Source organism: Nerophis ophidion, linkage group LG13 (assembly GCF_033978795.1).
Source record: "Nerophis ophidion isolate RoL-2023_Sa linkage group LG13, RoL_Noph_v1.0, whole genome shotgun sequence".
Taxonomy (NCBI): Eukaryota; Metazoa; Chordata; class Actinopteri; order Syngnathiformes; family Syngnathidae; genus Nerophis; species Nerophis ophidion.
Window position 1 is genome coordinate 31,232,754 of NC_084623.1, and position 72,089 is coordinate 31,304,842.

Below are 72,089 nucleotides of genomic sequence, written 5' to 3' on the forward strand. Positions count from 1 at the left end.
CTTATTTCTTGTTTCATGCTAGTTTAGCTTGTCAGTTTCTACTTGCTCGTCTGGTGTGTAACATTTAGCCTCGTTCTATAGTCCCCCAGTGATAATCCATACAAGAACAGCAGTTCATATGCTGCAATGGAGGATTGACTTTGGTGTGCGGCTCCAAGTTTCTTTATCAATGCCCAACCCTATTGTTGAATAAGTTGAACTAAATCAGGCAGCTATGTCGCTGATGAAAAAGGCTGTATAAAACTAAAGAAAAATACTCACGCATAGAACACTTCCCCCGTTGAAGTCAGACTTTCCCCAGAGATTGTTTGGACCTCAATGTGAATGGGATGATCGCAGATCTGCTTCTTATATTGATTGGAAAGCTGAGCAAGAGTCTCATAGTCTCCAGTTCCAGATGGGTTGTCTCGATCAAACCATGAGGTCCAACATTCTGTAATCACTAAAAGGGTGGGACATTAGATCAATCATGCATCCAGTTACATACTTTGCGCCTGATACTGCCCATCATTTGTTGTAGTTGATGCACTGTCACTAGGTTTAGTTAGGTGCTTGAAGAGCTGGGGCCTATCCCGGACAACTTTAGAAGGTACACTCTAAATCAGGATACTACTTATTAAAAGTGCATATGATTACCTGGTGGGCAGAACTTGAGGGGGCACATAAATCGAACACGGTAATCGGAGCACCGGCCTTTTTTCTGTTGAGCATTTTTACAGATGAATCCTGTGGTTGTGTCCGATCTGCAGAGAGAACCAATCCAGATGAACTTCGAATGAGTCAACCCTGTTGCAACAACCTTCAATACAAAAATGCAAATTTAAATAGGCAGCAGGTTTCAATAGTTTGCAATACAGTGGAAGCTGTTCGATTTGACATTCTCTAGATTGACTCATGTCGACAATCGTTTTTTTGGCATAACCTAAACTAGCCTTTGTATTATGACTTTGGCCAGAGACAAAGAATCGGATGGGGAATAAAGGATTTCTAAATTCTGCAGTTTCCTCAGAGCAAAATTAGTTTTTAGTTGCAAAGATGGGTAAAATGAGCTGCTGAGAAGTCTTTATTTGGCCACAACAAACAAGGGTAAATTGTGGTAAAATTCAAGCATTACTTATGCATATGTAAAGTAGGAAGGGGATTCAAATGGCCCATTTGTTATCATTTACCAGACATGAAATGGGACAAATTGAGGGATTGCACCGTTGGTACTTTAACTTTAAATTAACAGTCACCAGATGATTGACATTCACAGCAACTGAGGGCCTTATGAAATGATGCTGGCTGCTGCCAGTGTGGAGAAAAAAAAAGTCAGGAAGGCGATGAAGTTTTTATTTCAACTGTACAATGTCATGACTGTCTTCTGTTTCGAATAATTTCTAAAACTTATTTTTTGTGGTAGAGTGATTGGAGCACATACTTGGTCACAAAAAACATTCATGAAGTCTGGTTCTTTTAGGAATTTATTATGGTTCTACTGAAAATGTGACCAAATTTGTTGGGTCAAAAGTATACATAGAGCAATGTTAATATTTGGTTACATGTCCCTTGGCAAGTTTCACTGCAATAAAGAGCTTTTGGTAGCCATCCACAAGTTTCTGGTTGAGTTTTTGACCACTCCTGACAAAATTGGTCTAGTTCAGCTAAATTTGGTTTTCTGACATGGACCTGTTTCTTCAGCATTGTCCACACTTTTAAGTCAGGACTTTAGGAAGGCCATTCTAAAACCTAAATTCTAGCCGGATTCAGCCATTCCTTTACCACGTTTGACATGTTTGGAGTCATTGTCCTGTTGGAACACCCAACTGTGCCCAAAACGCAACCTCCAGTAGACCCATAACTTCTAAAAAAAAAAAAAAAAAAAAAAAACTTCAAGAATGTTTTTTGTGACGAGCAAGTATGTGCTCCAGTCACTCAAAAAAAAAAAAAAAAAAAAGTTTCTTAAATTGTAAACTCAAGACAGCCATGACATTATGTTCTTTACAAGTGTATGTAAACTTTTGACCACAACTGTATGAGGTAGCTCACCTTGACTTTGTCATTTAAAAAGTAGCTTGCCTGCTGGTGGGCACCCCTGCTGTTGAGTGTTGAATATCTTAAATGTGTTTTGTTGCATTTTCAACTTTGACAACAGCGTCAGTTGCTTTGTAGAGGTGATTTCCATCATTTTTAGCAGACAGCATTGCAAAATGATTAACGCCCCCCGATTTCCTCACAAGAGAGCCACCCAGTAATGGTGCCATATGAGTCCCTTCCCTACTGTATGCATGCATGCATGCACAGGGCTGTCCACACAGAAGTTAACAGTTTACCCCTTAAATATTGTCACAATTACTTCAATAGAATGTATCACAAACTACAGTAGTTTAATCACATGATATACATTTAGAGGAGCAGACCTCTATAGTATTTCCTACGAGCCACTTTGTCCAACACCATCAGCTTTGAAAATAAAATTTTAAAACACACTTGGCTGGTGTTTGTGGTTCATCGACGACTCCAGTGTGTATGATGCAGATTTGGGACTTTCTAGGTTAATTCTGCTTTGCATATTTTTGTTAATTTCCTTATTTAATTCAGTAACTATTGTGCTGGACATTTTGTATGTAAACTATACATGCTCAGCACCCACTTTAGTCGGAACCATGGTTGAAAAAAGTTTTGTCTAATGCTTGCTATGGATCTATCACCTAATGTGCCAGACCAGATGTTGGGTGGCACTTACAGGTTTCACTGGCATTCGCTATGCAAACTAGTGGTAGGGGGTACTGTATTTGAAGCAACCTAAAGCAAAAAAATACAGCATAATGGCCGATCTCAAAAATGTAAGCACTTCTAAGCCAAAGTACTTACGTATGGATCTTATCGCTCGTTGAAGACACACTGCCTCCAGATGTCGTCTCAACGTCAATTTGGAGTGGCACTTGACAGATGCTTTTTGGGTGTTCATGGCGCAACTTACTTAGAATCTCAAAGTCCCCTTTCCCACTAGGGTTGTCGCGGTCAAACCATTGAGTCCAGCACTCCGAAGCTAAAGTCCAGGAGGAAAAGGGTGTTTTTTTGCATGTCAGGGGACAGAAGACAAATTACTTTGGTAAATCATTTAAATAAATCTGAAAGACATTTGATTAAATAATGTTATTGACACTGTGGGATAAATTTTATACATGAGTTGCTATGTTTAATCTTCTGAATGATACATTCACTTCTAACAGCTCTTTTTTTTTTTTTTTAGATAAAAAGGAACTGATCAATTATCTTTTGCGCCACAGTGAGCATAGGGCCTAATCTTGGATCCAAATAGCACACACAAACTAAAATGGTGTGTACCGACTAAGACCGCATGTTCAATTAATAGCAAGTGCAAAAGTGGCACATACTGCCCTATTTAAACAAGTATTAGGTATGCACTATCTGCCACATGTGCCCATGGAAACAGTAATGTTCTGCTCTCCTACCAGCGCCATTTTGTAAAGTTCAAAACATATTCCTAATCTGTACCACCTTTCCTGCAATATAGAATCTGAATCAAAAACTTTACCATGCTCTACAGAGGTGGTGGATCAGCACAGCACATTCATGTGCAAAAAAATGCATCTTGCAAAGCTTTGTTCATAAAAAGGAAACATTTCCTAAATGACAAAGAAATAGCCACCTAAACGCATCAATTTGTTAAAAATCAGCCCTTTAAGTCATTATGGAACAAAAATATACAGTATTGCAGAATAGGTCGGTTTTCTTTTTTTACAGTCCGTATGTAGGACAGAGTTAAACGATCGCCTCCTTTCTCAGCCAATACTGCGCAACTAACAGTTTTCATGTCCTTTAAAGACATACAAAAAAATCACGGCCTGAGACCAGTTTCAGTTTTGATGAATCAAACTGTTACATTCATATTTTCTCCTTACAGTACTGTGGCCGTCCTGATAATCATTCTGCAAACACGCTGAATAGATTGCGGTTCTAATTTTTTTACTTTAAGAAAATACTCTGCTCAAGCTTAATCAGTCACATTTTGATCAATTCTACATGTGATCTTTTCATGAAAATAGAGAATTGTTAAAAAAAAAAAAAAAAAAAAGTAAAATCTTGGGCTCATTGGGTTGGAATGTTAACTTTAATAGATCATATTTCAGTAACCAAAAAGTGTATCAAGATCTAATACAGGGGGGTATATAGAACAATTCACTCAGAAGTCCGCTTGAAGATTGTCTGGAAAACAGTCAATGCAAATTTTGACCTAATTACTACCATTACATGTCAAAGACCACAAAGTAGTGTTTTAAATTTAGAAAAAAAAAAAATTAAGACCCTTTAAAGGATGCGGGGGCTATTTTGATATATTTTGGACAATTTGAAAGCTGCTAAAAAAACTACCTATAGGAAGTCAATATATGCCAAGCAGCATCTGTATTTAGCTTATACTGTATTTGGCAAAACAAATCAGTCTAATCCATTCATTTTCTATACAGCTCATGCTCCCGAGGGTCACGGCTAGCCAGAGCCTAGGTACACCACACTGGTTGCCTGCCAGACACTCACATTCATACATAGACAATTTAGTAGTCAATAAACCAAACATACATATTTTTAGAATGTGTGTGTGTGCGTGGGTGGGGGGGGAGAACATGCAAATTTCACTGCGATGTTCAGATTCGAACCAAGATCTCCCCGACTTCCTGATTGCGTGGGCGGCAAGCTAACCACTAGACGACTATGGGACAATAAAATGTAGGCCTTGGGCAGATGGCCCGGGCCACACCTTGGACATCCCTGTCCCAATACTTCAAAAAGCAAATATTACCCAGTGTGGTATTGTAAGTCAGAGGTCTGAAAATGACAAATTACCTACTTTTTAAAATTTTATTAAAAAGGTGTATTTCAATGGGTCAGAAGTGATACATTACATTAGACCTTTAAAGACATTTAACCTAGCCTTGTAGTTAGAGTGTTCGCCCTGAGACCGGAAGGTCGTGAGTTCAAACCCCGGCCAACCCATTGCCTCACTCAGCACTTTAAATCACCAAAATGAGACCAGACTGCTGCTTCTCCCCTCACAAGGGAAGAACATGGGTCAAATGCAGAGGATCAACTCACCACACCTAGTGTGACTATTGTTGGGATGATTGTTTGCATTTCAAACCGTCTTGTTGTACTTTAAACAGAAACTGATGCTAACTGCTTCTAAAATCATTCAAGTCATGAAGCGATCTCGTTTATACCCTAATGACAAACTAAAAGTTTGCATCATTGCTTATGTCAAAGGACACTCCAAGAACAATCTTCAAAGACATGGCTTTAGACAGGTATCTTTAAGAAAGTCTAACCTGGCTAGCGGATTTAAAGCTTTTTAAATTTTGACATTTCATATGTAGAATAAACAAAATGTGGCTTACAAGAACTGCTGCCCGGTGTCATGGCTTGCACATTTCCTAAAAAAAAAAAAAAAATTAAAGATTAATATCAGAATGCAGGAAAATGACAGGATGATCCAACAGACCAAGTAGAACATATTTGTGATATTTTTTCTAAAGTACTTGAAAATATTGTTAAATATGATGTGTTATTGTTCAGTGTAAATAGATGTATTTGAAATATTTCAACTTTTTTTTTTTTAGCTTAATGTACTTTTAATTGAAAGAAATTAGATGAACTCAGAAATTAAATGTATTGAGCAGCTTTCAGTTCTGTTGTAATATTTGATCCCAAGATAAGAATTTAAATTGTCATACGGCTTTAAAAAGTGTTTGCAAATAAACTGTTTTTTAAATGCACTATATCCTGGGAATAGTCACATGAGTATCTGGGAACTCAGAGTTTAAGTAAAGTACAAAACTGTTTGACATCCATATTTTTGCATAGTCAAAAGATGTCATACAAATAAATCGGTTGAAGAGGGTCAGAGTTAGAAAGCACAATTTCATTAATTCTTCATCAGCATGTGTAGGATAATACTGTAGACAATTGTGTTGATTAAAGTAGCATTACTAAAAATGATTTTACCAACATGCAGGGCCGCAATCATGACGCACACCTGCTGGATGAAATACAATATTAGCAAAACGCACTTCTGTTAAATCCAATGTACAGAATGGTAATTAAGTCTACACTTTACCCATCTGAGCATCATTGTAGATGTAATGTTTCTATCGGGAAAAGACACAATTTCATTAACAAATACATTATTCCTTCTTATTGCGTATCCTGTTTAAGGTCAAGGTGAAGCCTATTTCATCGGATTTATGTAACCAGAGGGACTAAACTTAAAAATAACCAACAAAACTACAACAATTCTTCAACCAAAAAGGACACAAGTTTGAAAATATGGGCAGAAAGTACTTTTTAAAAAAGGGCCATTTTTATACGGGTTTCTAAATTATACATAAAGTAAACACAACTTCAAACAAAACCCTAAAACAAACTGAAGAAAACAATAGCAGGCTAAAGTCTGCAACAAACAGAAAACTCACGTTAAAACCCAAATATACAAAGTAGAAACACCAGCCTGTTCTACCTTATAATTGCAATAGAACGAGAGGAAATAGCTGCCACCGAAGTCCTAAGAAAGCCAGAAAGATATGTTAAAAGATAAAACATGGTAAAATCAAGAGTGAGGTTAAAAATCACACCTGTCACCCGCCAGCAGCTGTCCAGACTGATAGCAAGGCACCGGGGCTATTTCAAGGGCCACTCCCGCCACAAGGCTGCAAGCAATTTACCTATTTTGGGAAGGGAGCCCCCTACTGTCCGCTACACCTATGTATGCCTTGGACTGATCTATTGCTGAGCTAATGACTACAATACTTTAAAAAAAAAATGTGGTGCAGTTTATTTGTTTCACACGTTACTTTAAAGCACTGGTTTTCAAACTTGTTTTTACCAAGTACCACCTCAGAAAACACCTGGCTCTCCCAATCCTCATAACGACCAACATTAAAATACAGTAGTGTAGTAAGCATAAGTATTCATTAAAAACAAGGCAGATGTTTTATTTAAAAAGTATATTCAATATTTTAGCAACTGTAACATTACGCACAATTTGAACAGTAACCTGTGTTTGAATATAGGAAAATAAAACACTAATCACTTAATTAAATATTTCCTTGGTGTACCACCAGATGAAGCCCGCGTACTAGTGGTAAACGTACCGCACTGTGAGATTCCTGTTTTAAGGAACATCACATGGTTACATTTGCACTATTTATGTCTGAAAAGGAGTAGAAGTGGTCAGCAGGTATTTAATCGTACGCTGTCTCCATGTGTATTACTGATCATTTGTTTATGCATCCATCCATTTTTTACCGTTTGTCCCGTTCTGGGTCGCGAGGGGTGCTGGAGCCTATCTCAGCTGCATTTGGGCGGAAGGCGGGCTACACCCTGGACAAGTCGCCACCTCATCGCAGGGCCAACACAGATAGACAGATAACATTTGTTTATACTTTTTCCAGCTTAAATTTTGTGTAATTAAAGAAAAGAAAGTGTTGCAAAAATCAGTAAGCAAAAAGGAGTTTAAAAAAAGTCCTCCCTTGATTATTCTGAGGTTTGTGTTCCAGTGACACAACTCGTACCTCAAAAAATTTGTATTGCAAAACAGCCCATTAAAATTAATCTAAATAAATTTAATCCATGCTTGCACCCCCTGCACTGAAAAAAATTTGGAGTGCCATTTACTTAAAAAAAGCTAGGTAACAATTTCCACACAGAAATTATTTCTAACTTTTACTCAGGAAATAGTCAGGTAAAGTTTACTTGCCAGCAAGAATGAGTTTTTATTTAAAAAACTCAAGTAAACATCACTAGATTTTCTTTTTTAGAGACAAAATATATTCACTCTTTGATAGTAAATTTTACTCAAAACTACGTTTGTATTGACTTACAAAACCCTTATAAAAATGCTTGATTTTCAGGATAATTTAATTAGTTTTTCTTTACTTTATTCGGAACAATATTTACATGATATTTAAGCTCCCACCTACACCACTATTGAAATATGAATGTGTTGTATTTTTAACATGGCCTACTCTTAATTAAATCAAATTCTACAAATATGAAATTATAACACACTTTCAAACAAGAGCACTTTTATTACATTTTCCAGCAGCATTACCAGACAAAACATTATAAAACAGTGATTTTTTTGTTTTAGTTCATAATAATGCGAACAATTACAGGTAAAAGACCCGATAAAATGTCCTGAATTGTAACTTTTAAGCACAACAGCAAAATCTTTCAACAAGTTACATTGACAAGCGTCATGTACTGCTTCCACACACCAAAGAACAGCTATATGCTAGAACAGCATATCTACACTGTGGAAACACTCACAGTAGAAGTTTTTTTCTCAAAGACCGTACCTTGGGCGACATTTTCAGAACATCCAGCTCTAGAAACAGCTTCGAAACACTTAAAATGTATATTTCAGTTTCAGTAGGTAACTCAAGTTCATGGCGTAGATTAAGCCCATGAGCAGAAGGCAACCCTTTGCCACGGTTTTGTAGTCATCCAGAACCTCTTTTCCTTCGACGATGACTGACACACATGGGCAGGATTGTGGCCTCCCTGTGCTGCATTTCCACTGATGACGAGGATCTTGAGGACATGATGAACTGAGGCACCTACATCCTGTGAATAACACGTGATTCTGTGCTCAGGAGTCAATATTATACACAGCCAGTTCATATAACCTACACATACAGAGACCACTGCATTGGTTAAGTGCTAGGGAAGTATTTAGGTAACTATTGATTTTATTTTATTTGATCTTTGTCTGGGTTAACCCAGATTTGCACTTAATTTGTCAGTGTACACTTCGGTCACTGAGGCAACCATAATTTTTTTCAACAAGATTGTCTAAAAAATACAGAAGGATGTTTGAAATACCATTTTTCATACTTTCAACACATTTGCCTTTCAAACATTTCAGATTCAGAACCAGTTGAAAAATTGGGACACATTGCAATTAATTGCCAATTTAAGTTAATGGCCTAAAATGTGTTAATCTGAATACAAATGTTTTTCCTCATATATAGTGGCACATATGACTTTTATGGAAATACATTATTACACAAAGAACAGAGGTTATAGTATTAGGTTGGAGAAAAGATACATTTACTATAAGGAGAGTAATCATCAGAAAATCCCAAATTTTCAAAATGTACCTGGCAGTCTTTGATTAACTCCTCTCCCGACTCTCCAGGGAACTCCATTAGGCAACGTATGATGAGATCTCTTCCGACTTCAACATATTGCTATAAAACAGAGAAGCAAATTTATTGCAAAGGACATGTATAGGCAAACAGATACACAAAATTCACTATGCCATGGTAAAAGGCAACATAATTGAATTGGCGTAGCGCAGTGGAGAGTGGACGTGCGCAACCCGAGGGTCCCTGGTTCAATCCCCACCTGGTACCAACTTCGTCACGTCCGTTGAGCAAGACACTTCACCCTCGCTCCTGATGGGTGCTGGTTAGCGCCTTGCATGGCAGCTCCCTAAATCAGTGTGTGAATGTGTGTGTGAATGGGTAAATGTGGGAGTAGTGACAAAGCGCTTTGAGTACCTTGAAGGTAGAAAAGCGCTATACACGTACAACACATTTATTTATCATTTATATTAATTTATTTATTTAATTTGAGCGAGAGAGAGAGAGATAGATAGAGAGAAAGCGAGAGATATAGAGAGGTAGAGCTAGAGAGAGCGCTAGAGATAGATATAGATAGAAAGAGAGAGAGAGAGAGAGAGAGAGACAGGGAGACAGAGAGACAGAGAGAGAGAGAGAGAGAGAGAGAGAGAGAGAGAGAGAGAGAGAGAGAGAGAGCGATGATAATAGCTAGCTCAGTGTATATGAGCCCAACACAAGATGACTGACAAAAATTATATTAATGTCCCTGTAACTTTACCTGGCCAAGTGAATCCAGCATCGGTCTGATTTTTGTGCCTGCAACTCCGCCCTTTGTCCTAAATATCTCCAGGAGTTTGGGAGTGTGTGTGTCCAGTTTGGACAAAAAGGTTTGCTCCAGATGAAGTGATGTTATCCTACTGAACTTTTCTTTGATCTGAAAAAGAAGATAAAAACACAACTTGATCAAGACACACACCTTGCTAGAACAATTAATATTGTAGTCTCCCCAGTATAATAAGGGCATTAAATGTTTTGAATGAACAAGGGCAATCAGTGTGAAGACAAGGGACTGACTGACCGCGGCCACCATTTCCATGTTTTAGTCTATAGTGTTTTAACAATCCTACTCGCTTGTCTGATTCAAAACTACACATCTTCACCTCCATCTCATGTTGAGGCACCTGTAACTAAATCATATTGGTGTCATTAAAAAATTATATTTAAACCTTCAACAGCACTAATTTGATTTTACCTTGCGTAAGCTGTTGAGACCAAATTCCTAAGAGTCAACGTCCTTCAATATTCTGTGAAATATATTGAGAAATTATATTATGACACATCATTAAAATACCATGTGTTGCAATATGATAAATTAAAGCAAATGTTTATTTGAAGAACACTGACGACATAGAAAGTTCACCTTAAATATTTTTGACATTAAAATGACAACAGATGGTATATAGTAAATTAACCTTGCTCCAAAATTATGAATCCCACCAGACAGGTTTAAGTTACAATTGATATATTTTTAGGTAATGAAGAGGGTGTGCTTGTCGCTGCAATTTTGCAATTCGGTTTCAAACGTGCCATGTTTTCTCATTGGAATACTTGTTTAAAAAATACTTGTTAATAAAAAAGATAAATCACGCTCCCCCACAATAACCACAAAACTGAAACCAATAGCATACTTTCTAAATTTAAATCAGCATGTCAACAACTGTTTATGAGGAGATATCACTGATATTTGCCACAGATCATGTTATATATTATAAACATGAGTCTACTAGGGCTGGACCTGAATATCCCATCTTTGTGGTGGTATAAGATTTTCGGGAGGCGGGAAGAGGACACCGCTGCTGGACTACCGCCCAAAAAATTTAATAAATAAACAGCAGGAGATATCAATGCTAATGCTGTCGGACTCCGGAGCAAAGAAATTGCTGTATGTATGTATATATATATATATATATATATATATATATATATATATATATATATATATATATATGAAGCCTTACAGGTTTAGTGAAAATACAAATCTCCTGTTCTACATCCGTGAACACATCCAAAAAAGTAGCCGCGTGCCACAATACCAAGTTTGCAGTTGTTAGCTAGCTAGCTAGCTGGCATGCTAAACGGGTTAGCTAATGCTAACGTTAAGTATTCCATATTCCAACACTCAATCAATCAATCAATCAATGTTTATTTATATAGCCCCAAATCACAAATGTCTCAAAGGACTGCACAAATCATTACGACTACAACATCCTCGGAAGAACCCACAAAAGGGCAAGGAAAACTCACACCCAGTGGGCAGGCAGAATTCACATCCAGTGGGACGCCAGTGACAATGCTGACTATGAGAAACCTTGGAGAGGACCTCAGATGTGGGCAACCCCCCCCCCCTCTAGGGGACCGAAAGCAATGGATGTCGAGCGGGTCTAACATGATACTGGGAAAGTTCAATCCATAGTGGCTCCAACACAGCCGCGAGAGTTCAGTTCAAGCGGATCCAAGACAGCAGCGAGAGTCCCGTCCACAGGAAACCATCTCAAGCGGAGGCGGATCAGCAGCGTAGAGATGTCCCCAACCGATACAGGCGAGCGGTCCATCCTGGGTCCCGACGAGCGGTCCATCCTGGGTCTCGACTCTGGACAGCCAGTACTTCATCCATGGTCATCGGACCGGACCCCCTCCACAAGGGAGGCGGGGACATAGGAGAAAGAAAAGAAGCGGCAGATCAACTGGTCTAAAAAGGAGGTCTATTTAAAGGCTAGAGTATACAGATGAGTTTTAAGGTGAGACTTAAATGCTTCTACTGAGGTAGCATCTCGAACTGTTACCGGGAGGGCATTCCAGAGTACTGGAGCCCGAACGGAAAACGCTCTATAGCCCGCAGACTTTTTTTGGGCTCTAGGAATCACTAATAAGCCGGAGTCCTTTGAACGCAGATTTCTTGCCGGGACATACGGTACAATACAATCGGCAAGATAGGCTGGAGCTAGACCGTGTAGTATTTTATACGTAAGTAGTAAAACCTTAAAGTCACATCTTAAGTGCTCAGGAAGCCAGTGCAGGTGAGCCAGTACAGGCGTAATATGATCAAACTTTCTTGTTCTTGTCAAAAGTCTGGCAGTCGCATTTTGTACCAACTGTAATCTTTTAATGCTAGACATGGGGGGACCCGAAAATAATACGTTACAGTAATCGAGACGAGACGTACCAAACGCATGGATAATGATCTCGGCGTCTTTAGTGGACAAAATGGAGCGAATTTTAGCGATATTGCGGAGATGAAAGAAGGACGTTTTAGTAACGCTTTTAATGTGTGACTCAAAGGAGAGAGCTGGGTCGAAGATAATACCCAGACTTTTTACAGAGTCACCTTGTTTTATTATTTGGTTGTCAAATGTTAAAGTTGTATTATTAAATAGAGGTCGGTGTCTAGCAGGACCGATAATCAGCATTTCCGTTTTTTTGGCATTAAGTTGCAAAAAGTTAGCGGACATCCATTGTTTAATTTCATTAAGACACGCCTCCAGCTGACTACAGTCCGGCGTGTTGGTCAGCTTTAGGGGCATGTAGAGTTGGGTGTCATCAGCATAACAGTGAAAGCTAACACCGTATTTGCGTATGACGTCACCCAGCGGCAGCATGTAGATGCTGAAGAGTACAGGGCCAAGGACCGAACCCTGGGGAACTCCACACGTTACCTTAACATAGTCCGAGGTCACACTGTTATGGGAGACGCACTGCATCCTATCAGTAAAATAAGAGTTAAACCATGACAGGGCTGAGTCTGACATACCAATTCGTGTTTTGATACGCTCTAATAAAATTTTATGATCGACGGTATCGAAAGCAGCGCTAAGATCAAGGAGCAGCAACATAGATGACGCATCAGAGTCCATCGTTAGCAATAGATCATTAGTCAATTTTGCGAGGGCTGTCTCAGTCGAGTGCCCTGAAACCGGATTGAAAGGTTTCACATAGATTGTTAAACGCTAAGTGTTCATTTAGCTGCTCTGCAACAATTTTTTCGAGAATTTTCGAAATAAAGGGAAGGTGAGACACCGGTCGGTAGTTTACCATGAGGTCAGGATCGAGGTTAGGTCTTTTAAGGAGAGGATGAATAACCGCTTTTTTGAATGCAAGGGGAACAGTGCCCGAGGAAAGTGATAAGTTTATAATATTTAGCACTGATGGACCTAATAATACAAAAAGCTCCTTGATAAGTTTCCCAGGAAGTGGGTCAAGTAAACATGTTGTTTGTTTTATTCCATTTACACGTTGTAACAATCCTTCTAATGTTATTTCATCAAAACGAGAGAAACTATTTTGGATATTTGCAGTATCCGCCGTATATACAGTCGTATCTGTGTTACTATAACCCAGTTGTAGCTGGGACGCACTGTCTTTAATCTCCTTTCTAATAAGGTCAATTTTCTTATTAAAAAACTTCATAAAGTCATCTGCCGAATGGGCGGAGCTACTGGAAGGAGTCCCTTGTTGGGTTAGCGATGCTACTGTACTAAACAAAAATTTTGGATCGTTTTTATTAATGCGGATGAGATTTGAGTAATAATTAGTTTTAGCTAAGGTAAGCATGCGTTTATAAGTTATTAAACTATCACTCCATGCTTGATGGTGCACCTCAAGTTTAGTCGTGCGCCATTTGCGTTCCAGCTTTCTACATAATAATTTCTGAGCTCTAGTTTCTTCAGTAAACCACGGCGTACGCCTTTTTGGAGCCTTTTTTAACTTCAGTGGTGCTATACTATCAATGGTTTCGCGCAGGGCGTTATTAAAGTTGTTAGTTAGGTTATCAATAGAGCCCACATACTTTGGGAACGGTGCCATTACCGAGGGCAGTAGGTCCGCAAGAGTCGTCGTTGTGGTAGCATTAATGTTGCGGCTGCTATAGCAGTTATTATTATTATTAGCTTGCCGAACATGAGTCTGAACTTCGAATTTTATAAGGTAATGATCGGACATTACTTTAGTGTACGGGAGTATCATAACTTTGGAAACGGTGATACCTCTGACAAGCACTAGGTCTATTGTATTACTGCTGCGATGCGTCGGTTCATTTATTATTTGTGTAAGACCACAGCTATCAATTATAGTCTGGAGCGCCACGCACGGTGGGTCCAATGGGGTATTCATATGGATATTAAAGTCACCCATTATAATTATATTATCGGCGTGCATCACTAGATCAGCAAAAAACTCTGAGAATTCACTAATAAAGTCCGAATAGGGCCCTGGGGGGCGGTAGATAATGGCCAGGCACAGAGGCAGAGGTGTGGCAGACTTCATAGAAAGCACCTCAAACGATTTATATTTATTATTTGAGTTAGGACTAAAGTTAAAGTTTTCGTTGTATATTAGTGCGACACCCCCTCCCCTTTTGAGGTGACGGGCAATATGCGCATTCGTATAGTTAGGAGGGGATGCCTCATTTATCGCAAAAAAGTCGTCTGGTTTAAGCCAGGTTTCGCTAAGGCCGATGACGTTAAGGTTGTTGTCTCTAATGACCTCATTGACTAATAACGTTTTGGGAGACAAATATCTGATGTTTAAAAAGCCCATATTATAGGTAGTGGGCTGTTTTAAGGAGTTGTTGATAAAATTATCCGTAGTAGCAATATTAATAATGTTGCGTTTATTATGCGCAGTGTTCTTAAAATAATTACGACCATATCTAGGAATTGATATGACGGGAATTTTCAGATTGTCTACTTGGCGCTGCGATAAACTGAATGCATCATAATTTGCCACCTCAGTAGAACGCATGTCTAACTCTGACGTAGTCATAGACACAGCAGAAAAAACATTTTGTGAGTTGTGTATTATTCTACGAAAATTGCTATGTGTACAGGGATCATCCAGCCTGGCGCTGGCTAGTTCTACCTTAACTGACTCCATATCCAGGCTAGCAGGCTCTGTAATTGCCTGTGACCGGGCTTGCTCTAGTGCAGTTAGTCAAATGTGGCTCAATGCGAAATCTATGTTCCGAGACAAGAGGATAGCGCCTTCCTGGTTAGGGTGAAGGCCGTCTCTCCTCAGCAAGCCAGGTTTGCCCCAGAAAGAGGGCCAATTATCAATAAACGTAAATCCCTGTTGTCTGCAGAAGCTATCCAGCCACTTGTTAAGAGAGACTAATCTGCTATATCTCTCATCATTGCCTCTCCCAGGCAGGGGGCCAGAGACAATTACTCGATGCCTGGACATCTTTCTGGCGAGATTACAAGCCCTGGCTATGTTTCTCTGACTTGAACAGATTAGCAAAGGCGACGTACAACGTTAATTAAGCATACAACCTACCCATGTGGCTCCATATCCATGAACTTTCTTGTTGAATGACTGTCCTCGCCATCTTCTGTCCTCCGGTGAACACCTGGTGCCCCTGGGCGTGTCTGAGAGGAAAAGCGCAAACGATCCTCTAACGCATGCGCTGAGTGACCACAAGGTGGCAAGGTCTACTGCTATTACCCAAGTATATTTTACTTTCTGCTATCAGGTTGTAGAATCAATATATTAGTTAAGTAAATATTACTTGGAGTGAATGATCAAATTTACATATAAAAGTGAGGATAAAAAATTACAGACAACAATTAAGTAAGACATTAAATAAAAGGTGAGATTTTGAAGTAAAAGAAGTGAAATAATAAATCCTTGTAAAATTTAAATGAATATCCGTGGTAACAATTACAAGGCCAAAAAATCATTTTTTTTAGTGTGTCCCTGAAAAAAAAAACAGCACAATTTTTACATTTAACATGCCTTTTAAAAAGAAAAAATTACTTTTAGATAAGAACTAATGTATGGAAAATAATACAATAGAATGTACCAAAACCAACTACATATCTTTTGATTTGACTTAATTTTTTTTTATTTAGATTTTTTTTTTTGTATGTGGTCACAGAACTCTTGTATGTTGTTGCGCACAGTTTTTGTTTGTCTTTTTTAATGTTGGAGCGATTTCACAAAGAATCAATGTCTAAGGTAGTTGCATAAAGCAAGCGAGAGCGCAAACCAGAGCGCAAACCCTCGCCATGGCGAATATTGATCCCCTGCAGGCTGAATGGCCATCCATCCATTTTTTACTGCTTATTCCCTTTGGGGTGGCGGGGGGCGACAGAACACCCTTAACAAACAACACAAGATATGACCTTTGGTGACAGGTCATGACACAAATAAAGGTAACAGATGACACTGGTCATTGTTTATTTATTTCATACTTGTAAATTACATTACGCAACGTCACATGATTCCCTTTATACTGATCAGCATGTCCAAAAAGGAGTAGAATGAAGCAGAGCTTATTTATTCCTCCCCTTTATTCATATCTACTCATGATAGCTTGATTCCTATGTTTAAATGTTACAATTGTCTCATTGGGATAGACATTCAATACAAAAAAATACCAATGTTTCAGATTATGTTTATTCCATCCATCCATCCATTTTCTACCGCTTATTCCCTTTGGGGTCGCGGGGGCCGCTGGTGCTTATCTCAGCTACAATCGGGCGGAAGGCGGCGTACACCCTGGACAAGTCGCCACCTCATCGCAGTATGTTTATTCCAAAATTGTAATTCTCCTCTCTAGTTGAGAATAATTGTTGTTTTTTGCTTTGTACATAATCTTTGTCTCCAAATTTTAGTATTTTAGATTTTATAAACAAGGAATTTGTACGTTCCCTATATTCAGCCTTTTGGATCATCCTTTAAAAATGTTTTAAAAATGTTATAGTAAGTGATAGAATACAAAATAAAAAAACACAATAAAAATCACTAAAATCAAGATAAACAAGAAAAGGAGTAAACAAGTAGGGAATTACTCTGGATTTCCACTGGATGCAGAACAGATCCGGAACTGCCCTGCTCCAGAACATCTCCGTGCTTTGTCATCTCTCAATTCCCACTGACTGCGTCTGTGATGCACACTGTCTTCACTCGTAGAAAAGATGACCGTTTTGCCTTTCATAACGACTTTTGTTGTATTTGTAGCAAGCAACAGCACAGCAGTAACAACACCGCTTTTTATCAACTCCCACTAACAACTTTCCTGCTTTACCTGACCCGTCACATCAGTGTTGACATAGGCCCCAAAAATAGCTGTTGCTAGCTACGCCTGTAACATGCTTCTTTGATTTTGAATAAGATACATTTTGTCAACAAGGTAAAATTACATCTGAAAACCTTTGACCTGTCCCTGCCCATTCGAATGTATCGAAGGAGTGCCTTGAACTAAGGTGTAACAAATTGAATTAGTTTGGGACTCATCACTTGTCCCAGCAGGTTACAATTTGCACAGTTAGGCTAAGATCGGAGAATAGGTTAGGACTCAATAAAGTACTTTCTGTCCTATTCTATTCAGGTCTTTATTCATCCCACAATGGGGGAACATTTGGAAAGTTTCTCCACACGGACTTCAATGTGGGAGAGAGCAGGCAGCTGGTCTCCGGTGCAAACAACCGAGCTATGGCCAAAAGACTCCCAAAGTCAGGCAGATACAAAAGTGATAAAACAGTAAACTTTTTCTGAGAGTGACTTTAGACAGGAGGTCTTAACCTTTTTGACCTCTGGTACCAACTTTTTCATGACCATGGCTATGGTGCCCCACCCAAATCTAAACACTGAATTAGTCATTTTACTTTTGATTTTATTCGTATAAATTAAATCAAAACATATTTTACAAAGATTTGTTACGTCGGGGTGGCATGGTTTTGTGGTGGTCATTACTCCAAGATGCAGAAGGACGTCCGGAAGCAGTGTGCAGGTAAAAAAGGTGATTTATTCCAATAAGCGGGACAACATGTACAAAAACTCAGACACTAGTCATGTGTGGAGCCAAAAAAACAAGATAATCACCAGGGTCCAACATTGATAAAGATTTACACTAGGAAAAATACAAAAGCGTGGTGAAAACAGGAACCAATGTCACGAAGAGCAAGCAAGACTGCCAGGCAGAGTGTGGTGCAAGGCAGGAATATATAGCTCTCTGATTAGCCATCCAAATTACTGCTTGGGCAAAACACTCCACCCTCGCCCCCAGTGCCGCTCACATTCTAAGAAGGGGTTGTCTCGATCATATCAAGGTGTCTATCAGTCTGCCCCAGGACAGCTGTGGCTACAAATGGAGCTTACCACCACCGATGTGTAAATGTGGAGTGATTATGAGCGCTTTGATTATCTAGTTGATAGAAAAGGGCTATGTAAATCGAATGCATTATTATTATAATCAGAGTCAGGTCAGGTGACAATTATCAGCACCCATGGCAACTGAGAAAACAAACATGCGTGCAGAAACAGAACTAACCAACAACTAAGGAAATAATAAACTAAACAAAACATGACCTGGGCAACGGATCATGACAAGACTATTTTTCGTTTAACGCACACATTTAGGCTTACGTCCGGATTACAAAAATAAGTATGAACCAAATATAGTGCAAAAACATGTGATGAAAAATAAATATACTTGCAATTTTCGTGCACAAAAAACCCCAAAATAAGAAACAAAATGTTTCACTGAAATTTAAGTACAAATGAAAATACAGATTCATCACGTTAGTCATCATTCTTGCTCTTAAAACGTTTCTCCAAGACTACAGCGCCAGAATTCTTCTGTGTGTTATTCTTCTGTTTACAACTGAGTGCTGCTGCAGTCCATACGTACCACAGCTGAGAAAAAGTTATTTTTGGCGGCAATTAAAAAGGGACAAGCGGTAGGAAATTAATGGATGGATGGATGTAAGGGAATCTCAATGGGCCCTGTTGCTAAGAAACACTGATTCAGAAGACAACAATTTGAAGTATGGGATCTGACTTCAGGTAGCACGGTGGTGAGGGGTTATTGCGTCCGCCTCACAATACGAAGGTCCTGAGTAGTCCTGGGTTCTATCCCCGGCTCGGGATCTTTCTGTGTGGAGTTTGCATGTTTTACCCGTGACTGCGTGGGTTTCCTCCGGGTACTCCGGCTTCTTACCACCTCCAAAGACGTGCACCTGGGGATAGGTTGATTGGCAACACTAAATTGGCCCTAGTGTGTCAATGTGAGTGTGAATGTTGTCTGTCAATCTGTGTTGGCCCTGCGATGAGGTGGCGACTTGTCCAGGGTGTACACCGCCTTCTGCCCGATTGTAGCTGAGATAGGCACCAGTGCCCCTAAAGGGAATAAGCGGTAGAAATGGATGGATCTGACTTCTACTAAAACTTGATTTACATCACTGTCAAGGCAGGAAACTCATTCATAACCCAGAGTACCACCTGTGTTCCCGTGTCCCGCCAACAAGTAGGGAGAAGTAAGTATTGCATAATAACAAGGTACCTTTAAGATCAGTCTCATTTAAAATGCAATTTTATACAAAATTTAGAAGTAGGTGGTCCACGCTCCATTGCTCTATCAGTTGAAACCTTGAAGACCCCGAGTGTAAATGTAGTATTGTGACGTTCCTCGACGTAACTTGCATGCCCAAAACAAATAAACCATGACCAATGCAATATGTACTTTTATTTGATTTTGATAACATGATGATTAAGAAAGAACATACATTTTTCCAAGGCAAAGAGCAAAGTAAATTTAAGTTTTAATCATTTTTCATATAGTTTAGTTTACCCATGTACAGTACCCAAGTTATACTTTTATAGTGAATCAAGAGCTGTAAAAGGTTCATTAAAATCCATTTCATTTCATCCACATGGGTATCTAAAGCATACTTTGTGGTCATGCAATTCTTTGCATTTGTGGCGACGATCAAAATCATCAGATGAGCTAACCTGAAAAAAGAATACATACTGATTAGTAATATTAATGTATGGGATACAACTCGCATATTCACGTCCATTTTCTCAATGGAACCTTTAAGCTTTTAAAACTGTCTGACCGCTGTACAGGTGGCAGCATGGTTGCATTTGTGTTGCTATGGTAACTGCTCCACAACACTTTTGTCAATATACATATGCTGCTGTACAGCCACAAGACGTCACTAGAGACGATAAAACTACAAAACCCAGAACCAGTGATGTTGGCACATTGTGTAAATGTTAAATGAAAACAGAATACAATGATTTGCAAATCATTTAACTAAATTGAATAGACTGCATAGACATGATATTTACTGTACGAACTGAGAAACATTATTTTTTTGCAAATAATCATTAACTTAGAATTTAACAGCAGCAACACATTGCAAAAAAGTTGGCACAGGGGCATTTTTACCACTGTGTTACATGACCATTCCTTTTAACAAAACTCTGTACATGTTTGGGAACTGAGGAGACCAATTTTGAAGCTTTTCAGGTGGAATTATTTCTCATTCTTGCTTGTTCAACAGTCCGGGGTCCCCGTTGTCGTATTTTACACTTCATAATGCGCCACACATTTTCAATAGGTGATAGGTCTGGACTACAGGCAAGCCAGTCTAGTACCCGCACTCTTTTTCTACAATGCCATGCTGTTGTAATATGTGCAGAATGTGACTTGGCATGGTCTTGCTGAAATAAGCAAGGGCGTCCATGATAACGTTGCTTGGATGACAACATAAGTTGCTCCAAAACCTGTATGCACCTTTCAGCATTAATGGCGCCTTCGTAGATATGTAAATTACCCATGCCTTGGGCACTAATACACCCCCATACCATCACAGATGCTGGCTTTTGAACTTTGCGCCTATAACAATATGGACGGTTCTTTTCTCCTTTGGTCTGGAGGACACAACATTCAGTTTCCAAAAACAATTTGAAATGTGGACTCGTCAGACCACAGAACAGTTTTCCATTTTGCATCAGTATATCTTAGATGAGCTCGGGACAAGCGTTTCTGGGTGTTGTTGATAAATGGCTTTGGATTTGCTTAGTAGAGTCTTAACTTGCACTTACAGATGCAGCGGCCAACTGTAGTTAGTGACAGTGGTTTTCTGAAGTGTTCTTGAGCCAATGTGGCAATACCCTTTACACACTGATGTCGGTTTTTGATGCAATACCGCCTGAGGGATCGAAAGTCACGGGCATTCAATGTTATGTGCAGTTATTTCTCCAGATATTCTGAAACTTTTGATGATATTACGGACCGCAGATGGTGAAATGCCTAAATTCCTTGTAATAGCTGGTTAAGAAATGTTGTTCTTAAACTGTCAGACTTGTTGAAGGGTGGACCAGCAAAGTAAGATTTTCATTGTACGGCAAACTGTCTGTTTAACTGTGCATATGACAATAAAAATTCTTGAATCTTGAATTTGCTCACGCATTTGTTCAAAGTATAGACCCTCGCCCCATCCTTGTTTGTGAATGACTGAGCATTTCATGGAAGCTGCCTTTATACCCAATTATGGTACCCACCTGTATCCAATTAGCCTGTTCACCTTTTTGATGAAAAGTCCTCAACTTTCTCAGTCTTTTTTGCCACCTGTGCCATCTTTTTTGAAACATGTACGTATGAAATTCCAAATGTGCTAATATTTGCACCAAAAAAAAAAAAGTTTCTCAGTTCCAACATTAAATATCTTGTCTTTGAAGTGAATTCATTTGAATATTAGTTAAAAACGATTTGCAAATCATTGTATTCCGTTTTTATTTACACAACGTGCCAACTTCTCTGATATCCTGGTTTTGTATAAAAGCTCAACCAAAGCTAGTTTGGAAAACTGTGAAATAATGCAAACCATAATTACTTCAATGGGCATTATTATGTTAAAATCACATTTGTATTAGTTTTAATGATTGTTTTTATGAATGATTCCCATCTTACCTTTGCGCTTGCAGTAATCATGTGTACATCTAAAGCGTACACGATAATCAGAGCACATTCCCGCTTTCTGGTCTGAATTTCTACAGACGAACCCACTGGTAGTGTCAGCTCTGCAAGAGAACAGAATTCAGTGAGAATTTTGTGGGGCATCCACCCTAATAATGGGTTGAAGGGATTGTTAAAGGAGACAAGTTATGTAAATTCTTCACAGATTAAAACTGTTCTCAGGTGTCCTTTTTCAAAATGCCCTGAGCACTGAGATATTAGAGAATCCTCAAATAAAGCCCTCTATGAAACAGCCTTATTTAGAGTATCCGGGAGATGTTACTGATTGGTAAAGTTCTTACATCTTATTCTGGCTGCAGTAGCTTTGCTAGTGACCAGGGGTGTGGACTCAAGTCACATGACTTGGACTTGAGTCAGACTCGAGTCATGAATTTGATGACTTTAGACTTGACTTGACAAAATGTAAAGAGACTTGCAACTCGACTTAGACTTTAACTTCAATGACTTGTGACTTCACTTGGACTTGAGCCTTTTGACTTGACAAGACTTGCTACTTTCCCCAAAACCCAAAGATTAAAAGGTTATTCAGGAGCGCGCCGTATCTCTCATTTTTTAATGACTGTGTCTGTCAGCGTGTGTGCGGCCTGTCAGTGCAACACCCAATCAAATTACATCCACGTTGTTTTCTGCCCACAGCATTCATCCAATCAAATTGCAAGAAAACCAACAAAGAAGAAATGTCAAACAACGCGCCAGTGAGAAAAAAAATATGCCAAGGTTTGTTTCGTTCGGGTATAAAAACTACGACTTGGCCAAAGAATTTCAGTATGCAAAACATGTGGTTCGAAGCTAACAGACAGAGACACAACAACTTCTAACTTCGTTCGACATTTGAAGATGCACAAAGAAGGGTAAGTATTGAATGTAAGCTAACGTTTATTGGCTCAGTAATGTAACTTTTATTTGCTGTGTAGTTACATCAGTGAGGCTGTAAACTCACTGCTAACGTTATAACCATAGACATCTTATAAGACTACACAGCATCGAGTGCTACTGCCTACTGGCACTGACGAGACGCGGGGCCGCCATCTTGGAGTGGTGATCTGCTCCGCTCAGAGCAATTCATTTGGCAGGAGCAATGAACTGTCAGCGCATTTGATTCATCTTACCTCTCTGAATACCACTGATTTTCACGCGCTTTTTTTGTCATACTTGTAGCTATGATAAAGGACACATGTTTTGGCAGGTTTTATATTTCATAGTTTGCTTAACAGTAATTGAATATTTTTATATGCTATAAACAACCAGACGTCCAAGATCAAAACTGGGAATATATTCCCAGAGAAGGGGGAAAAAACAGTCAGCTATTTTTAAGTTGAAGAAACGACATAATTAGTTTAAATATACATGCGAATATCCTACAAAACAATGTATGAATACATTAGATATATATATTTAATTTTCCTGAAGGAACTCTCCTGAAGGAATCAATAAAGTACTATCTATCTATCTATCTTAGAGACCTATAGACTGTATCTCTGTTGCTGCAGCAGCAGAGAGTTTAATCTGTCTTAACACTTTGTATTGATATTTCTGTATTACATTTTTCCCTTAAATTATAATGTCTACAGTGATAGTTTTATATGTATTTGTTATGTATGTCGCTTTGGATAGAAGCGTCTGCCAAATACTTAAACATAAACCTATATAAACACCTGAATGTCTTTATATTAGCTAAAACCACCAATCTGTTTAACTGGATTCAGGGTCATCCTCCCCCAGAAGATTTCTTTGTGATGTTCACATACAAATATGGATGTTGTTTGCTCCTTCACAACTCTGTGGTAATATTCTTTTCACAAAATACAACTAATAGTACAATAATGTTAAATATTACTTGTGAAAAGTAATCCCCCAATCCCTATTTTCAACAGTCTGCTCATTTGAGCAGGAAAATGCTGAACACCAGCATCTTTGTTTTCCACCTGTCAACTTTTCAGTTTTCGGCTGCTCGCCGGCTCCACATCACCACTTCAAGATGGCGGCCCATTGCTCGCGTCACAGCAGCCAATGCTGTGTCTACTTATAAGATGTATATGGTTATAACGTCATTGCAAACACGCCAATCTGTTGCCTGCACTGCAGTTAGCTACCTTATTCATACTTTTTGTCAAGTGATTTTTTTTTATGCAGGGTTGCATGAGGTACCTACACATAACGTTACGTTAGTCAATGTATCACACACAGTAACGTATCATTAGACGGCGGTCAGCAGCACCGTGTATTTTAGCCACCTACAAAAAGACAAACAGTCAAATAAAGGTCAGTTAAAATGTACACTGTATTAAGAATATGTGTACATGTTGCATAGGGCCCTGACATCTAAAAAGTAAAACTCTGTTCATTGTTATGTTCATGTATTTGTTACGTTCTTCATGTGTACGCACAAATAAACACATATACAGTATGAGATCAGATCAATGAGGTAAGGTAAGAACAGGATAGAAACTGCTGTGGAACTAGTTACAATGCAATATGCCATGGAAATACAAAGTTAACACTTTTGTGCAAATAAGTACAATTGCACTTGTTTTTTCAAATGTGTTTATTCTGTAAAGGAATGAGGGTAAATGTTTAAATGTTTAATAGTGCTATTGTGAAGTGCAATGTCAGCACTATTTTTTTCCTGCAATTTCAAATGCACCTGTTTTAATTAATAAATACAGCGTTTTAAAAGTATACACAATCTGTGTAAATAGTTGTATCTGTGGTTAAAAGGACTTGAAAGGACTCGAAACTCAAAATGCAGGACTTGGCACTTGACTTGAGACTTTCCAGTCTTGACTTTGGATTTTACTCGGGACATGCCTGTCTTGACTTGGGACTTGAGGGCAAAGACTTGAAACTTACTTGTGACTTGCAAAACAATGACTTTGTCCCACTTCTGCTAGTCACTGACAGCATGTAACGTTCTATGAGGTGTTTATTGATATGTTAAACAGAAACCAGCGCGAAGTTGATGGGATTTTAATAAATACAAGTTAAGTTGTACGATGTTGCAAAAAATCGTACAGGGTTCATGTCCTGCACCTTATGTAACCTATGCAACTAACCAAAATTCATTCTCGTTTGACAACATATGTTCAGTATTTAAAACTAGATTGGCTTGCTGGGAAATAACATTTTCTGAAATAGACAACTCTCATAAAACAATCTTGCTTGTGTAATTTCACACTCATTGAGTGAGCAGGCATTCAACAAACCTATATACAGTATAACCTGTTTAATTTAACGCTCCTCAGTCTGACATTAACTTATGCTGTTGTCAACATAACCGAAACTGAAACTATTTATTGCTTGCACATATTTGGCTAAAGACATCAGTTGAATGGGTAATAATATAGGTTTTTTGAATCAACAGTAGTTTGTTGACATAGATTTCCTCCATGTGTGCATATTTTTGTTCAGATGTTTATGTTTTCATATGCTACTGTATACTTTTATCTAACTGCCTCTGGTAAATTTGTTGTATACCTTAACTACATATACCATAAAGCTTTTGTGCAATGGTTACATTTCCATAAATGTATATTTTTTTGCATGTACAAGGTGCTTCCCTTCCAGAAAGAACAGCTAGTACTTACACAGCAATCACATCGCCTGTTGAATCCATGCTTAACCCAGATGTAGTTAGGACTTCAATTTCAAGTGGTGCTTGGCAGATTTTATTTGGATTTTCATTGTACAGGTCCTTTAGAGTCTCATAGTCTCCAGTACCAGAGGGGTTGTCTCGATCAAACCAAGGAGTCCAGCAATCTGCAAAAGTCATGTCAAGTTGAAAGAGCTATTAATACCAAGATTACAATTGCTGTTAAAGTAAAAAAAAAACAAAAAACAACTACTTCAAATTAGTTAATTTCCTTTTTTTTTTTTTTTCCGGCATATACAGTAACATACTTGTTTATCTTTCTAATCTTATCATTAAAATATTATTGTTGAACAATGAGAATACTTTGACAAAACATCACCTAAAAACTGATAAAAAAAAACAACTGATTTCACACGATTAGCTTCTTTTTTGCAGAGAACAAGTAGATACAACACATAATAATTATTTTTCTAAAAAATACTGCGATATTACAAATGTGTTCTGTTTTTGTCGACAGACTCGACACCCATGCAGTAGAACTGGCTGGCTCACGTCAACACATGCGGTTGTTTTTCCTGTGTTCTAGATCAATTTTCTGTCCTTGTGCCCTTATTTTGGTTATGCCTCCTTTCGTACTCCTTTTTTGCTGCATGTTCTTTTTTTGTGTAGTTTTCTGCCTGTGCACTTGTTTTTATAATTCCAATCAAGTCTTTTTAGGTTTACATGTTGCTCTTTTGCCAGCAGTGGATTTTAGGCAGGGGATTATTGCCTTTTTGTGCAAAAGTTACCCTGCTACGTGTCTTGCGTAGGCATTTTGCTTCTTACGTTTTTTTCTCCCTATCTAATGCAGTGTTTCTCAAAGTGTGGGGCGGGCCCCACTGGTGGGGAATAGAGACATGACAGGTGGGGTGCGAGGAACGGGAGGAAATTTCACTTAAAACATTTTTTTTAAATTATATTCTTAGATTTTTTTTTTTTTTCTATGCTTTCATTTTCTATACACACTGTAAATCACTTTGTGATTCTGTCTGTGAAATCCGCTATATAAATAAATGTAAATTACTTATTTTTCCTCTAGGCCTTAAATTTCTAGGTAGGAGCGAAAGTTTGACAGACAGAGCAACAGTAACTAATGGGGGCGGGGCTAAGAGGAACAATCTTTCACGCGGATGGGTAGTAGGCTAATGTGTGGACCACAATTAGACAAAATGGCTAAATTTGTGACTCGCACCTCAAAGGTCGTCGAGCCAGAGCCAGCGCCTGCAGAGAAACAAAAATCTGACGGGCTTAATCAACCAAAAAGCCAACCGAAAAGAAAATATAATGAAGGGTATCTTGCTCTTGGATTCACGGCAATGGTGGTGGGGGCAGAGGAGAGACCCCTGTGTGTTCTGTGTCTAAAACCGCTAGCAGCAGACAGCATGAGACACAACAAATTAAAGAGACACCTTAAGACCACACACCCCAATCACGTCAATAAGCCACTTGATTTCTGTCAAATAAAACTGGCAGAGAAGTTATTTCATTTATTATTGAACTTGATGCAAGTTATACCACAGCTGCACAGTTATTTTATTTATTATTGAACTTGATGTTATTTTATGTGATTGAGTTTGAATGTATACAACTTGAATGTTACTTGATGTTCAATAAATTTGAAAATGTTAAGCTTGGCATTAACGTTCTGTTGGGGCGATGCGATGGGGGCAGGTGGGGCTTGAAAACTCCCCCTTGTCCAAAGTGGGGGATGACAAAAAAAGTTTGAGAACCACTGATCTAATGAATAAAATTTTTGACATGCATGCTGCCCTTTGTCTCTGCATGGTGGGGTCATGCTATCAGCCGACATGCGTGACCGTGACAGAATAATCCAGCCGACAAGTGACCTTGTAAAGATCACTTTAGGTAATGTTGAAATGGCATTTTGGACCAGGCACTTCCTTGAGTAACTTGAGGCCAGTTTTGTGCGGTACCAACTCAAACTAAGCTCACTTTTTCTCGACCAAGTAGCCAGCCAACTCCCACCAGTACAAACCCCCCGGCTTTTCAAAGCCCAACTCCCACCAGTACCTACGCCTTGGCTACACAAGGCTTTGCCTCTTCCAAGACCCGTTTGTATTTATATACAACATGTATGATATCAAACAAACAATGACGCTAACAGTCGCTACGCGCCATCATACCACATACACATGTAGAGACATTCAACCGTTGACACTCAAGAGTGAGTCACCACACAACCAGCAATTAAAGAAAGATGCACATTCTGAATAATTATTACTACTTCATATTAAATATTCAAATGGTTACCTTCAAAGCAGAAATTGAGCGGGCACTTAAATCGAACACGATAATCCCTGCACCGGCCTTTTTTCTGGTCTGAATTTAGGCAGATGAATCCTGTGGTTGTGTCTGATCTGCAGAGGAAAAGAGATTCAGTTGTACTGTAAATTATTCAACCCCTGTTAATGACATTGATTTACAAAATGTATACTTCAATAGGTGACAGTATTCCGTACATGGTGACTGTGATACAGTGGACCCCGTTAAAGTAGACATCCCTTAGATTGGCTGACTCATTTAGACATAATCACAACTAGCCCTTGTTTGTACATTTACTTGTGATTGTGACCTGACACATCAGGAGAATAGTTGACATTGTTTTCCACTGTTACATTGTATAGTGACATTGTTTACTACTTCAACACAGAAAGGGAAATAGCTTGTAAACGAGACTTGTGGTTGCTCACCCTCAGGAAAACACTGCCCCTAGTGTTTTGGCAGGTATTCACAAGTCACGCCACCACAAAAAGACTAGAACACTGTGGAAGGGGGGCGTGGCCTGAGAAGCTGCAGCGAAGCATGGTGTGCCAGGACCGGCTGCGAGATCAGCGACAAGTGCGTAGATCGCCCACCTGGTCCTGCTTATCTAATCACCTGTCGCTCTGTTAAAAGGCAGCAGCCGGGGAGGAGAGTCGAGTTGGAGGTGAAACTAGAGCGCAAAAGAGAGAGAGGCGGAGGAAGAGACACTTGCCCAAACAAAGACTCGATTGAAAAATTAAACAGTGTTCTAAACCCTGAAAAGTAGCTTTCATGTTGATGACTGGTGGCCCGAGGAATCCGGAGGAAAGAAACCTCCACAATTTGGTGCCCAACATGGCCGAACCACCGGAGGCAGAAGAGGCAGACCACCTGACGGCTTTCACAAGCGCGCTCGCGGCGGCGACAGCAGCCAGCCACCAGCAGCTCGAAGCGGTCCGCCAACAAATGGCCCAGCAGGGCCAAATCTTGCAGGTGCTGGCGGACCGGGTGGGAACGGCACGGCCAACATCACCGGCCGTTGCCGTGAAGCGCATGGGAGAGGCGGAAGACCCCCATGCCTTTATTAACATTTTTTGGCCACGGCAAAGGCATGCGTATAGCCAGAAGAAGAGTGGGGGGTGCGGCTTTTGCCACTCCAAACGGCGGCCTCCCGGGTGCACTTCCCAGACTTAAAGAGGGCGGTGCTGGACCGGACGGGGTGCACCGCCGAAGAACATCGACGCCGGTTCCGGTCGATGCGCCTGGGGAAGGAGAACCACCCGTTTCATGTTTGGCCAAAGACTCCAGGAGGCTGCAACGTGCTGGCTGCAGCCGAAAGAGGGAGATGGCCGGTTGCTGGACCAAGTCATCTTGGAGCAGTTCGTGGGGGCGTTCCCGGCGCGGACGGCCAACTGGGTCCGGTATCACCTATCCCAGGACCTAGCAGCAGCGGTGACCCTCGCTGAGGACCACCTGGCCGTCAACTGCGAGTTGCAACCGGCACCCACACAGCGCAAACATAGCGCTCAACAGCAGGAGGGAGTATGGCAGTTCCCGAGGCATGACCCGTGTGACTCTCCCTCTGCTCTTTCTCCACAGGTGCCGGCTGCTGCCTGCATAACACCTCCCTTGCAGACGGCCCCTCAAACATCTGTGCAGGCCTGCTTGAGTCGTGGGTGACCTGGTCACGCGCGTCAGGGTCCTCCGCAGGTGGAGGTGAGGCGGGTGATCCGGGCGACCGGCCCTTTAGTGCCCTCCCCCGGCCCGGGTGAGACGTACTGTATTCCGGTAAGGATACAAGGGAGTACATACCAGGTGATGGTGGATTCGGGCTGCGAGCAGTCCATGATCCACCAGAACCTGATTCGACCCGGGGCTTTGAGGCAGGCAAGAACAGCTAAAAATTAGATGTGTTCTTGTGGTACCCTATGATGCCAGTGGAGATTTGGTTTGAGGGACAAAAGCATCGGGTTAAGGTAGCTGTAAGTACGCACCTTGCACACCCCGTAATTTTGGGCACAAATTCAACAGTCTAGTGACATAAAGCGTAGGGGTGCGTTCATGGACCGTAGGAAAGGGGAATATCCGCGCAGTTCTCAGTGGCGATGCGGATTCATCCAACACTGCTGGGGGGGAACCAGCGGGGGATTTACGGGAATCCCCCCGGATCCCCACTGGCACCCTACAGAGGATTTTTCCCCTCAAGCAGTCTCGAGATGACACTTTGCGCATGGCCTGGGACCAGGTGGCTTCCATCGACGGTCAGCTAGTGCGCCCGGGAACAGCGTGGGTATTTCCTCATTTTTCAATTATTAGGGATAGATAATACCAAGTAAGCCGTGACACTCAGTCAGGAGAGGAAATCACCCAGTTGTTGGTACCAAAACGCCGGCGGGAAATGGTTTTCCAGGCGGCGCACTTTAATCCCATGCCTGGCCACATGGGGTACGATATACGATAAAACACTCAATCGGGTAATGGTTCGATTCTATTGGCCGGGCATCTGGGCAGACGTGCTCCGCTGGTTTGCAGCCTGCCCAGACTGCCAGCTAGTCAATCCAGAGGCCACCCCCAAGGCGCCCTTGCGCCCATTACCACTCATGGAGGTCCCCTTTGAAAGAATTGGCATGGACCTCATCGGACCATTCCACACGGGGATACCAGTTTATGCTAGTCCTGGTGGATTACGCAACCCGGTATCCCGAAGCAGTGCCACTGCGCTCCATCTCTGCAAAGAGTGTCGTGCAAGCGCTGTTTCAGGTCATCGCCCGAGTTGGAATCCCGAAAGCGATTCTGACTGACCAGGGGCATGTCCTTAATGTCACCCACGATAAAGGAACTTTACGGATTATTGGGAATTAAAGTGATCCGCACCAGCGTATACCACCTCCAAACTGACGAGCTGGTGTAGTGGCTAAATAAGACGCTGAAAACCACGATCCGTAAGTTTATGCACGAGGACAATCTCGGCCTGTGTCTGGCGGTGAAGGCACAGTATGTGGAAGTGGGGCAAGGCCTGCGAAGCTGCAGCAAAGCATGGTGTGCTAGGGCTACCTGCGAGATCAGCGACAGGTGCGTTGATGGCCCACCTGGGCCTGCTTATCTAATCACCTGTCGCTCTGTTAAAAGGCAGCAGCCGGGGAGTAGAGAGGAGTTGGAGGTGAAGATGGAGCGCGAACGAGAGAGAGACAGAGGAAGAGATGCTGAAAAGCCCAAACAAAAAAAATACATTTATATGTTTTTTTTTGTTAAAAGGACACAAACTCTCTTAGCTGCATTCTCGTCACCTCTTTATTCTTTTGGTCTGATTTCCTAGATCATGGCAACCTTGTCTACAGAACTGTCAGTTTTTACTCCTGACCTCACTTTTTGAAGCCTTTATATATCGACATTAATATTTTTTCATTCAGTGCTTACACAAAAATGACATCTGAAGACACACTGACTCCAGATGTTGTCTCAACGTCAATTTGGAGTGGCTTTTGACAGATGTATCCTGGGTATTCACGGCGCAGGTCACTTAAAGTCTCAAAGTCCCCTTTCCCACTAGGGTTGTCCCGGTCAAACCACTTAGTCCAGCAAACAGAAGCTAATGTCCAAGAGGAATAAGGTGGTTGTTTTTTGTTGGGGATTGATGTTGCATGTAGGGTAAGAGAAGACAAAAACAAATTAATTGATCAGAATTCTAATACAAAGCTGAAAACAATATTGAATTAAAAACAAATACCAACATTGACACTGGGAAACTCTTGGGTCATATTTTAAATCTGATTCTTGCTAAAAAATCAATCTTATAAACAGGACAAGTATTTCTCTCTAAAACTGTAGTATTTTAAATAAGAAAATTGTGTGCTGTACTTTGATTGTCAATTCTATATGCCGGAAACTGTATTCATCAAAAAAGCAATTATAATGATTTGCAGACGTAATACTCGTGTTACATCTTCTTAGTAACTTGACATATAATGTAAGAAATACTGAGGATTTCTGACTAAAGTGTATGTTAAAAGGGCTAACACAAGGGCGTCCTTTAACCGCATACAGAAAATGTAAAGGATATGAAAAGCCACTTTGTACATTAAAGATGATAAAATCCATCTAATATAAGTCAATATATGTAAAGCCTCATCTCCATGTTACAGGTGGCGAAGCAAATTAGTGTAATGATATAGCTCATAAAATAATAATTTGTTCAATTTTAACAATATATTGACAGTCAATAAAAATGAGACGAAGGCTGAAAATGGCTATGGCCACTCTTTGGACAAGTTTTGTGTATAAAATGAAAATGGTATACCGTATTTCCTTGAATTGTAGCCGGGGCGCTAATTAATTTAAAACCTCATCTCACTCCTGCGCCTACCAAAGGTATGCGGTAAAAGTAAGCATGCACTAATTATTTTAAAACCTCTTCTCACTCTGGTACTTACCAAAGGCATGCAGTATAAAATTTAGTGTGATGTAAGCTTGGACCTTAAATCCTACTGAATAGCTCTTAATCTTCTTCCCTTTTTGCGATTTCAAATTACCGGTATTGAAATCAGCCTCCTCCATTTTGAAAATGACAGGGGAAGTGTCACTCGTGACGTCACGAGTTTGACCAGGCGGTAATACTAAGCATGCGCTAATTATTTTGCGAAGAGAGTTTGACCCGGCAGTAATTCAAGGCAGGCGCATACTATATGCCCTGCGGCAATTCAAGGAAATACGGTTTTTCTACATAAGTCAAAGCCAATATACTGTACTGTATACAGCATCATAGTCATTAATGGACCCATTTCAATTTTTTTCTTGTGGTACTTGAAGCAGAAGAAGGCCAACAATAAACTTTTCTCTGCCCTCAAGGGCTCTACTTTAATTATGAACTAAATGTCTGCATTATTGCTTATGGTCAAAGAACATTCCGAACAACAACAACAAATTAGTGATTGACTCAGTCATTCTTTAAAGACAAGGCTTTTGGTACGGCTATTTTGCAAGTATAACCTTGCCAGTGGACTTCATGCCTTTAAAATTTGAGACCTCATATGCAGAATAAACACAATATAGCCTGCTTACGAGAGCTGCTCCCCGGTGTCTTGGCTTGCACTTCATTTCCTAGAAAAATAAATGAAATGATACAGAAATTAAAAAATATATATATGGAGGATCCAACAAGTGGAACACATTAGGTGCATTTGTGATATTCGTTATTCTAAATAACTCTTGATTAAGACCAAAGATGTGGCATGTTACACGTAGCATTTTTGCTGATAGGCAAGAAAAATTCAATTGTAATAGTGGACACCTACTTGAGCATTGCAGTTATTGATTGGCTTTGGAATAAACTTCAATGGCAAAAACAAAATACATACATACACATATATACATATATAAATATACACACATATTACATATACTGTATATGTACATACATACATATATATATATACATACATATACATATATACATACATACATATACAGTATACATATATATATACATACATACACACATGTTCATATATATATACACACACTAGGGTTGCACATCTCTCTCTGATAAACGATTCGATATGCATTTAGATACACAGGTTACAATTCGATTAAAAAACGATATCCTTTTATTTCAGACCGATTCGATTGGATTCGATTCCGAACGATACGATTCGATTTGACGGTTAATATTCAAGACTCCAAATCCCCAAGCATTGTGGCTTTATGGCACTGGCAAAAAAAAAAACAGAACAAAATCACATGTAATGTATTTATTTTTAGACATGGACCAAAAAAAGTCTGGCTGAATTGTAGGATGGGAACTCCAAAGGTAAAAGTAGCACAGAATAGTAACAACAAAGTGCAATATTTCAGCCTGAGCATAGTTTTGAACACTAGAGGTAGGTAACAAAGATTCAATATTTCAACCTGAGCATAGTGTTTTGAACACTAGAGGTAGGTAAGAAAGATTAAATATTTCAATCTGAGCATATAGTGTTTCAAACACTAGAGTTAGGTAACAAATATTAAATATTTCAGTCTGAGCATATAGTGTTTTGAACACTAGAGGTAGGTAACAAAGATTCAATATGAGATGTGGTGGGCCGTGATCGTCACATAAGACTCGGTCGCACATGACGTCCAAGCGTCTGTTGTTGTTGCCACTCGCTCGGCATTTGCCAGCTCTTTTTCTACTTGGCTGTTAACTTGGGCATACAACACTGGCATGCACGTGTTGGTCATATGATTTCGGGACGGTATCTTATACCTGGGCTCTAACGTATGAATCAAATCCTGAAATCCTTCCCACTCAACAATGTTGTAAGGACATAATCCCTTGGCGATAAAACTCGTAATTGACGCTGTGATTTCCTTAGCGCGTGCTGAATTGTGACGAAGTTGCCCGAATAAGTTAGGAATGGTGCTCCCTGGCTGTGTGCTACTGCTTGCTGCACACTCCTGCTCGTTGGCACGGGGTTGGCTCCTGCTCGTTGCCGTGTTTCCTCTTTGCATGCTGGTCGAGATTTGTAGTGCTGCCAGTGTACGTCAACGATGCTCGACACAATTTACAAATAGCATGGCTTCTGTCGAGCTTCCTTTCCTTCTTATAAAACCCAAAAACTTTCCACACTTTGGATTTCTGTCTCCCCAATGCGTTAAAAATCTTTCTCGGTCCATTATCACCTGCGGTCAGACTGACGCTTTCGTTCTCCTCCTCCTTCATTTTGCGTGTTGTCCCTTGTTTATCACTCGTGCTAATACCAGCTAGGCAGCTACCGCGTTTGGCGAGTAGCTTCAGCTCTCGTGTTGTTTTAGAGATGCTGGCGCATATTGTAATTTAGCCAACCCATGCAAAGTCTCGCGATAACCGATCCATGACTCTCTAATAACCGATTCAGCTAGGAATTCATGGATTATTCGCATTGATTGAGGAGTGTGCTACCGATGCAGCCTAATCGCTCACTTGTTGAATCGAATACTCGATCGCATCGGTTTATCGTTCACAACCCTTATACACACACATACATATACATATATATATATATACACACATATATATATATATATATACAAAAATATACATACATACATATATATATATATATATATATATATATATATACTTACATACATATATATATATATACATATATATTTAAAAAACTATATATACACACACATATTTTATATATATATATATATATATATATATATATATATAATTTTTCTATCACATGGTGTGACAGCATATGCAGGATGATATTGTATACAAAATTGTGTTATAAAAGATTGCTTTACTTATAAATTATCTTACCAACAAGCAGGAACACAATCATGACGTACAACTGCAGGATGAAATATGATATTAGGACAATGCATAGTGTTCTGTCAAATGTAATCTTCATATATATGACAAGTTTATACATTACCCATCTGATCATGTTTGGAATTGTCATGTTTCTATCAAGAGAGGAGACAGTTTCTTTTATTTATGGAAAATTATATTAGTAATCTACCACCTAGTGAACGCCCTGGACTGATCAATTGCTGAGCTAATAATGACTAATAATGTTTGTTTGATATGGTTTGTTTCAGACATGTCTAAAAATGAGTAGTAAAATGCAGAATTTCATGAATGTCCAGACAGGTTTGGATGCATTTACTTAACTGTGTTGGTATTGTTTCCTTTTCCAGTGGTATTTCCTGTTTCTTTAACTACTCTGGCCTGAGCGCTGCTTCCCACACCTGTCCTAGATTCGCAGTCTGAGCACACATGTTTTAGGTTGCCAATCAGAATTTTGTGTGTGCTACCATTTTCTGTGCACTTCCCAGTTTCATTACTCCTGCTTTGTCTTTTACATTAAAGTCATGTTTAGCTGTGCACCACTGTCTTTGAATCTTGGGGTTCCAGACTTACAGTCTATTGCTGATCAATCATTCACTACATATCTTGACATGACATATTTTTTTTCATTTATATATAGATCACTTCAAATGAAAGAAAAAAAATTGTTAAAAACGATAGCAGTTAAGAAAAATAACAGTATATACTATAGTTATAATAATGCTATATTTTGAAAGAGTGAGAGTGAGCTTCTTATCTTTTACTCAGAACAATAATAAAACAATGTATATATATATATATATATATATATATATATATATATATATATATATATATATATAAAACAATGTAAAGAGTATAACATTTATTTTTATAAGAATAGAATTTGATTTCAAGAAAGAAAGCATTGTGATGTGTAAAAATGATAAAGCATGCAAATAAAAATGTGAAAGCTCTTACTGTTCAGGATGCTGCTGTTGATTGTGCTCGTTCTGAATGATGAAAATGCACTGCCTTAAATACTTTGACACAAAAGAGGTAGCCAATCACTAGGAACATTCCACATGATGGGACGTCACACTACCAAATATGTTGAAGCTACAGTTAGAGATTTCAAACTACATTAAGGATTATCAAAGGGTTCATCAAAGTTTTATATTCACTTTTACCAGTTGCAAAGCATACACATTTTATGGGAGTGTAATTTTTGTTGAATCATCGAGCATCATAAAAGACAGAAAATGCTACTAGACCTCATGCAGATGCAGAGCAACTCGTACAGGTAGATCTTGTAAATCTTGTAAGTCTTGTGTGACTTGAACGTCTAGTATGACTTGTTCATCTTTTCTGTTTCCTTTTTTCACCAATAAATAAAGATCGATGATTAATGTCAATGATATTTAACACTTGATATTTGCTGCCACACCACCAATCATTGCATTGTAAACATGTTGCAGTGCATGTTGATATATGACAGGAATGTGTTGATTAGATGATGTATTTTTCTAAAGCTTTCCACACATTCTCTAGGAGTAAGCGATACTGTAAATGTTGGTACATCTTACTTGAGATGTTTAATGATCATTGAAAGATTGTGGCTTTAATTTGTTAACAATTACAGAAATAAATAAGAGGACAAATATTTTAGAAAAATGTTTTTTTAGTGTACAAATTCAACAAGATAAGAATATCAACCACATATTACAAATACAGTGGTACCTCAATTTACAAGCTCAATTGGCTACATGGCTGAGCTTGTGACTAAAATTAACTGCTAGTAAATTGACTGAATATTTCATTGGGCCTAAAATGTAAAACAGCACATTTACATTTAAAATACTATGTCTAACAGGTCTGTCCAAAAAAATCCTTGCTGTATTGTTTCCATGGGGGTCCTATTCAATAAAATTCAATGACGTATATAGTGGCACCGACATTTCCAAAATCATCACAAAAAATACAGGGAAAATAACACCATATGTACGTCAACAAAAAGAACAAGCAATAAAACATGGAATAAAGAAAAAAATCGCAGAAAAAACATTTTTTAAAAAGCAATATTTACAACAAGAGGCGGGGGATTTGTCCGTCTGATGGGAGAAAATTGTAATACCTCCTTTTTTTGCCTCATGTTAAGTGAATTTTCAGGGCTGTTTTGAAAGAGCCGAGCAAATTATTTTTTTGAGGGATGGGGTAGAATGTTACAAACCAGGTTTGCAGTGCTATAGAATGACATATTGCCCATGTTTGTTTTATGAGTGGGTGGTTCCAGATCGTTGTTCACTCTCCCTCTGGTTTTGTGACTGTCGGTGTTGCTAACTTTTTGAAGGTAGTTAGACAGATATGCAGGTAAAAGGAGCCTTTCAGGCAAACTTGTATTTACAATTTTGCATACCAACCCCATTTAGAGGTAACGTGCTCACGTTTTTTGTGCCAGTTGAAAGGCAAGCAGCAGCATTTTGGACTAACTGAGATTAAGCGAGTGAGGCCTGGTTCATCCCAACATAAAGTGAGTTGCAGCAGTCCAAAAGTGATTACAAAAATAGAAATAGCATGGATTACCTGCTCAAAGTCATTAAAAGATAAAACTGATGTAATTTTGTTCAATCATCAAGCATCTTAACAGACAGACAATGCAACTGAACCTCATACAGATGCAGAGCAACTCATACAGGTCTGTCTTGTAAATCTTGTAAGTCTTGTGTGACTTGAATGTCTCGTATGACTTGTTCATCTTTTCTGTTTCCCTTCTTCCCAATAAATAAAGATCAATGATGAATGTCAATGATATTTAACTCTTGATATTTGCTAACACCACCAATCATTGGTTGGATTAAGATGCATTGTAAACCTGTTGCAGTGCATGTTGATATATGACAGGAATGTGTTGATTAGATGATGTATGTTCCTAAAGTTATCCACACATTCTCTAGGAGTAGACGATACTGCAAATGTTGGTACGTTTTACTTGAGATGTTTAATGATCATTGAAAGATTTTGCCTTTAATTTGTTAGTATCAATTACAGGAATGAAGAAGAGGACAAATATTTTGGACAAATGTTTTTAATCTACAAATTCAACAATGTATAACCACAACAAGATAAGACTGTGTAAGGATATCAACCAAATATTATTGAATGTCTCGTATGACTTGTTCATCTTTTCTGTTTCCCTTCTTCCCAATAAATAAAGATCATTAATGAATGTCAATGATATTTAACACTTGTTATTTGCTAACACACCACCAATCATTGGTTGGATTAAGATGCATTGTAAACCTGTTGCAGTGCATGTTGATATATGACAGGAATGTGTTGATTAGATAATGTATTTTCCTAAAGCTATCCACACATTCTCTAGGAGTTGACGATACTGGAAATGTTTGTATATTTTAGTTGAGATGTTTAATGATCATTGAAAGATTTTGCCTTTAATTTGTTAGTCTCAATTACAGGAATGAATAAGAGGACAAATATTCTAGAGAAATGTTTTTAATCTACAAATTCAACAATGTATAACCACAACAAGATAAGACTGTGTAAGAATATCAACCAAATATTAAAAATACAGTGGTACCTCAATTTACGAGCTCATTTGGCTCCCTGACTGAGCTTGTGTCTCAAAACATTTGTGTCTGACACTGAGCAGCCGTTTCGTTGACTCTGAAACGCCTCTAGCACACACTTCCACTGGGTAAAGATTTACATTCCTTACACTCTGTAACCAGGTCAGCATATCGTCCATCCATTCAAATTTTTAGATTTTGAAAAGATCTGCCATATGATGTGGTGCTACTCCATTGCAAATTTAAAAATTGCCATTTTAAATTGAATTCTAAAATTAACTGTCAGTAAATTGATTGACTTAATATTTTATTAGGCCAAAAGTGTAAAACAGCACATTTACTTTTACAATACTATGTCTAACAGGTCCGTCCCAAAAAGTAATTGCTGTCTTGTTCCCATGGTGATCCTATTCATCCATCCATTTTCTACCGCGTATTCCCTGTCGGGGTCGCGGGGGGCGCTGGCGCCTACTTCAGCTACAATCGGGCGGAAGGCAGGGTACACCCTGGACAAGTCGCCACCTCATCGTAGGGCCAACACAGATAGACAGACTACATTCACACTCACATTCACACACTAGGGCCAATTTAGTGTTGCCAATCAACCTATCCCCAGGTGCATGTGTTTGGGAGTGGGAGGAAGCCGGAGTACACGGAGGGAACCCACGCATTCACGGGGAGAACATGCAAACTCCACACAGAAAGATCCCGAGACTGGATTTGAACCCAGGACTGCAGGAACTTCGTATTGTGAGGCAGACGCACTAACCCCTCTGCCACCGTGAAGCCCCTATTCAATTTAGTTAAATTCAATGACAAATATATTGCACCAACATTTGAAAAATCATCATACAAAATACAAAAGACAAATAACACCATATGTACATCAAAAAAAAGAAAAAGCAATGAAACATGGAATGGAGAAAAAATAGCAGAAAAAAACATTTTAAAAAAGCAATATTTACAACAAGGGGTGGGGGCTTGTCTGTCCGATGGGAGAACATTGTAATGCCTCCTTTTTTGGCCTCCTGTTAAGTGAATTTTCAGGGCTGTTTTGAAAGACCCGAGCAAATTATTTTTTGAGGGATGGGGTAGAATGTTACAAACCAGGTTTGCAGTGCTATAGAATGAGATATTGCCCATGTTTGTTTTATGAGTGGGTGGTTCCAGATCGTTTTTCACACTTCCTCTGGTTTTGTGACTGTCGGTGTTGCTAACTTTTTGAAGGTTGTTAGACAGATATGCAGGTAAAAGGAGCATTTCGGGCAAACTTGCATTCACAATTTTGCATACCAACCCCATTTAGAGGTAACGTGCTCACGTTGTTTGTGCCGGTTGAAAGGCAAGCAGCAGCATTTTGGACTAACTGAGATTAAGCGAGTGAGGCCTGGTTCATTCCAACATAAAGTGAGTTGCAGCAGTCCAAAAGTGATTAAAAAAATAGAAGTAGCATGGATTACCTGCTCAAAGTCATTAAAAGATAAAACTGATGTAATTTTGTTCAATCATCAAGCATCTTAACAGACAGAAAATGCAACTGAACCTCATACAGATGCAGAGCAACTCATACAAGTATGTCTTGTAAATCTTGTAAGTCTTGTGTGACTTGAATGTCTCGTATGACTTCATATTTTCTGTTTCCCTTCTTCCCAATAAATAAAGATCAATGATGAATGTCAATGATATTTAACACTTGATATTTGCTAACACACTACCAATCATTGGTCGGATTAAGATGCATTGTAAACCTGTTGCAGTGCAAATTGATATATGACAGGAATGTGTAGATTAGATGATGTATTTTCCTAAAGCTTTCCACACATTCTCTAGGAGTAGACGATACTGCAATTGTTGGTACGTTTTACTTGAGATGTTTAATGATCATTGAAAGATTTTGCCTTTAATTTGTTAGTATCAATTACAGGAATAAATAAGAGGACAAATATTTAGACACATTTTTTTTTTAATTTACAAATTCAACAATATATAAACACAACAAGATAAGAATATCAACCACATATTACAAATACAGTGGTACCTCAATTTACGAGCTCAATTGGCTACATGGCTGAGCTTGTGACTAAAATGAACTGCCAGTAAATTGACTGAATATTTCTTTGGGCCTAAAATGGAAAACAGCACATTTACATTTAAAATACTATGTCTAACAGATCTGTCCAAAAATATCCTTGCTGTCTTGTTTCCGTGGGGGTCATATTCAATAAAATTCAATGACATAAATAGTGGCACCGACATTTCCAAAATCATCACAAAAAATACAGGGAAAATAACACCAAATGTACGTCAACAAAAATAAAAAGCAATAAAACATGGAATAAAGAAAAAAATCGCAGAAAAAACATTTTTAAAAAGCAATATTTACAACAAGGGGTGGGGGACTTGTCTGTCGAATGGAAGAAAATTGAAATACCTCCTTTTTTGGCCGCCTGTAAAGTGAATTTTCAGGGCTGTTTTGAAAGAGCCGAGCAAATTATTTTTTTGAGGGGTGGGGTAGAATGTTACAAACCAGGTTTGCAGTGCTATAGAATGAGATATTGCCCATGTTTGTTTTATGAGTGGGTGGTTCCAGATCGTTGTTCCCTCTCCCTCTGGTTTAGTGACTGTCGGTGTTGCTAACTTTTTGAAGGTTGTTGGACAGATATGCAGGTAAAAGGAGCATTTCAGGCAAACTTGCATTTACAATTTTGCATACCAAACCCATTTAGAGGTAACGTGCTCACGTTTTTTGTGCCGGTTGAAAGGCAAGCAGCAGCATTTTGGACTAAGCGAGTGAGGCCTGGTTCATTCCAACATAAAGTGAGTTGCAGCAGTACAAAAGCGATTAAAAAAATAGAAGTAGCATGGATTACCTGCTCAAAGTCATTAAAAGATAAAACTGATGTAATTTTGTTAAATCATCAAGCATCTTAACAGACAGAAAATGCAACTGAACCTCATACAGATGCAGAGCAACTCATACAGGTCTGTCTTGTAAATCTTGTAAGTCTTGTGTGACTTGAATGTCTCGTATGACTTGTTAATTTTTTATGTTTCCCTTCTTCCCAATAAATAAAGATCAATGATGAATGTCAATGATATTCAACACTTGATATTTGTTGTCACACCACCAAGCATTGGTTGGATCAAGATGCATTGTAAACCTGTTGCATGTTGATATATGACAGGAATGTGTTGATTAGATGATGTATTTTCCTAAAGCTAGCCGCACATTCTCTAGGAGTAGACGATACTGCAAATGTTGGTATGTTTTACTTGAGATGTTTAATGATCATTGAAAGATTTTGCCTTTAATTTGTTAGTAACATTTACAGGAATAAATACGAGGACAAATATTTTGGACAAATGTTTTTAATCTACAAATTCAACAATATATAAACACAACAAGATAAGACTATGTCAGATTATCAACCAAATATTACAATTACAGTGGTACCTCAATATACAAGCTCAATTGGCTCCATGACTGAGCTTGTGTCTCAAAACATTTGTGTCTGACACTGAGCAGCCGTTTCGTTGACTCTCCAAGGAAGCCTCTAGCACACACTTCCACTGGGTAGAGATTTACATTCCTTACACTCTGTAACCAGGTCAGCATATCGTCCATCCATTCATTTTTTTAAATTTTGAAAATATCTGTCATATGATGTGGTGCTAATCCATTGCAAATTAAAAAAATACCATTTTAAATTGAATTCTAAAATGAACTGTCAGTAAATTGATTGACTGAATATTTTATTAGGCCAAAAGTGTAAAACAGCACATTTACATTTACAATACTATGTCTAACAGGTCTGTCCAAAAAAATAATTGCTGTCTCGTTTCCATGGGGTTCCTATTCAATTTAGTTCATTTCAATGACATATATAGTGGCACCGACGTTTCAAAAATCATCATATAAAATACAAGGGAAATAACACCATATGTACATCATCAAAAAGAAAAAGCAATGAAACATGGAATAAAGAAAAAAAATAGCGGAAAAAAACATTTTAAAAAAGCAATATTTACAATAAAGGGTGGGGGCTTGTCTGTCTGATGGGAGAAAATGGTATTAACTCCTTTTTTGGCCTCCTGTTAAGTGAATTTTCAGGGCTGTTTTGAAAGAGCCGAGCAACTACTTTTTTGAGGGATGGGGTAGACGATTGCAAACCCGGGTTGCAGTGCTATAGAACGAGAATTTGCCCATGTTTGTTTTAAGGGTGAGTGGTTCCAGATCGTTGTTCACTCTCCTTCTGGTTTTGTAACTGTCGGTGTTGCTGACTTTTTGAAGGTAGTTAGACAGAAATGCAGGTAAAGGGAACATTTGGGGCAAACTTGCATTTACAATTTTGAATACCAATCCCATTTAGAGGTAACGTGCTCATTGTTTTTTGTGCCGTTTTGGACTAACTGAGATCAAGCGAGTGAGGCCTGGTTCATTCCAATATAAAGTAAATTGCAATAGTCCAAAAGTGATAAAGAAAAAAAATAGCATGGTTTACCCGCTCAAAGTCGTTAAAAAAAAAAATATTAAATTTTTGCTCAAAGTTTCAGATGATAAAAACGGGATCAAACAACAAAGTTAACTTACTGTTCCAATTTAAAATCTTAAAAAGATTTGTGACTGGGGTTTTAAAATAAAGCATCAGTGGGTCCAAACTCCAGGTGACTGGGATTAGCATTCTGTTCATATTTCAGCCAAATACAATAATTTCCGTCTTTTTCTCATTTAAATTGAGGAAGTTTACTGGCAACAATGTTTTTATGTCCTCAAGAAAATTTAAATTGATCATTTTATATAATAATGATAATGATGATAAAAAAGCTAGTTATTTAATCATAAAATACGGGTTGGCAATATAAATGTTGCATTTCTTCCCACTCCTTTTTGGATATGAAAAAAACCTAAACATTATGTATTGTTTTAATTTTTTATGTGTTTTCATTGCGAAATGTTTGTTTGCAATACTGTACCTTACTGTCATGTTACAAATATAACTTCCTTTTTTCCATTATTTTATATTTTGCTTTGTTTTCAAAATGTCCAAAATAAACTACTACTACAAAGTTGTACAACATGTAAAGTACAGAATATTAGAAACATTTAATCATGTAGAAAAAGATATCACCTAACATCTTTGACAATCAAAGCATGATCGTAGCAATCCACATTTTATGTTATTAATGCGTTAAATTGCTATCTAAACATGGAAGTGTATCTCCTCTCATCTAAATGCAAGTGCTCCTACTGTAAAGCAATAATACACATTCTATATACCTACAAAATAGAAAATCCAGCAAGACACCAACTTGCTGCAAGCATTTTTCTAATTCGTGTTCATCTCCTTTTCGTGTTGAGGTGTTTCAAAAAGCATAATGTTTAAAAAAAACATTTTATTAAAGCAAACTAATTGTCCAGTCATTGTATGAAAAATTTTACAAATTATCTGTCTAGAGTCCACTTATTAATAATGAAAAATTATATTTTTCTGCGATTATCGCGAATAATTTGAGTTAACTTTGGACAAAAATACGATTAATTGTAATTAAAATATGTATACGTTTGATAGCCCTAATTTCAGGGTTGCGGGGTGTGCTGGAGCTTATCCCAGCTGCACTCGGACGGATTGTGCGGTACACCTGGGACAAGTTGCCACCTCATCGCAGGGCCAACATAGATTGACACACAACATTCACACTTACATTCACACACCGGGCCAATTTAGTGTTGTCAATCAGCCAATCCACGCACTAACCCCTGTGCCACCCTGTTGCCCCCGAGTTAGCCTCCATAACCAACCATAACTGAATCAAATGCTTAATATTGCACCCAATATTTAAGAATTCTAATGTTGGTGGCCCAGTAGTAAAACCTTAATTTTGGTAGTGCAAATCTTCCCAATGATTTGTGTCTCTGTAAATATTGTGTATGTAATCTGTGAGTATTTTTATTCCAAATGAAGTCTAAAATATCTAATTTACAAAAGAAGGGGCAGAAGGAGAGTATTTTTTGTATCATATTATGGACTAATTTGCCGGTTGTATGTTGGTTTTCTTTATATATATTTGCAAATTTTATTAAAGGAATATGTTTTGATAGTAAACTGTTACTTAGCTGCTTTTTTAAATTTTATTCAAATATATACCTTAGAGCAGGGGTCCCCAACCTTCCACCAGGGGCCGGTTTAATGTATGCATTATTTTTACAGACCGGCTTTCCACGTGTGGCAGATAAAAACAGCAAAAAATGAGCATGAAAAATCAACTCTCTACGCTGAAATTGTGGGAGCCCTGAGCGTGTTCTTTTGCGAAGACATTGTCCCTGGCACATTGATGGCATATACCAGAGGTTCTTAACCTGGGTTCGATTGAACCCTAGGGGTTCGGTGAGTCGGCCTCAGGGGTTCGATGGAGCCTCCGCCACGGATGTCAAGACACACCCGACTCATCTTGTAAATAAAAACTTCTCCCTATCGGCGTACGAGGATACCCCCAAACAATGTTCCCTCTGATTTTCCATCTGATTTGCAGGTGTGTAATTTGTTGAGAGTTCATGCACTGTGTTGGTTTTGTTCTTTGAACAAGGTGATGTTCATGCATGGTTCATTTTGTGCACCAGTTAAAAAAAAACGTATAACTTTGTCTTGTATTAAAAAAATAAAAATAAATAAATATTTCACTCAAGAAGGGTTCGGTGAATGCACATATGAAACTGGTGGGATTCAGTACCTCCAACAAGGTTAAGAACCACTGGCATATACCATATACCAGTGTTTCTTAACCATAGGGCTGGCACCCAGTGTTGGCCGCGAGCGCCCCCTAGAATGTAATACATGTGTTTTTCAGCTGTGGTCTGTATAGGCAGCAGCGGTACTCAGTTGTAATACACTTTTCTACCACTTGTGGCATTAATGACAATATAAAACAAACTCCCCCCTCCAATAGGCTCACCACTCAAGGGGGGGCCATAAATGTCGGGTGCGATATGAGCAGGGCGGCAGCTGAAGGCAGGACACTTGGCTGTCCAATCTTTGGCTACATAAGCTAGCTTTTGGGACGTGGAATGTCACCTCGCTGGGGGGGAAAGAGCCTGAGCTAGTGCGCCAGGTGGAGAAATTCCTGCTGGATATATTCGGACTCACTTCAACACACAGCAAGGGCTCTGGAACCTGTTCTCTCGAGAGGGGCTGGACTCTCTTCCACACTGGAGTTGCACGCAGTGAGAGGCGACGGGCTGGCATAGCAATTCTTGTTGCCACCCAGCTCAAAGCCTGCACATTGGAGTTCAACCCAGTGGACGAGAGGGTAGCTTCTCTCCGCCTTCGGGTGGAGGGACAGGTCCTGACTGTTGCTGTGCTTACACACCAAACAGCAGTTCAGAATACCCACCCTTTTTGGATACAGTCAAGGGAGTACTGGAAAGTGCTCCCCCGGGTGATTCCTTTGTCCTAATGGGGGACTTCAACGCTCATGTTGGCAACGACAGTGAAACCTGGAGAGGCATGATTGGGAAGAATGGCCGCCCGGATCTTAGTGTTTTTTTGTTATTGGACTTTTGTGCTCGTCAAAGATTGTCCATAACAAACACCATGTTCAAACATAAGGGTGTCTACATGTGCACTTAGCACCAGGACACCCTAGGCCGCAGTTCTACGATCGACTTTGTAGTTGTGTCATTGGATTTGTGGCCTCAATTTTTGGACACTCAGGTGAAGAGAGGGGCGGAGCTACCTACCGATCACCACATGTTTGTGAGTTGGCTGTGATGTTGGGGGAGGATGCCGGACAGACCTGGCAGGCCCAAATGCATTGTGAGGGTTTGCTGGGAATTCCTGGCAGTCTCCTGTCAGAGAAAGTTTCAATTCCCACCTCCGGAAGAACTTTGAACATGTCACGAGGGAGGCGCTGGACATTAAGTCTGAGTGGGCAATGTTCCGTACCTCTATTGTCGAGGCAGCCAATTGGAGCTGTGGCCGCAAGGTGGTTGGTGCCTGTCATGGCGGTAATCCTAGAACCTGCTGGTAGACACCAGCGGTGAGGGATACCGTCAAGCTGAAGAAAGAGCTCTTTTGGCTCATAGTACTCCAAAGACAGCAGACAGGTGGTTGCAGAGGCATAAACTCGGACATGGGAGGAGTTCGGGGAAACAATGGAAAACGACTTCCGGACAGCTTTGAAGCGATTCTGGACCACCATCCGCCGCCTCAGGAAGGGGAAGCAGTGCGCTGTTAACACCGTGTATGGTGATGATGGCATTCTGCTGACCTCGACTGTGGATGTTGTGGATTGGTGGAGGGAATACTCGGAAGACCTCCTCAATCCCACCCACACGTCTTCCTATGAGGAAGCAGTGCCTGGGGAATCTTTGATTGGCTCTCCTATTTCTGGGGCCGAGGTTGCTGAATCTCCTCAGTGGCAATTCTCCCCAGGAGTGGATGAGATCCGCCCAGAGTTCCTTAAGGCTCTGAGTGCTGTGGAGCTGTCTTGGTTGACAAGACTCTGCAGCATTGCGTGAACATCGGGGGCGGTACCTCTTGATTGGCAGACCGGGGTGGTGGTTCCTCTCTTTAAGAAGGGGGACCGAAGGGTGTTTTCCAACTATCATGGGATCACACTCCCCAGCCTTCCCGGTAAGGTCTATTCAGGTACACTGTAGAGGAGGCTACGCCGGATAGTCGAACCTCAGATTCAGGAGGAACAGTGTGGTTTTCCTCCTGGTTGTTGAACTGTAGACCAGCTCTATACTCTCGGTGGGGTCCTTGAGGGTGCATGGGAGTTTGCCCTACCAGTCTACATGTGCTTTGTGGACTTGGACAAGGCCTTCAACTGTGTCCCTCGGGAAGTCCTGTGGGGAGTGCTCAGAGTATGGGGTATCGGACTGTCTGATTGTGGCGGCCCGCTCCCTGTACAATCAATGTCAGAGCTTGGTCCGAATTGCCGGCAGTAAGTCGGACACGATTCCAGTGAGGGTTGGACTCCGCCAAGGCTGCCCTTTGTCACCGATTCTGTTCATAACTTTTATGGAAAGAATTTCTAGGCACAGTCAGGGCGTTGAGGGGATCCGGTTTGGTGGCTGCAGGAGTAGGTCTCTGATTTTTGCAGATGATGTGGTCCTGATGGCCCCATCTGGCCAGGATCTTAAACTCTCACTGGATCGGTTCGCAGCCGAGTGTGAAGTGACCGGAATGAGAATCAGCACCTCCAAGTCCGAGTCCATGGTTCTCGCCTGGAAAAGGGTGGAGTGCCATGTCCTGGTTGGGAAGGAGACCCTTCCCCAAGTGGAGGAGTTCAAGTACCTCAGAGTCTTGTTCACGAGTGAGGGATGTGTGGATCGTGATATCGACAGGCGGATCGGAGAGGCGTCTCCAGTAATGCAGACGCTGTATCGATCTGTTGTGGAGAAGAAGGAGCTGAGCCGGAAGGCAAAGCTCTGAATTAACCGGTCGATCTTCGTTCCCATCCTCACTTATGGTCATGAGCTTTGGGTTATGATCGAAAGGATAAGATCACGGGTACAAGCGGCCGAAATTAGTTTCCTCTGCCGGGTGGCGGGGCTCTTCCTTAGAGATAGGGTGAGAAGCTCTGCCATCTGGGAGGATCTCAAAGTAAAGCCGCTGCTCCTCCACATCGAGAGGAGCCAGATGAGGTGGTTCAGGTATCTAGTCATACTGCCACCCGAACGCCTCCCTAGCGAGGTGTTTAGGGCACGTCCGACCGGTAGGAGGCCACGGCGAAGACCCGGGACACGTTGGGAAGACTTTTTTCTCCTGGCTAGCCTGGAAACGCCTCTGGATCCCCCGGGAAGAACTGGACAAAGTGGCTGGGGAGAGGAGAGTCTGTGCTTCCTTTTTCAGGCTGCTTCCCCGCGACTCGACCTCGGTTAAGCGGAAGAAGATGGATGGATGGATGGATGGATGGATGGATGGATGGATGGATGGATGGATGGATGGATGGATGGATGGATGGACGGATAGATGGATGGATGGATAGAACAAACAGAAGAAGTCTTGCGCTGATGTCAAAGAGAAATTTTTTAAGCTAAAAAATTATGGCTAAAGTGGTAAAGCTGTATTTTCATTTGCAATATAATTTCATTGACAGTTTAGTTAAAAAACATATTTATTATTGATTTATTTCATTTATTTCAGCACAACATAATACATATTGTATTTAAATGTATTTTTTTATTTGATTAGTACTTTTTTTTTTCAAATCAGTTTGACCTAAGCCTAAGGTTTATTTGTTAAATCAATAATATAAGAGCTTGACTGATGCAAAGAAAATAAAAACTAAACAGTGGCCCCCATTAAACACCCTAAAGCTTTGGCAGAAGCATCCCTCTAAAGTGGGTACGTGCAACATCCCCACTTCAATTCTGATTTGAAACATCTGTTAGTCAGATATGACTCGAACCATTTCAAGGGTGTGCCTCTTAAACCCACACATAGGCTGCTTCCAATCCCTATTCCCATGGCAGCACCAGCAAGCTGTTTTCCTTGCTGTAGTCCACAGTACTATGTCTGACTGCAGTGTGGTACTGCAGATATCTCAGGGAAAGTGGAGTTCTATGTCAATCAATCAATGTTTATTTATATAGCCCCAAATCACAAATGTCTCAAAGGACTGCACAAATCATTACGACTACAACATCCTCGGAAGAACCCATTTAAGAAATACATTTAATGACAAAAAATGTAATGGAAATAAAAATTACTTTAGATAAACAAGGGTCATGTTAAAGAGCATCATTAAGAAAGGCTATAAGAAAGCAAACTTCCTTTAGATTTACAACATGGCTTTAACAAATATTTTGTTAATATTTGACCAAACCTGTAAGAAATAAGATATAACAGATATTGTAAGCAAAAGCAAATCCAAAACATCTGCTGATTATAATAAAATAGATATGGACATTTTAAGAAAATGTATCGAAAATATATCAGCACCTCTAATATACATAAATAACTTAACAAAACAATTCCAACAGGAAAATTCCCGTACAAAATGAAAATAGAAAAAGTAATACCTATTTACAAGACTGGAGATGAACATTATATCCCAAATTCAATTATAGGAAATTACTTAAAAATATTTTAAAGCTGATTAGACAAATTCCTACGCAAGTGCAAATAGCTATCATACTTTCAGAGAAAAGCATATCAACATACAAAATTACAAAAAAAAACCTAATAGATTGTAAACAGTGTACAGCTGCTCTGTTTATGCATCTAACAAAAGCATTCCATATAATCAACCATAACATTGTAATAAAAAAATGTGAACGATATGGAATTAGGATTGTTTATGAACCGAGTGAAAAAGCTACTTAACAAACAGGAGATCACACATCAGAGTGTTTGGGTATATCTCAAAGGTAACTCCTGGGACAAAAATTATTTAATGTATATATCAATGACATCTATAATACCACAAAAGTACTCCATTCTTCTAAAACAAAACAAAACAAAACAAAACAAAAAACAAACACAGAAAGTAATACACTTATTTAGGTAGAAATTAACAAACTAAAGGTGGGCTGATAAAAAACAGATAATCCTTGAAAGCTATGTTACCCAAACACAAATACAAATAGATGGTGTGATTAAAATGAATATTGTCAAGGCCTGGGTGCGCCACTCCTGCAGCAGCTGTGCTGGTGCACAGCTGCAATCAATCAGCAATCTGCACACTTGAAGCTGATGAGACGCCAGGCTTCTTAAGCCAGAGCAAACCTGCGTTCTGAGTCAGAACGTAGATACCTGTATTGTACAGTAAGCCCACACGTCTCTAGCTCCTTTTCCATGTACCTATTTGCGCTCTGTGTCTCGTCTCCCTGGATCCCCTCTGGACTCCCTGCTGCCTTCCTGGATCTCGACCTCACGTCTGCCCTCGGACAACCACGCCTCGCTCCAACCCCTGACTTCCTGCCTGTCCCTGGACCTCTGAGCCTGCCTTGCTCTTTTTGGACTACCGCATCTTCCTCAACACGCACCTTCAACACCTCCTGGGAACACTCAACATATAATAGCTTCACATAGTCACACCACACATACTTGTATTACTTACACATGTAATTCTATTATATGATAAACACGCTAAAGACTAAGCGACATCCCTGTCTCAGTGCCGTCTCCTTCTCCACTGTACCGTTACAGTACGTTCTGGCCACAAATCAGGAACCAGAAGGCACAGAGACCTTAGTGCTCGCCCCTTTCTTGACATCCACGGTTCCCTACTTTTCAGTCATGCGTCCTAAACGCAGCGAACTGACCCAACCAGGCGCAGTGTCTTTCCAACCGTGAGAATCACAATCTTTTTCAACAGTTGAAGGGTGATCCGCTGCCGCTGTGGTATTCCTCAGAGGACGAGAAGGTCGACACATCCCACACGGCTGAAACATTGGCGGCATAGAACTCCCAGGTGCCTGATCGTCGCGACACAGTGTGCAGATATGTACCCGGGACGTGGAGTGCAGTAGACACGATGGTAGCGAAGACCCTCTGCTATTCGCCCGAAGAGCAGGAATATATAATGTGGGGCCCCATCGATTCAGTCTGACCCAGGGACATCGCTGCATCACCGTGACGGTCGCATAGAAGATCTTCTACGTGCTGCCAGGACGCTCCGCCTCCAGTGACTCACAATCCGCCTCAAGTGACTCAAGCTCTGTCCCCTGTGATTCAAACCCCTCCCCCAGTGACTCTATCCCCGCCCTCAGTGACTTTGGATCCGCTCCTTATGACTCTTGTTCCGCCCACCACTCTGGAATTTTTTTGTGGCCCTTTTCAACAATCTCATGGTGGAATGAGAAATGGACTGTTTAGGCAATCTAGAGAAGAGGATGAATCTGCCAACGTCTGGCCTCCTGCCTCCTGCCTCACACCCTTTGCGACTGTTTCGCATTTCGCGGGAAGCCTCTGGCATCTGCTTTCGGAGGGTAGCAGCCGCAACAATTATGCTGCCACAACGACGACTCTTGCTGGCCTACTGCCCTCGGTAATGGCACCATTCCCAAGTATGTGGGCTCTATTGATAACCTCACTAACAACTTTACTCCGCCCTGCGCGAAACGATTGATAGTATAGCACCGCTGAAGTTAAAAAGAGGCTCCAAAAAGGAGTACCCCTTCGTTTACAGAAGAAACTAGAGCTCATAAATGATCATGTAGAAAGCTGGAACGCAAATGGCGCACGACTAAACTTGAAGTTTTCCATCAAGCATGGAGTGATAGTTTAAAAACTTATAAACGCATGCTTAGCTTAGCTAAAGCTAAATATTACTCAAATCTCATCCGCCTTAATAAAAACAAGCCTAAATTTTTGTTTAGTACTGTAGCATCGCTAACCCAACAAGGGACTCCTTCCAGTAGCTCCACCCACTCGGCAGATGACTTTATGAATTTCTTTAATAAGAAAATTGAAGTCATTAGAAAGGAAATTAAAGACAATGCGTCCCAGCTACAACTGGGATCTATTAACACAGATACTGTTGAGCACATTTAATAATATAAACAGCAAAGCCATGTTGAATATCTTACGTAGTGACGTCATGTGCCTGCGTGCACTGAAATGGTATTGTGAGCATGCGCAGAATAAACGGTGCAGTAAGTTCCTGGACCAAAGAAAGAATGGCGGTTTGTTTATTTACTCCCGTGAATATAAAGTGCTAGCTAACCATATTGGTGACTGTCAAAACGTTAGACTGCTGCAGCAATGAGTAACGCTACAGGTTATGGGCCCAGTCATTCAGGCCAAAGATGGTTTAGACTTTTATTCGGCGGTGACGAGAAAAATTATGAACTCTGGGAAACGAGGTTCCTCGTGCACATGGAGTTACGTGGTCTCGGAGGAGTTATCCTGGAATACCCGCACATAAATGAGGAAGACGAAGAAGCCCTCGCGGAAGATGAAGCAAAGAACGGTGAGGCATATGCGGAGCTGGTGCAGTGTCTAGACAATAAGAGTTTGTCGCTGATAATGAGGGACGCGAAACGTGATGGAAGAGCAGCACTGGAGATTCTTTGCCAGCATTTCGCGGGAAAGGACAAACCCCGTGTTGTGAGTTTGTATTGTGAACTTTCCTCGCTCCACAAGGCTAGCAATGAAACAGTCACTGACTATATTATTAGAGCAGAGACTATTTTCACGTCATTAAGAAGAGCAGACGAACAGATAAGTGATGGGCTTCAAATAGCCATGGTAGTAAAGGGGCTACCTGACTCATATAAGCCATTCGTCGTGCACATTACCCAAACAAATGACACTGTAACTTTTGGCGAGTTTAAAACGAAACTCCGAAGTTATGAGAGTACAGAAAAATATGGGAAGAACGACGTGAATGCAGAAGAAGATAATGTGATGAAGGCTAGCGGGGCAACAAGATCACATGGAAGAGTAAGAGGAAAGAAAATGGATCTAGCTGATGTCGAGTGTTACACGTGTGGGAAAAAGGGACACATGGCCAGGACATGCCCTGACGAATCCCAGGCGAAAAGAGAGCATCGAAAATGGGATACACCGCATCGGGGAAGGGGACGCGGTCGAGGATGAGACCGTGACCATATAAAGAAAGCTGATGGGGAGGCAGAACCTACGTCTTTCTGTTTCTTCAAATTGAGTGACTGTCCTCCACAAATAGGAAACAAGAAAGGTCTCATGGTCGACTGTGGCGCCACAACCCACCTGATCAACGACGCCACAAAGTTCAAGACAGTCGACAAAAGCTTCAGGCCTGAGGATCACATGATTGAGCTCGCCGATGGAACTAAGGTGAGCGGGATGGCAAAGATGAGAGGCGACGTGGAAGTCTACTTGCTGGACAGCGAGGGACGACGACTCAAAACAAGGCTCAAACAAGCACTTTACATCCCATCATTTCCACAAAACATCTTTTCAGTGAAATCAGCAACGGCTAACGGAGACGAGCTACGCTTCAAGGACGGTGATAACTGCCTGGTCCACAAGGATGGTACCAAATTCAAAATGGATGTGTATGGTAGGCTGTATTACCTTATCACAGTAGAGGATAATGTTGATGAAGTGTATGGATGTCATGACATTCAAACATGGCATAAGATACTTGGTCATTGTAACTTTGATGATGTTGCAAGATTAGAAAAGGTGGTTAAAGGGATGTCGATTAAAGGTAAACATGACAAGTCCAATCAAAACTGTGAAATATGTACACAGGGAAAGTTTACCCAAAGTAGAAACAGACAAGCAGACGCTAAAGCTACAGCTGTACTAGAACTAGTACACACAGACATATGCGGTCCTATAGAACCAGCAGGTAGAGATGGATACAGATATGCAGTAGCATTTACTGATGATTACAGCGGGATGATTTTTCCATACTTTATAAAAGCAAAGAGTGACACAACAAAAGCTACAGAGAAATTCATAGCAGATGTAGCTCCTTATGGAAAGATAAAGTGCATAAGGTCTGATAACGGTACAGAATTTACCGGGCAGGAGTTCCAATCATTACTGAGGGGTAATGGGATAAGGCATGAGACGAGTGCACCCTACTCACCTCATCAGAATGGAACCGCCGAAAGAGGCTGGAGAACTTTATTTGAAATGGCACGATGCATGCTATTGGAGAGTAACCTTCCAAAGCAATTATGGACATATGCTGTACAGAGAGCAGCTCAAATCCGCAACAGGTGTTACAGTAAGCGTCTAGAGCAGACACCTTATCGAGTTTTCCCAGGAAAAACACCTAACATATCTAACATGGAGATATTTGGATCCGAATGCTACGTATACAAGCAGGATAAAAAGAAGCTGGATTCTAGGTGCGAAAAGGGAATCTTTGTAGGCTATGATAAGTATAGTCCAGCATATAACGTGTATTATCCTGACACTGAAAAATTCCTAAAACATAGGCTGGTAAAATTCATCACCAAAGGTATTGCAGATAGCCACACTCAGACATATTGTGATGTGGGGAGTGAGATTGAAAATTATGAAGATGCACGAACAAAGGTAGTCAAACAGGGTCAGGGACAGCCTCACGAGAGTAAAGAGTCTAGTTTTGAGGAGACTGCTGAGTCAAAGCCGCCTAAAATAGGTGGTACTCAGAGAGAACCGGGAGAAAGGAGGTATTCTGTGCAGCCCTTTGAGACACCAGTGATTTAGGGCTATATAAGTAAACATTGATTGATTGATTGATATAAGAGAGAGAAAGGCTCCAGAATACTTAAAAGAGTACCAGTGTAAAGCTGAGTGTAATATTGACAAAAGTGAGAATGTAGATTATTTCTACAGAGTGGCATATGATGTACCTAAAACATTTACAGAGGCTATGGACTCTAAGAAGTCAAAAATGTGGGTTGATGCAATGAAAGAGGAGATGAACTCTTTGACAGAGAATGAAACTTTCACTCTGACTCCACTGCCAAGAGGCAAACAAGCAGTGGGAGGTCGCTGGGTATATGCAGTGAAAGAAAGCCCAGATGGAATAGAGACTTGTAAAGCAAGACATGTCGCAAAGGGTTATGGTCAAGTGGAAGGGATGGACTATAAAGAGACTTTTTCACCAACAGCCAACATGACATCTGTCCGAGCATTGATGCAGGTGGCTGTACAGGAGGACCTTACCATACACCAAATGAATGTAAAGACTGCTTACTTACATGCTCCAATGGACTGTGAGGTATATATGGAACAACCGGAAGGTTCTGAGGTCAAATCAAAAACAGGAGAACACTTAGTGTGTATACTCAATAAGTCATTGTATGGTTTAAAACAATCCGGGCGTAACTGGAACATGTTACTGCATGATCACCTTACAGAGAATGGTTTTGTCCAAAATGATGCTGATCATTGTGTCTACAGCAGGCAATCTGAGAATGAGAAAGGGATTCTGTTAGTATGGGTGGATGACTTAATCATAGCGGCAAGTAACAACACCTTACTCAATGATGTAAAGGAAATGTTGAAGAGAAGGTTTAAGATGAAAGATATTGGTCCACTTAAACACTTCCTGGGTATTGATTTCAGACAAAGTGAAGGAGAGATCAAAATGACTCAAACGAAACATAGAGAATATGTTAACAAAATTTGAAATGTCAGACTGCAAGCCGAGATCCACCCCATGCGAGCAAAAGTTAAATTTTGACCATTAGGGTGAAGTTATTGACTCAACTGGATATAGAGAAATAGTAGGTAGTTTGATCTACATTATGACATGTACTAGACCTGACTTGAGCTGGGTTGTTAGTAAACTATCACAACACCTAGCAGAACCAAAACAGCAGCATTGGGCTACAGCAAAGCACCCACTGAGGTACTTAAAAGGTACTATAGATCAACAACTACACTTCCAGAAATGTGAAAAAGGACTTAAGCTTGAGGGATATAGTGATGCTGATTGGGCAGCTGATACAAATGATAGGAGGAGCACAACTGGATATTGTTTCAGCTTGACTGAGAATGGTCCAGTTATATCATGGAAGAGCAGGAAACAGCCAACGGTGGCACTCTCCACCTGTGAAGCTGAGTATATGGCACTAGCAGCCACTACTCAAGAGAGTATGTACCTTGGGGAACTACTTAAAGGAATAGATGGTAATCACCAGCATCTACCAGTCAAGATATATGAAGACAACCAGGGGGCAATAGCTTTACGTAAGAACCCAGTATGCAGACAGAGGAACAAACACGTAGATATAAAGTACCACTTTATACGATCTGCACACACAGAAGGGGACATTTGTATAAAATACTGCCGTACTGCGAACATGGTAGCTGATGTTTTTACCAAGCCAGTGACAAAGGCTAAGTTTGAGAAGTTCAAGGGGTATTTGCTTGGAGAGTGATGTGAACTGGCAAATGAAAATAACACTGCCAGTATACCAAAATGTTTTATTTTGGAGTTATATATATATCGTTTTTGTTTACCATTATGTAGAGCTATAAACATGTCTTTGAGTGGGAGTGTTGAGCACATTTAATAATATAAACAGCAAAGCCATGTTGAATATCTTACGTAGTGACGTCATGTGCCTGCGTGCACTGAAATGGTATTGTGAGCATGCGCAGAATAAACGGTGCAGTAAGTTCCTGGACCAAAGAAAGAATGGCGGTTTGTTTATTTCCTCCCGTGAATATAAAGTGCTAGCTAACCATATTGGTGACTGTCAAAACATTAGACTGCTGCAGCAATGAGTAATGCTACAGATACGACTGTATATACGGCGGATACTGCCTTCCAAAATAGTTTCTCTCGTTTTGATGAAATAACATTAGAATAATTCTTACAACGTGAAAATAGAATAAAACAAACATGTTAACTTGACCCACTTCCCGGGAAACTTATCAAGGAGCTCTTTGTATTATTAGGTCCATCAGTGCTAAATATTATAAACTTATCACTTTCCTCTGGCACTGTTCCCCCAGCATTCAAAAAAGCGGTTATTCATCCTCTCCTTAAAAGACCTCACCTCGATCCTGATCTCATTCTAAATTACCGAAAATCCTCGAAAATATTGTTGCAGAGCAGCTAAATGAACACTTAGCGTCTAACAATCTATGTGAAACCTTTCAATCCGGTTTCAGGGCAAATCACTCTACGGAGACAGCCCTCGCAAAAATGACTAATGATTTATTGCTAACGATGGATTCTGATGCGTCATCTATCCAGAGGTGGGTAGCAACGCGCTACATTTATTCCGTTACATCTACTTGAGTAACTTTTGGGATAAATTGTACTTCTAAGAGTAGTTTTTATGCAACATACTTTTACTTTTACTTAAGTATATTTATAGCGAAGAAACGCTACTTTTACTCCGCTCCATTTATCTGCAATCAGGTCGCTACTCGCTACTTTTTTTTTATCGATCTGTTAATGCACGCTTTGTTTGTTTTGATTTTGTCAGACACGCATTCAAAGTAGGAACTACGCATGCTTGCGTTTCACCAATCACATGCAGTCACTGGTGACGTTGGACCAATCAAACAAATCCAGGTGGTCACGTGACCGTCACACGTAGAACCCGACATGTTGAAAAACTGTACTGTGCAATCTACTAATACAAGTTTCAATCAATCAACCAATCAATCAAAAGTGTAAAGGAAAAAAGACCATTTTTATTTCAACCGTGCTTCCCGTCAAAAGCCTAAAGACTGATCGCACAGTTCCTGTTTTCACAATAAAAGTGCCGCTCCATCGCACCTGCGCTAACAAAATAAGAATCTCCGAAAGCCAGCGCAAACAAACAAGCAAGCTACGGAGTTTGCCGCCAATGTTTTTATTGTAAAGTGTATAAAAACGAATATGGAAGCTGGACAAATAAGATGCCAAAAACCCACGACTTTCATGATGTATTAGACAGGAAGGAGGAACTTTTTTTCTCCTCCATTTGAAAACCGGGACGTTATCAGCACTATACTGTCTGATTCCAATCAATGCGAGTCATCAGAATCAGGTAATACACCAACTTATATTCTTGTCTTCATTAAAGATAGGAATCTATATGTTAAACATGCATGTATATTCATTAAAACACCTTTAACATGTCAACAAAAACGGCAAAATAAATAAATATAAATTATATACTGTATATATATATATATATATATATATATATATATATATATATATATATATATATATGATATGTGTGTATGTATATGTATATATGAGGTAGATCACCTCGACTTGGTCATTTATTAAGTAATTGATTAACGTTGAAAAACTTATTGGGGTGTTACCATTTAGTGGTCAATTGTAGGGAATATGTACTGTACTGTGCAATCTACTAATACAAGTTTCAATCAATCAATCAATGAATGCCTACTGAGCCTATGGTGCTGTTAAGTTATTGTGGCTCAATTTGCCTTAATTTTTTTTTATTTTAATGTATTATTATTTAATATATAATATTGTTGTAGTTGCTTAAGAGATATTCCTGGCTCTGAGTTTGCTCATTGCTATTTTTATGTTTTTGTGCATTAGTTGTTGCTGGAATCATTAAACGAACAGGTTACTCATCAGTTACTCAGTGCTTGAGTAGTTTTTTCACAACATACTTTTTACTTTTACTCAAGTAAATATTTGGGTGACTACTCCTTACTTTTACTTGAGTAATAAATCTCTAAAGTAACAGTACTCTTATTGGGTACAATTTCTGGCTACTCTACCCACCTCTGCATCTATGTTGCTGCTCCTCGATCTTAGCGCTGCTTCCGATACCGTCGATCCTAATATTTTATTAGAGCGTATCAAAACACGAATTGGTAGGTCAGACTTAACCCTGTCTTGGTTTAACTCTTATCTTACTGACAGGATGCAGTGCGTCTCCCACAGGGTCGTCACTAGACCTAACACTGTACTACGGCAAACCTGGGGCACCAAAAATTCATGTGAGCGTGCAAAGCGCGCAAGCAAAAACATTTTTGGCACTTATTTATCATAAAAAATACATAAATGGAGCTTTAAACTATGAAATCATATCAGATTATGTTGTTTGGATCTTTGATTAACCACCTGAAATTAACTAATGCATTTGACCTACTTGTGCACTTTTTTTACTCCAGACTTCTAAACTGCTACTGGTAAAAGCAAAAAGGAAGAGCAATTAATCTTTTTGAAATATATATTCCAGTAATCATCTGCAAATTTAACATCTACAAAAGTAAAACAAAAAATAAAGCACCCCTACATCTCTGGGTTCTTTTATATTATTTAATTTCCATTTATGGCAATGTGGCTAATCCTATTTCAGATACACAAAACTATAAAATATACACAAAACAATAGAGCCACAGCAGTAGAATAAATGAACAACTGTTGTGTGTCTGTTCAGGGAATCATTTTCTGAGAAGTAAACCGTAACGTCTCGTTTTCCTTTTTGTAAAGTGGTCAACCACTCTGGACAGACATGGAAATATTACAGTAACTGTTATACAGTTGACCAGTGGTTCCCAACTGGTGGGTCGTGACATAAAAGTGGGTTGTGTGTCATTTTCAGCGAGTCGCAGACGGATGTGTGCATGAAAAAAAAAAAGTTTAGGGAGAAAAAAATCCAATTGTGGCAACAAAACCAGATTATTTTAGCCTTTTTTCTAGTGACTATTAGTGAGTATCTTAGCAAAAGGCAAACCGACTAACAAGTTGGAGGAGGACTCAGGACAGACATGGAAATATATTTTTTTTAAATCTAAATGGGGTAACAAAACCCGATATTTTCAGCCATCTTTCTGAAAACAAATACATAAATGTTACTATTTTTTCTGGAAACAAAACCAGATGCTTTAGCTGTAGCCATTTTTCTGGTGACAAAACAAGATTATTTTAGTCGAAGTCGCACCGATTAACAAGACAAGTCTACTGTGCTATTTTTCTGTGAAATAAACTTGAATGATTTAAAAATTGGCTCACGACTTGATGATATGGAAAAATGTTTTTCTTCCTGAAGATAAACCATTTGAGAAGCACTCAACTCACTCATGTTTACTCCAAGTCATCATTGATGCAGAACCAGCAGACAATAACCAACATTATGTTTCATGTTCATTGGAAATTCCCCCGACAGCTCGTACAGCAAATGAATATGTTTGTCTTGATACAAGGAATAACGTTAGCTAACTTAGCATCAACTTAAGACAATGATGTTGCCTAGCTAGCTAGGACTTCACTTACATCTCTCATTCCTTGCTGCTTCTTCCCTGCTCCGGGCGAATAACTTTCTGATATCCATCTAGGAGTTACAGTTTGAGTCAAATCAAAATCAAAATAATGTAATTAACAAATTGTTGTTGGCTAACGTTACCTACCTCAGCAGTGATTCTCATCTTCTCTCTCTCTCTCTCTCTTTCTCTCTCTCTCTCTCTGTCTCTCTCTCTCTCTCTCTCTCTCAACCGGAGTCTCGATCCACACGTGAATAAATTACCATATTATTTAGCCATGTGCTCATTGTTAGTGGAGTGAATACAGTAGCAATCAATTACCATACTAAATAGTATGTGCGCTGTTGTCTATGTTATGTAGACTTAAAACTCTGAAGCGTTTTTTTTATTATTGGTGAAATTTTTACTGGGGCACTGCAGATCAACAGTGGGGCACGTGCCCCAGTGAAATATGTCTGGCGACGCCCCTGGTCTCCCATAACAATGTGACCTCGGACTATGTTAATGTAACGTGTGGAGTTCGTCAGGGTTCGGTCCTTGGCCCTGCACTCTTCAGCATCTACATGCTGCCGCTAGGTGACATCATACGCAAATACGATGTTAGCTTTCACTGTTATGCTGATGACACCCAACTCTACATGCACCTAAAGCTGACCAACACGCCGGATTGTAGTCAGCTGGAGACGTGTCTTAATGAAATTAAAAAATGGATGTCCGCTAACTTTTTGCAACTCAACGTCAAAAAAAACGAAATGCTGATTATCGGTCCTGCTGGACACCGACCTCTTTTTAATAATACAACTTTACATTTGACAACCAAACAATTAAACAAGGCGACTCTGTAAACAAATTGGGTATTATCTTCGACCCAACTCTCTCCTTTGAGTCACACATTAAAAGCGTTACTAAAACGGCCTTCTTTCATTTCTGTAATATCGGTAAATTCGCTCCATTTTGTCCACTCACGACGCTGAGATCATTATCCATGCGTTTGTTACGGCTCGTCTCGATCACTGTAACGTATTATTTTCGGGTCTCCCCATGTCTAGCATTAAACGATTACAGTTGGTACAAAATGCGGCTGCTAGACTTTTGACAAGAACAAGAAAGTTTGATCAGATTACGCCTATACTGGCTCACCTGCATTGGCTTCCTGTGCACTTAAGATGTGACTTTAAGGTTTTACTACTTACGTATAAAATACTACACGGTCTACCTCCAGCCTATCTTGCCGATTGTATTGTCCCGGCAAGAAATCTGCGTTCAAAGGACTCCGGCTTATTAGTGATTCCCGGAGCCCCAAAAAAGTCTGCAGGCTATAGAGCGTTTTCCACTCAGGCTCCAGTACTCTGGAATGCCCTCCCAGTAACAGTTTGAGATGCTACCTCAGTAGAAGCATTTAAGTCTCATCTTAAAACTCATTTGTATACTCTAGCCTTTAAATAGACCACCTTTTTAGACCAGTTGATCTGTTGTTTCTTTTCTTTTTCTCCTCTGTCCCCCTCTCCCTTGTGGAGGGGGTCCGGTCTGGTGGCCATGGATGAAGTACAGGCGGTCCAGAGCCGGGACCCAGGATGGACCGCTCGTCCAGAGTCGGGACCCAGGATGGACCGCTCGCCTGTGTATCGGCTGGGGACATCTCTGCGCTGCTGATCCGCCTCCGCTTAGATGGTTTTCTGCTGGCTCCACTTTGGACGGGACACTCGCTACTCTATTGGATCCACTTTGGACTGGACTCTCACGGTTACGTTGGATCCACTATGGATTGGACTTTCACAATATCATGTTAGACCCGCTCGACATCCATTGCTTTCGGTCCCCTACGAGGGGGTTGGGCCTGCCCACATATCTCCAAGGTTACTCATAGTCATCATTGTCACTGTCACCGACGTCCCACTGGGGTGAGTTTTTCCTTGCCCTTAAGTGGGCTCTACCGAGGATGTCGTTGTGGTTTGTGCAGTCCTTTGAAACACTTGTGATTTAGGGCTATATATTATTTTTTTGCAAATAATAATTAACTTAGAATTTCATGGCTGCAACACGTGGCAAAGTAGTTGGGAAAGGGCATGTTCACCACTGTGTTATATCACCTTTTCTTTTAACAACACTCAAAAAACGTTTGGGAACTGAGGGAACTAATTGTTGAAGCTTTGACAGTGGAATTCTTTCCACTCTTGTTTTATGTAGAGCTTCAGTCGTTCAACAGTCTGGGATCTCCGCTGTCGCATTTTACACTTCATAATACGCCCCACTTTTTCAATGGGAGACAGGTCTGGACTGCAGGCGGGCCAGGAAAGTACCCGCACTCTTTTTTTTTCTTTTTAGGAAGCCACGCTGTTGTCACACGTGCTGAATGTGGCTTGGCATTGTCTTGCTGAAATAAGTAGGGGCGTCCATGAAAGAGACGGTGCTTGGATGGCAGCATATGTTGTTCCAAAACCTGTGTGTACCTTTCAGCATTAATGGTGCCTTCACAGATGTGTAAGTTACCCATGCCTTGGGCACTAATGCACCCCCATACCATCACAGATGCTGGCATTTGAACTTTGTGTCGATAACAGTCCGGATGGTTCGCTTCGCCTTTGGTCCTGATGACACGATGTCGAATATTTCCAAAAACAATTTGAAATGTGGACTCGTCAGACCACAGAACACTTTTCCACTTTGCATCAGTCCATCTTAGATGATCTCGGGCCCAGAGAAGCCGGCGGCGTTTATGGATGTTGCTGATAAATGGCTTTCGCTTTGCATAGTAGAGCTTTAACTTGCATTTACAGATATAGCGACAGACTTTATTTAGGGACAGTGGTTTTCTGGAGTGTTCCTGAGCCCATGTGGTGATACCCTTTAGAGATTGATGTCGGTTTTTGATACAGTGCCGTCTGAGGGATCAAAGGTCACGGTCATTCAATGTTGGTTTCCGGCCATGCCGCTTACGTGGAGTGATTTCTCCAAATTTTCTGAATCTTTTGATGTTATTATAGACCGTAGATGTTGAATTCCCCAAATTTCTTGCAATTGCACTTTGAGAAACGTTGTTGTTAAACTGTTTGACTATTTTCTCATGCAGTTGTATACAAAGGGGTGTACCTCGCCCCATCCTTTCTTGTGAAAGACTGAGCATTTTTTGTGAAGCTGTTTTTATACCCAATCATGGCACCCACCTGTTCCCAATTAGCCTGCACACCTGTGGGATGTTCCAAATAAGTGTTTGATGAGCATTCCTCAACTTTATAAGTATTTATTGCCACCTTTCCCAACTTCTGTTGCTGGCATCAAATTCTAAAGTTAATGATTATTTGCAAAAAAAAAATGTTTATCAGTTTGATCATCAAATAGACTAGAATAGAATATAATAGAAAAGAATAGACTTTATTTTCATTATATTTGCATATAATGAGATTAAAGACTCCAATTTAAGGTGCGGTTGTAGGAACAAATATGGGGTAAAATAAATAACACAAAAGGTAATAAAGGAAAAACTAATAATTTAAATAAACAGACTACTATCCAATAAAAATAACAAGCAATCCTGTAAAATATACAAAACACTGTAGAAATACTAAATACTGTACAATATACAGAACAAGACAAGAGTACCGAAGTAATAAATAACAATCAGTGTCGGACGTATTGCACTCGAAGGGTAGTATTGCACAGTAGGGTATTAGGGCAGGATATTGTACATGGGTGAATTATCATTATTATAAGTTAGAGTTCAACATGTCGACAGCTCTGGCAAAAAAGCTGTCTCTGAGCCTGTTTGTTCTGGCTCTGATGCACCTGTAGCGCCTGCCCAATGGTAGCAGGTGGAACAGGTGGTAGCCAGGGTGTGTGCTGTCTTTGGTGATGGTTTTTGCTTTCTTAAGGCAACGGGAGTTAAGTAAATCCTTCAGTGAGGGCAGGGGGCAGCCGATAATTTTTTGTGCAGACTTTATGACCCTCTGAATCGCCTGTTTGTCTGCTTCAGCGCAGCTGGCGTACCACACTGTTAAGCAGTACGTCAGCAGGCTCTCGACAGCCGAGCGAAAGAAGGTCACTATCAGCTGCCTCCCCAGTCTGTTCTTCCTCAGCACCTTCAGGAATTTGAGTCTCGCTGGGCCTTCTGGTGACCACAGTTGTATTTTGGGTCCAGGACAGGTCAGCAGGTATGAGGGTGCCAAGGAACTTGAAAGAGCTGACTCTCTCCCCCTCCTCGCCGTTGATGTAGAGGGGGGCGGGGTCTGCAGTGTTTTTCCTGAAGTCAAAGATGAGTTCCTTGGTTTTTGTGGTGTTCAGTGCCAGATTATTCACTGAACACAACGCTGATAGTTTCAGGACCTCATCTCTTTATGCAGACTCATCCCCCCTGTAATGGGACCCACCGCCGTTGTGTCATCGGCGAACTTGATTATGGTGTTCTCCGAGTGGGCTGGACTACAGTCATGGTTGTAGAGGGAATACAGCAAAGGGCTCAGCACACAGCCCTGTGGCGAGCCGATGCTGAGTGTGTGGGGGGAGGAGAGATGGGGGCCAAGTTTTACTCTCTGACGTCGGTTGGTCAGGAAGTCCTTAATCCAAAAACAGGTGGGTGAGGGGAGGGCTAAGTCCAGCAGTTTGGTGACCAGGGTCTTTGGAATGATGGTATTGAAGGTGGAGCTATAGTCAATGAAAACCATCCTGACATAGCTCCCCCGTGTTCCAGGTGGCTCAGTGTGGAGTGGAGAGCCATAGATATGGCGTCATCCGTGGATCTGTTTGCCCGGTAGGCAAACTGCTGTGGGTCTAGGGTGGGGGGGAAGGCAGGCTTAGATGTGGTGGAGGACCAGCCTCTCGAAGCACTTCATGATGACAGGTGTGAGTGCTACTGGGCGATAGTTGTTTGAGGTTGTTTGTGGCAGCTTTCTTGGGTACCGGGATAATTGTGGCAGATTTAAGGCAGGGTGGGATGAGTGCCTGTGCCAAGGAGAGGTTGAAGAGGACGGTGATAATGTAGGAGAGCTGGTCAGCACATGATTTGAGCACCTTCCCGGGTACACCGTCTGGACCAGTCGCCTTCCTGGGGTTCACTGCCTTGAGCACCCGCCTGACCTCATGCTCCTCAAGAGTAAGTGTGGGAGTGCTGGGGGCTGGGGGGGTTGGGAGGGCTGGTGGTGGTGTGGCTGTGACTGTTTGTGATGTCTCAAAGCGAGCAAAGCAGCAGTTCAGTTCCTCTGCTTGCGATGTATCCCAGTCCCTGGTTGCTGTGTCACAGCCTTTGTAATTGGTGATGTGCTGTATGCCCTGCCACATCTGCCGTGGGGATTTGCTTGAGAGGTGGTCTTCGATCCTCTCTTCATAGTCCATCTTGGCTTCCTTGATTCCTCTCTTCAGGTCAGCACGCGCGGCGCTGTATAGAGAACTGTCACATGACCTGAAGGCAATGTCGCGGGCCTTGAGAAGCATGCGGACCTGGCTTGTCATCCAGGGTTTCTGGTTTGGGTAAACCCGGATGTTTTTTCCACAGTGACATTGCTGATACAGTACTTTATGTAGGATGGTACCGACTTTGAGTGCGTGGGCAGGTCTTGGTCTTTGAAAACATCCCATGCAGTGTGTGCAAAGCAGTCCTGTAGCTGGGGGAGTGCATCCTCAGGCCAAGTTGTAACAGTCTTTATTCCTGCTTTTGTCCTTGATCTGAGGGGGGTGTCAGCAGGGATGAGTATCAAAGAGAGGTGGTCTGACTGGCCTAGGTGGGGGAGGGGGAAGGCTCTATATGCCTCTTTGATAGTTCAGTAAACATGGTCCAAGGTGTTTCCCCCTCTAGTAGGGCATTTAACATACTGGTAAAATTTTGGTAGTACTGTTTTCAAACTGCCATCCATCCATCCATCTTCTTCCGCTTATTCGAGGTCGGGTCGCGGGGGCAGCAGCCGAAGCAGGGAAGCCCAGACTTCCCTCTCCCCAGCTACTTCGTTCAGATTTTCCAGGAGATCCCGAGGCGTTCCCAGGCCAGCCGGGAGACATAGTCTTCACAACATGTCCTGGGTTTTCCCCGTGGCCTCCTACCAGTTGGACGTGCCCTAAACACCTCCCTAGGGAGGCGTTGGGGTGGCATCCTGACCAGATGCCCGAGCCACCTCATCTGGCTCCCCTCGATGTGGAGGAGCAGCGGCTTTACTTTAAGCTCTTCTTGGATGGCAGGGCTTCTCACCCTATCGCTAAGGGAGAGCCCCGTCACCCGACAGAGGAAACTCATTTCGGCCGCTTGTACCCGTGATCTTATCCTTTCGGTCATGACCCAAAGCTTATGACCATAGGTGAGGATGGGAACGTAGATCGACCGGTAAATTGAGAGCTTTGCCTTCCGGCTCAGCTCCTTCTTCACCACAATGGATCGGTACAACGTCCGCATTACTGAAGACGCCGCACCGATCCGCCTGTCGATCTCACGATCCACTCTTTCCCCACTCGTGAACAAGACTCCGAGGTACTTAAACTCCTCCACTTGGGGCAGGGTCTCCTCCCCAACCCGGAGATGGCACTCCACCCTTTTCCAGGCGAGAACCATGGACTCGGACTGTGAGGTGCTGATTCTCATTACGGTCGCTTCACACTCGGCTGCGAACCGATCCAGTGAGAGCTGAGGATCCCGGCCAGATGAAGCCATCAGGACCACATCATCTGCAAAAAGCAGAGACCTACTCCTGCGGCCACCAAACCGGAACCCCTCAACGCCTTGACTGCGCCTAGAAATGATTTCCATAAAAGTTATGAACAGAATCAGTGACAAAGGACAGCCTTGGCAGAGTCCAACCCTCACTGGAAACGTGTCCAACTTACTGCCAGCAATGCGGACCAAGCTCTGACACTGATCATACAGGGAGCGGACCGCCACAATAAGACAGTCCGATACCCCATACTCTCTGAGCACTCCCCACAGGACTTCCCAAGGGACACGGTCAAATGCCTTCTCCAAGTCCACAAAGCACATGTAGACTGGTTGGGCAAACTCCCATGCACCCTCAAGAACCCTGCCGAGAGTATAGAGCTGGTCCACAGTTCCACGACCAGGACGAAAACCACACTGTTCCTCCTGAATCCGAAGTTCGACTATCCGGCGTAGCCTCCTCTCCAGTACACCTGAATAAACCTTACCGGGAAGACTGAGGAGTGTGATCCCACGATAGTTGGAAAACACCCTCCGGTCCCCCTTTTTAAAGAAAGGGACCACCACCCCGGTCAGCTAATCCACAGCGACCGTCCCCGATGTCTGCAGCGTCTTGTCAACCAAGACAGCCCCACAGCATCCAGAGCCTTAAGGAAATCCGGGCGGATCTCAACCACCCCCAGGGCCTTGCCTCAAAGGAGCTTTTTAACTACCTCAGCAACCTCAGCCCCAGAAATAGGAGAGCCCACCGCAGATTCCCCAGGCACCACTTTCTCATAGGAAGACGTGTTGGTGGGATTGAGGAGGTCTTTGAAGTATTCCCTCCACCAAGCCACAACATCCGCAGTAGAGGTCAGCAAATCACCATCCGCACCATACACGGTGTTGACAGTGCACTGTTTCCCCTTCCTAAGGCGGCGTATGGTGGTCCAGAATCGCTTCGAAGCCGTCCGGAAGTCGTTTTCCATGGCTTCCCCGAACCCCTCCCATGTCCGGGTTTTTGCCTCCGCGACCACTAAAGCTGCACACCGCTTGGCCCGTCGGTACCCGTCCACTGCCTCCGGAGTCCTATGAGCCAAAAGAACCCAATAGGACTCCTTATACAGCTTGACGGCATCCCTCACTGCCGGTGTCCACCAAGGGGTTCTGGGATTACCGCCACGACAGGCACCAACAACCTTGCGGTCACAGCTCCAATCAGCCGCCTCGACAATAGAGGTGCGGAACATGGTCCAATCGGACTCAATGTCCCGCACCTCCCTCGTGACATGTTCAAAGTTCTTCCGCAGGTGGGAATTGAAACTCTATCTGACAGGAGACTCTGCCAGACATTCCCAGCAGACCCTTACAATTCACTTGGGCCTGCCTGGTCTGTCCGGCATCCTCCCCCACCATCGCAGCCAACTCACCACCAGGTGGTGATCGGTAGAAAGCTCCGCCCCTCTCTTCACCCAAGTGTCCAAAACATTGAGGTCGCAAATCCGATGACACAACTACAAAGTAGATAATGGAACTGCGGCGTAGGGTGTCGTGGTGCGAAGTGCACAAATGGACACCCTTATGTTTGAACATGGTGTTTGTTATGGACAATCCGTGACGAGCACAAAAGTCCAATAACAAAACACCACGCGGGTTTAGATCCGGGCGGCCATTCTTCCCAATCACGCCTCTCCAGGTTTCACTGTCGTTGCCAACATGAGCGTTGAAGTCCCCCAGTAAGACAAGGGAATCACCCGGGGGAGCACTTTCCAGTACTCCCTCAAGTGTACCCAAAAAGGGTGGGTACTTTGAACTGCTGTTTGGTGAGTAAGCACAAACAACAGTCAGGACCCGTCCCCCCACCCGAAGGCGGAGGGAGGCTACCCTTTCGTCCACTGGGTTGAACTCCAACGTGCAGGCTTTGAGCCGGGGGGGCAACGAGAATTGCCACCCCAGCGCGTCGCCTCTCACTGCCGGCAACGCCAGAGTGGAAGAGAGTCCAGTCCCTCTCGAGAGAACTGGTTCCAGAGCCCTTGCTGTGCGTTGAGGTGAACGGAACTTCTCTACCTCACGCACTAGCTCAGGCTCCTTCTACTTCGCGAACTAGCCCAGGCTCCCTCCCCCAGTGAGGTGACGTTCCACGTCCCAAAAGCTAGCTTCTGTAGCCGAGGATCGGACCGCCAAGTACCCTGCCTTCGGCTTCCGCCCAGCTCACAATGCACCCGACCTCTATAGCCCCTCCTACGAGTGGTGTGCCCATTGGAGGGATGACCCACGTTGCCTCTTCGGGCTGTGCCCGGTCAGGCCCCATGGGGACAGGCCCGGCCACCAGGCGCTCGTCATCGTGCCGCAACACCGGGCCTGGCTCCAGAGCGGGGCCGTGGTGACCCGCGTCTGGGTGAGGGAAATCTGAGTCCATTATGTTGTAATTCCATAGAAGTCTTTGAGCTGCTCTTTGTCTGATCCCTCACCTAGGACCTGTTTGTCTTGGGAGACCCTACCAGGGGGCATGAAAGCCCCCGGACAACATAGCTCCTAGGATCATTGGGACACCCAAACTCCTCTACCACGGTAAGGTGGCAGCTCAGAGAGGAGGTTTTCAGATTGGCTTTATTAAAATCTCCAGCAACATGTGAGCACCATTGGGGTGGGCACGTAGCTGTTTGTTTATTGTTTTTGGCAGTAGGGAGAGAGCCATGCTAACATTAGCATCTGGTGGTATGTAAACTGCCGTGATGATTACTACTGTTAGCTCTCTTGGCAGAAAAATAGGTCGACATTTCACAATCATAAACTCTAGGTCGGGGGAACAGTGAAAATATGTTGTCTTTGTAGCATATTGAACAGAATATGGGTTGAAAATGATTATAAAAGTACACTTAATTTACTAATAGTCATTTCATAGAGAGCAGTTAGAATAATAATACTTGACAAGCCATAAGATTGATCTTTAGTTAAAAAATAAGAACATTTACAGATATTGTACATTTCCAAACCGCTAAAATCATGTAGAAAGCAAACAATAACAGATTACCAGAAAATGTACAACAATTATTTTCATCAAGAAAGGAAAAATAAGGAGTAGACACAATTTAAAACATTCATAATACACATGCATATCATTCCATTCATCCATCCATTTCCTACCGCGTGTCCCTTTTGGGGTCACGGAGGGCGCTAGAGCCTATCTCAGCAGCATTCGGGCGGAAGGCGGGGTACACCCTGGACAGGGCCAACACAGATAGACAACATTCACACTCACATTCACACACTAGGGCCAATTTAGTGTTGCCAATCAACCTATCCCCAGGTGCATGTCTTTGGAGGTGGGAGAAAGCTGGAGTACCCGGAGGGAACCCATGCATTCACGGGGAGAACATGCAAACTCCACATCCTCTTCTGCTTTCCACACATAACCAGGAATGAGTAACGGCACAGCATTTATAACACAGTTTAATGGGTTAATAATAATGTTTATTTTATAGTTTCAATATTTGTTTTTTTATTTTTCATTATGACCAATGAGTTTCTGACTTACCTGCCTACCCTGACACAGCATAGATTGTACTGAGAGAAATGGTTTGCATAATCACATAAGACATTTCCCTGCATGGTTTGTTTCTTTTTACTATCTTTTTTTTTAAAATATGATTCATGTTTGTCCCAAAAAGTAGATGATATTTGAATGTGAAATTTTATATATTTGTTTTGTGTTGTATTCAGATTATATTTATGATTAACAAATTGAAGACAAAAAAATATATTCAAAAGCTCGTTTGGATAAAAAAAAAAAAAAATATATATATATATATATATATGTATATATATATATCTGTTTTGGCAGTACAGTACTGCCATTGTATTAACTTAGTATTCATATAAACATCACCCAAACCTACAGTAGTACAAACCCGTAATGCTGCGGTGAAGAGATGTGTGAGGTATTTGTATTGTAGTGCAACAGCAGCCTCTGGTGGAATTTCATCACTGTACAATTTATTAACTAAGATTATTTAGTTCTTTGTGGAACATCTACACACATAATACAGAAATGTAGGATCTCAAAGGTCACAACTGTCACCAAAAATAAATTAGATAAGAAAAACAAAATACAGATTGTGTTTTAAAATAAGAACTGTAGAGAAAACTCCGGTCCAGAATTAAATTAGCTATTGGAAGTTTTGTGAATATTGTTACATTGTCTTATATTGTTGTAAGGCATTCATTCATATATGATGTTAAAGTAATCTCTGCATTCATTACCATGAATTGATTCACGTGGACCCAGACTTAAACAAGTTGAAAAACTTATTCGGATGTTACCATTTAGATTAGATTAGATTAGATAGTACTTTATTTATTCCGTCAGGAGAGTTCCTTCAGGAAAATTACAATTTTCAGCACAATCCCATTCAAGATCAGACAAACATTACAGGGAGACAGAACAGGATCGCTGACGGGTCTGCCGGCTTCCAGCGCCCCTTACAAAAAAGATGACATACAGGTAAACGGGGGGGGAATAGAAGATTAAAATAAAAAATAAAATAAAAAAATAAAAAATCGGTCTTAGCCTAGGCCCTGGAGTGGGGGTGTGGACTGAGGCCAAGGGAAAAGAACAACTCATAGCCATAGTACACATCCCTCTTACATGTGTGTAAGAGGGAAACATCAAACATCAAAGAACACAAAGGACATTAAAGACATTAAAGCAGCAGATACAACCAGACACTTCTACATACAGCTATGAATAAAAAGTAAAATAAACATATCCACTGAGGTTGGCCTCTGCGGTGTTCCACGCCATCGGGGAGGAGGGAGCATGGCCAGAGACAGAAGCAGATCCAACAAAGCAACCAAGACAGCCGACTCCACTCTCGGCCAATGTCCAGTCCGCATGGATGAGCGAGGATACGTCCAAGGTGACTAAGGTGTCCGACACCTGCTCACCCAGTCAAGACACCGCGGAGCCTCTCAGTCCCAGCGCTCAGTGCTAGCTCCGCAGCCCCGTCCCCTCATCCGCATCTCCTCCAGTCCCTCCAAACAGACTCTGGTGTGGCAGAGACCCAGCAGCTGGTCTCCATGGCCAAAAGGCTCCCGGGAGGTAGATCCAGAAGTCCACAAAAAAAGCACC

The 72,089-nt window shown here is 41.0% G+C and overlaps 2 protein-coding genes across 2 annotated transcripts in view; both read right to left on the bottom strand.

The window, feature by feature from the left end:
* Positions 1–6,680, bottom strand: part of LOC133564440 (cartilage intermediate layer protein 1-like) — a 9,551-nt gene extending 2,871 nt beyond the window's left edge. The window contains exons 1-8 of the mRNA XM_061918768.1: positions 6,630–6,680; positions 6,515–6,559; positions 6,116–6,146; positions 6,004–6,034; positions 5,397–5,432; positions 2,854–3,031; positions 637–743; positions 262–442 (exon numbers count right to left, since the gene is read on the bottom strand). Of these exons, the coding sequence (XP_061774752.1) occupies positions 262–442; positions 637–743; positions 2,854–3,031; positions 5,397–5,432; positions 6,004–6,034; positions 6,116–6,130 (548 nt within the window). The 5' untranslated portion in view covers positions 6,131–6,146; positions 6,515–6,559; positions 6,630–6,680. The remainder of the gene's footprint in view (positions 1–261; positions 443–636; positions 744–2,853; positions 3,032–5,396; positions 5,433–6,003; positions 6,035–6,115; positions 6,147–6,514; positions 6,560–6,629) is intronic.
* A 12,941-nt stretch (positions 6,681–19,621) lies between these two features.
* LOC133564944 (cartilage intermediate layer protein 1-like) lies at positions 19,622–36,193 on the bottom strand. The gene is made up of 9 exons (XM_061919464.1): positions 36,114–36,193; positions 35,239–35,269; positions 35,124–35,154; positions 32,891–32,929; positions 31,250–31,421; positions 27,842–27,948; positions 25,527–25,698; positions 21,877–21,986; positions 19,622–19,907 (listed from the first exon to the last, which is right to left on the bottom strand). Exons 2-9 carry the CDS (start codon positions 35,263–35,265, stop codon positions 19,903–19,905), a joined length of 663 nt encoding a protein of 220 aa, XP_061775448.1. The 5' UTR covers positions 35,266–35,269; positions 36,114–36,193; the 3' UTR covers positions 19,622–19,902.
* Positions 36,194–72,089: the final 35,896 nt, after the last annotated feature.

Coding starts and splice junctions, on each gene's coding strand:
- LOC133564944 (XM_061919464.1), bottom strand. CDS start 35,265: ATGACAATTCCAAACATGATCAGATGG. Junction 32,930..35,123: donor GATTGTGTTCCTGCTTGTTG/GTAAGATAATTT, acceptor TTATTTTTCTAG/GAAATGAAGTGCAAGCCAAG. Junction 21,987..25,526: donor ACAGGCGATGTGATTGCTGT/GTAAGTACTAGC, acceptor GTTCTCTTGCAG/AGCTGACACTACCAGTGGGT.